General features: G+C 34.5%; 1 long non-coding RNA gene across 8 annotated transcripts; it reads left to right on the top strand.

Annotated features, from left to right (window-relative positions):
• Nucleotides 1–30,842: 30,842 nt before the first annotated feature.
• LOC136203496 (uncharacterized) lies at nucleotides 30,843–47,277 on the top strand. Of its 8 annotated transcripts, XR_010674875.1 has the most exons (12): nucleotides 30,843–30,974; nucleotides 31,078–31,188; nucleotides 31,856–31,947; nucleotides 32,036–32,081; nucleotides 32,183–32,283; nucleotides 32,674–33,589; nucleotides 35,276–35,354; nucleotides 36,357–36,446; nucleotides 36,532–36,676; nucleotides 36,789–36,910; nucleotides 45,662–45,942; nucleotides 46,826–47,277. It is a non-coding gene; the product is annotated as an uncharacterized lncRNA (long non-coding RNA). The 8 variants fall into 8 exon arrangements; XR_010674878.1 differs by having other exon boundaries at nucleotides 35,279–35,354; nucleotides 45,662–47,277; XR_010674879.1 differs by having other exon boundaries at nucleotides 36,826–36,910; nucleotides 45,662–47,277.
• The last annotated feature ends 24,812 nt before the right edge of the window (nucleotides 47,278–72,089 follow it).

The following is a 72,089-nucleotide window of genomic DNA, read 5'->3' as shown; positions in this document are numbered from 1 at the left end:
TTTACAGCCAGGAACAATTTTATCTCTAACATCTAAAATGGTGCAATTTTACTCCTAACATTGACAGCCAAGAGCAATTTTACCTTTAACGTTGACAAGTTTGGTCAATTTCAGATATTGTTGTAAACACAAATATTTTGTTTTTTTTTTTGAAACAACACAAATATTTTGTTCTTTATTCTGCACAAATTGCATATCAGTTCATTTAAAGAAAAAGATTTGATATTTTCTGTGGTTTAATAATAGAATTGGAGATTAATATTTATTAATTCGGTGAAATATTTTGAATTTTTTTATCCAACTCATAAATTAGATAGTATATTTTTTAATTTCTTTGCCATGTCTAATCATATGTTTATGATCTATCGCTAATGAGTGGTAAAATAACTCACATGTGAAATGCAGATGACAAGATTAATGACTGAAAAAACAGTTTGATGAATTATTTCTAAAATTGACCTAACTTGACAACGTTAGGGGTAAAATTGCTCTTGGCTGCCAATGTTAGGGATAAAATTGTAACATTTTAGACGTTAAAGAATAATATTGCTCCTGACTATAAAAGTTAGGGGGTACTTTTGCATGTTATCACTAAGTTTTAAAATCATTCCTTTTTAGAAATTTTACAATTTGTACATTATTTTACTGTAATAGTTTCTGTTAGTTTGCCTAATTCTGATCCATATTTTCCTTTGATTCGTGTAGATTTGAGCAGGATTTATATTAGATATTTTGGTGTTTCGAAAATGAATATTTTGTTCATTTTCGTTGCACCTCTCTTCTTTGGAGTTTTGCCTCGTTCACTTTCGAGGTTTCCAAGTTCGGCGTTTTCCGGTATCGATGTTTCATCAGAAAGTGCACTTTCTCCTCTTGCACTTCCACTTCAACCTCCAATTCCTCAACCATCCCGAAAACTAAATAAACTAAGTGAATCTGCAATGCTCGGGATTGTACTAACCGGCTGCATTCTCGGATTTGCAGCTATTGCTCTTATGATGTTACAAATAGGTATGAATTGTGCAGTGAGGACGCCTGAGCAGAGACCAAAAATGTCCGATGTAGCGAAAATGGCTGAGGAAGTTCGGCGAGGGAATACCGAAAACTTACCATCCTCCGAAACAACCCCAAAACCGTCGGCTGAAGATATAGCCTCTTATATTATGCTCCACGTCAATAGTGAGATTCAATCATTGGGCCACAAGTTCCAGTTTCGTCTTTAATTCAGATATATTTTAACTGAAATTAAATTTAGAATTTATTTTTAAGTCGTGTATTGTACTAAAATTAGCTTAGCTAACTCACAACTTAACCGAGATTTAAGTCAAAAGACAGATTTGGGCAATTCTGTAATGTATTATTTAGCAATGTAGGAGAAGATCTAAGCGTGTTCTAATTCTAATATATGGGGCAGAATTTAATTGGGAAAAGACTACCTAAAAAGTGTCTAATCAACTTGAACGAGTGAATGCAATTGCAACATAAAAAAGAAGCGAACTATGAAAGAAAACCGAATAAAAAAAGAAAACTTTGAAAGAACTTAAACAAATTTAATGTTTCTTTGAATCTTTTTTTTTATGAGTATTGAGTTAACTACTGTCAACTACTCAGTAGTGGCTTCACGGCACTTCCCAAATAAATATATATAAAAATAACTTGAATTTATTATTTTATAAAAATAAAAATATATATAAATTATACTAATGTTGATTGAATTTTTGTTTATGATTTTGATTAAAATTTAAATTTGATTTTATTTGGGAACATTAAGGTTAAATTTGTACAATTTCATACGTTAAGGTTAAATATGCACTTCGCTTGAAACGTTAAGGTTAAATATTTAATGCATTACTAACAAAAAAAATATATTTAGTGCATTAATAACACAATAAAATATTTTAGACAATTTCAAAAAAGATTGCGATTAATTTATACGTAGCAGGTTTAGTTTTTTTGGAACTGTCTAAAATATTTTACTGTGTTATTAATATAGTTACAAAAAAAATGTATGAAACTGCTTCAATTTATCGAAGAACTGGTTTAGAATGTCTGATGTAGCTAAATAACAGTCAAACAAGTCTTTTCAAATTTTCGGTAGCACGTGGTTAAAATTGATCTTGCTTGGAAACGTTAGGGTTAAATTTGCACAATTTCATACATTAGAGCTAAAACTGCACTTCGTTTAAAACGTTAGGGTTAAATTTGTACAATTTCATACGTTAAGACTAAATCTGCACTTCGCTTGAAACGTTGGGGTTACATTTGCACAAGTTCATGCGTTAGTAATGCACTAAATGTTTAAGCTTAATGTTATGAAATTGTGTAAATTTAAATCTAACGTTTCCAAGTAAGATCAAATTTAAATTTTAATCAAAATTCTATAAAGCAAAAATTCAATAATATAATTTTATTTTTATTTTTATAATATAATAAACTTAAAAAAATATTATATAAGATTTTGAGCAATAGTTGACAGAAATCCCTTTTGAGTAATTAAATCGTAATATATATAGGGAAGGGATCAAGTGAGAACCATCCCCTAGGTGAGAACTCACCTTAGGTGAGAACCACCCAAAACTACGTAGTTTTGGGTGTAAAATTTAATAAAAAAATTACTGCTACTTGGGGGGTCGAACCCTAGCCTCTTGATTTCCACTCCACACTGCTTACCACTGAGCCATTTACTTTCCTTATATATTTTGCCGCGCGCTAATTAATATACCAATGCCCTTGTAGCTTTTATTGTTTAATATTTGATGCATGCACTTATGAATATTGATTAAATTCGCATAATAATTATTAATAGAAAAAAACAAATGTGCATAATAATTAATTATTAAAAGAAAAAAACCAAAAACATGCTCTAATTTCTTATTTATTTAATTCCTCTATATTTTTGTAATTTATATTTTAAATTGTTAAAGACGATGTTCTAAATACTGTTACATATGTTCTAAACTTTATAATTTGTGTTCTAAAAATTAAGATAATGTCTTAAAAAAATAGTAATTATATGGGCCATTTTTTTGTTCAAAAAAAAAAAAACTCACATTCTAAATAACATAACGTATGTTCTAAAAAACATAACATATGTTCTAAAGTTTATAGTTTGTGTTCCAAAAATTAAGTATAATTTTCTAAAAAAAGCAGTAGATATCTGGTGATGAATCACGTATTATCTGGTGAATGTCAGAGACTCATAGATAGAAATTGGAAAGTATAGCTAAAGCATGTTTTCAGGAAAGGTAATCAGACAGCTGATTGGATGGCAAACTTCGCAGGCACATTTGCCCTGGATCACCACGAGTGTGGTACGCCTCATGCAGGTCTCCAGCACATTCTACTCGAAGATCGGCAAGGCCGAGGGACGACTGGAATGATTGTACATTAGGATTTATTTTTCTCTTTCTTTTCTTTTTTGTTCCTGGGCCTAGTGCCTTCTTTCATCCAAAAAATAAAAATATGCCTCGCTATATGCATAAGATAATAATTTTAAAAAAAAAATCCTTGAGACCCATTAAAAATGCATTAAATACGTATGAAAACAATGTATATAATTCCTAAAATAAAGCACTTACTAAACAATTTTATATTTTTCTAAAATATGTATCTATAGTCGATTATTTCTTCTTTTCATGCGAACTAAATTAATTTCATATTTAACTTTTTGAAGGGCATAAACTGCATTTGACACATTTTTCTCATATTAAATCAAATAGTTTTGCAAACTCTCTAGGACAAAAAAGCTTATATAACGTTTCTATTATCTGGATCTTGATTATCATCATCTTCCATACCCATTACTTTTTGAATAATTTCTTGGTTCGAAAGAACAAAATTAATAAGCTTACACATAAAACTTAGAAGGCGTAATACACAAATAACCCCTGAACTTGTCCAAATATTGCAACTGCCCCCTCCAACTTTCAATTGTAACAATTTATCCCTTAAACTTACAATTATAAAACATAACCCCAAATTGGAAATTTTTTTACCCCGTACTTGAAGCAACCGTAAAAATGTTTTTCCGGATTCGTATCACACCAAATATCTTATTATCACACCCCACGAGCGTTGCAGCTTTTGTATTTCACGTGCTTCTTCAATTGCAGTCCATGTCAGCAATTTGGGGATATGTTTTACAATTGGACAAGCTTGAAGGGTTATGTTTTACAATTGGATAAGTTTGAGGGGTAAGTTGTTACAATTGAAAGTTCGGGAGGTAGTTACAACATTTGGACAAGTTCAGGGGGTTATTTATGTATTAGGCCAACTTAGAATTTCTCTCTAACTATATGTATATATATTATTGGCGTAATATATCACCAACTCACTCAACTTGTCTAAAATAATAGATTGACTCTTTGGACTTTTCAAGTGTCTCACTAACTCTCTAAACTTGCTTATTTTTAAACTTGTCCATAAAAGTAGATTAGCTCCCCGAACTTTGCAAGTGTCTCACCAACTCCCTAAACTTACTTATTCTATAACAACTAAACATAAAAACCATAATACGAACTCTCGATTCTCATCCATTCAATCTCTCAAACTTGCAACACTAACTCTTATAATAGGTTGAAATGTAGGAGAAGCGAAAAAATTACCTCTTGAATAGATGAAGACGTATTTTTAGAATTTAAGTTTAATAAGTTTTTGTATTTAGTTGTTATAAAATAAGCAAGTTCAGGGAGTTAATCTACTTTTATGGATAAATTTAGGAAGCTGGTAATACGAAATAAGCAAGTTTAAGGAGCGAGTGAGCCACTTGTAAAATTCAAGGAGCTAATCTACTATTTTGCACAACAACTCGTCATGTATTAGCCTTATACAGTATTATTTTGTTTCCTGATTGTTTTAATAGCAAGCAATCTTATTGGTGGCATGATCTTTCATGGGGCCATACTTACCAGAATAACACCACGTGTAAAATCTTTTACGCCACGTAGACATCCTACGATAAGTTGTCGCTCTCCCTTCTTTTCATAGGGTGACGGGTATTACAGTTGGCTTAAGGGAAAAAAAAAAGACAGAAAAAGAGTAATTCCAACAAACAAACAAAGCAGACCAACAAGAATCAGATTCCAACCTGAACTTTGTTTCTTTATTCTTCAATAAAATTTTCCTTTCATAAAAAAAAAACTTGTATTTTCACCTTATTGCTCCTATTATTTCTAAAATTTTACTCCCTAGGCCCATAACCTTTTTGCCTTTTCATTCACAGCCTTATTTTTTTGGGATAAATTACAAATTTAAGCCCTATAATTATCGGTGAAGAGAAAATTTAGCATCTAATATTGAAATCTTAAATCTAACGTTTACTAGATGGTGCAATTTCAAAACTTATTTACGAAAAATGAGTTTTTTCATTAACAAAAAATATATAGTTTCAAGTCTTATTAGGTGGACAAAACGCTGAAAATTACAAGGTGGCTAGAACATGAAACTACACCAGAAAATAAAACTTAAAATTACATCATCTAGAAAATGTTAGGTTTATATTACATTGTGATATACATTGAGATTAAACTGTCTTTGATTACTACCATTTAGCTCTAAAACTCCAAATAAAGGTTTTACAATGTCATTATTTGTGAAGTTGTACTAAATAAGTTTATACAATTACTTAGTTAAATCAGTTGATAAAAAATGTAACCAGATAATCGTTAATATAATCAGCAAACAGCTAAACATTTATTTGCTAAATAAAGCTAATGTTTTGGGTCTGGAGCAGTTTTATCCCCTAACGTCTAAATTGATGCATTTTTTACCCATAACGTTGATAATTTGGGTCAATTTCAGACACTATTATAAGAACAGATATTTTTCTTCCTTATTTTGCACCAATTGCATATCAATTCGTTCTAAAAAAAGATTTCATGTTTTTTATAATTTAATAATAGAATTGGAGATTAATATTTATAAATTTGGTGAAGTTTTTTGAATTTTTTTTGTCTAATTCGTACAAAATACAATATATATATATATATATATATTTATTTTTTTTTCCACATCCCAACATATGTTTGTGATTTGTTACTGATAAAATGACGCATGTGTAAAGTGTAGATTACAAGATTCATGACCGAAAAGACAGTTTGACGAATTATTTCTCCAATTGGCCCAATTTTATCAATGTTAGGGTTAAAATTGCTCTTGGCTTCCAACGTTAGGATAAAATTATACAATTTTAAACGTTAGGGGTAAAATTGCTTCTGACTCAAAATATTAGGGGTATTTTTGTACCTAAACCCTATGAAATAAGAAAAAAATTCAAGATGTGACAATTATTTTGAAAAGGAATGAATAATATTTTTGTGAATTTTACTGAAATCAAATATAAAATTAAGTAATTTTATCAAAAGAAAATCAACTTCACCCACTTTGTATAAAACTTCAGTGGCCGTTCATGCATTTTAACCAAAGGTGAGTGGTTCTAAAGAGAAAATTGTGTGATCTTCAAGGAAAAAAGACCCAAAAACAAAAGTCGAAGGATCAAATTGCAAAAACAAAAAAAAAGGTTCAAAGTGAGACAAAGAGAGTCATGGAGAGATCAAGAACAGAATTAATCGGTTTTGCTAGCAGTCTGTTGATTCGGTTGAATGCTAGAAAGTTATGTTTCTATAAACATGTTGATTCTACTAATACTAGAGATATATGAATAACAAGAACACGTTAAAGAACATTGATCTAGTGCACGAATAACTTTTAAAATTCAACAGAACTTTGGAAAAACGAAATCAATTTTTTATTCAATCAAAAACTCCTTCTTACGATGAAAATAATCATTTAAATAAATTGCAATTAATATTAAATTAATTGCAATTAATGCTAGCCCCAAAAAACAGTAAATTACAATTAATTCAAAAAATTATAAATTGTAATTAATATTAAATTAATTGTAATTTTTTGATTAAAAATTAGTTAGCGAGGAATGGTAAGCGACGAATATCCCAGCTATACTGATTAAATTAATTGTAATTAATACTAAATTAAAACTAAAATGAAGAATGCAATTAATTCGAAGAATTTAACCGAAATGTCATTAAATCAATTTCTTTATTACGATAACAAAACGTACACGTTTTACTTTGTTTTATATAGTATATATAAGAACCCCTTCTACTAATCTTAACAAAAACAAAAATTCGTCATTGAGTTGCAGAGAAGAAGAGAAGAAAAGAGAATCAATATTTTTAATTTGAGGTGAAGTCCTTATCAATTTAGTTTAATCTATATTTAAATTAGCACAGAAGAATAGTGAGGAGCCTCTTTTATTTTTGTATAATTTATTAATTATAGGGATAAGGTGTAAAAATATCCCTAACGTTTACAACCATGAGTAATTTTACTCCTAACGTCTAAAATGGTACAATTTTACCACTAAGGTTGGTAGCGAAGAGCAATTTTACCCCTAACGTTGGCAAGTTGGTCAATTTCAGGCATTATTATAAAATTTTATGATTATAAAATTTCATGTTCCTTTGTAATTTATTAATTTGTTGTACTTTTATCGCCTATCAAAATAGTTAGGTAAGAGTGTTTTAAAAGTCAACAAGTAACTATTGGCAAATTAAATTAACTTGTAACTATTAGAGTTACTTAAGTTACTTTCTTAAATTAGTATTTAAAAAATTGTAACTATGGTACATTCAATGATTTAGGGATAGAAGCAATTTTACCCCTAACATTGATAAATTGAATCAATTTGAGAAATAATTCATTAAATTGTCTTCTCGGTAATGAATATTCTCATCTACACTTCATATGTGCGTCATTTTGTCATTAATTAGTAACAAATCACAAACATATGATTAAACGTGAAAAAATAAAATAAAAATTAAAAAAATATACTGCATTTTGTACGAGTTGGACAAAAAAATTCAAATATTTCATCAAATTTTAAAAAATTAATTTTCAATTCTATTATTAAATCACAAAAATATAAAAACTTTTTTTTTAGAAACAACGGATATGCAATTGGTGCAGAATAAGGAACAAAATATTTGTGTTTTATAATGAGATGTGAAATTGACCCAGCTTGTCAACGTTAGGGGTAAAATTGCTCTTGGTTGCCAACGTTATGAGTAAAATTGTACCATTTTGGATGTTAGAGGTAAAATTACTCCTGGCCGTAAACATTAGGGGTATTTTTACACCTTATCCCCCGTTATTTTTTCTATTAGTTTGCCTAATTCTGATCCATATTTTCCTTTGATTCATGTAGATTTGAGCAGGATTTATATTAGATATTTTGGTGTTTCGAAAATGAATATTTTGACCATTTTCGTTGCAACTCTCTTCTTTAGAGTTGCCATGGCTGAACCAGTTGAAGATAAGCAAGCTTTGGACCTATCAAACAACTCTCTTTCAGGGGTTATTCCTGCTATAGATGTTCCTAGTTTGCAATCTCTTAATCTATCAAACAATGATCTCACCGGAGTTTTGCCTCCAAGTTCGGCGTTTTCCGGTAACAATGCTTCATCAGAAAGTGCACTTTCTCCACTTCAACCTCCAATTCCTCAACCATCGCGATCACGAAAACTGAATAAACTAAATGAATATGCAATACTCGGGATTGTACTAACCGGCTGCGTTCTCGGATTTGCAGTTATTGCTGTTATGATGGTTTGTTATTGCTCTTAGAGTGTATTGCCTGAGCAGAGGCAGAAAATATTCGATGTAGCGAAAATGGTTGAGGAAGTTCCACGAGGGATACCGAAAACTTACGATCCTCCGAAACAACCACAAAACCGTCAGCGGAAGATATAGCGTGTTTTATTATGCTCCACGTCAATAGTGATATTCAGTCTTTGGGCCACAAGTACCAGTTTCGTTAACCGAGATTAAGTCAAAAGACAGATTGGGCAATTCTGTAATGTATTGTTTAGCAAAGAGCAGTTTTATTTTTTATATCTAAAATGATGCAATTTAACTTTGGTAGTCAGGAGTAATTTTACACTTTATCCCCCAAGTTGGGTCAATTTCAGATATTATTATAAAACACATATATTTTGTTTCTCATTCTGCGTCGATTGCATATCCGTCGATTCTAAAAATAATAATTCATATTTGTTGTGATTTAATAATTGAATTGGAGATTAATATTATAAATTTGGTGAAATATTTGAAATTTTTATATCCAACTCGTATAAAAGACAATATGTTTTTTATTTTATTTTTTTAAAAAAATCACATCTAATAATATATTTATGATCTGTTATTAATGAGTGATAAAATGACGCATATATGAAGCATAGATGACAAGATTCATGACCGAAAAGATATTTTGATGAATAAATTTTCAAATTGACTAACTTGTTAATTTTATGAGTAAAATTACTCTTAATTGTGAACGTTGGAGATACACTTACATAATTTTACTTCTGATTATAAACATTTTTGCACTTTTATTTAGTAGTGTAAGTTTTTTTTTATATATATATAAAAATTTAGTAGTGTAAGTTGATTGTTTTAATAGCAAGCAATCTTATTGGTGGCATGATCTTTCATGGGACCAACTGAGTCTACGGTCATAAAATAGTGAAATTGGTAAAAAAAGTAGAAAGTGTAGTCGTGTATAATATAAAGTTTTTACGTAATCGATAGTGGTGTATAAATTATATAGATATAAAATATTAAAATAGTCTCAAGATTTTTAGAGAATAACTATTTAGCCCCATATACAAAACAGCGCAATTCAAGTTTTAAGGTTTATCAAATGACATAATTAAAGATGTCGCTGACTAAAATATACAGATAAGATGATTGTACCATGTAAGCCCAAAGAAATTGTGAATTAGGTGGGAGCTTGACATGGCGTTTAAGTGTGAAGAAGTTAACTGTACAATCATTTTATATGTCAATTTCTATTAGTGAGACTTTTGATTGCATCTTTTGATAAACGTTGAAATTAAAACTGTACTATTTGATAAAAGTTGGGACTAAAATTGTACTATTTTGATAGTTAACAATAAAGTCATTTTCAGATTAAGGAAGGAAGCATAAGTGTAAAAAAAAACAACACAAAACGCACTTATTAAGAAATCTATAAACAAAAATAGGTAGAACAATATGACCATGTTTGGCAAATAGCTGTTACCTGATTACCTTTTTGGTAGTTGATTTGACTAGCTGATTGTGTAAACTTGTTTGGTAAAACTTAGCTGATTACTAATAGTTGTTTGTGTAAAATGTCAAATAAGGACATGATAAACCCTTTATTTGGGGTTAAATGGTAGTAATTAAGGATAAAAATGTCCTTAAAAAGAGAAAGAGAAATAAACTAATTGAAAAAGCTTATAAACCCAGCTTTTTCAAAATTAGCTTTTGAATCTAATAAACTCTTTCAAAAATCTCTTCACTAAATACCTATATATTAGAATTTATTTTAGCTAAAATAGATTTTAATTATTTAATTACAAATTTTACACATATATGATTATGAAATATAGTTAATAATATAGTTATTTAATTATTTGGCATTTATTATTTATGAAACAATATTAAATTTTAGGGAAAAGTACGAAAAAAATGTTTTTGTTACCCAACTAGCAATTAGAAGCATGTGGTTTAAAAGTTTACAAATAGAGGTTTGTGGTATGTTTTATTATAAAACAAAATATTACAATTACACAATTAAATTTCGATTATAGCCAAATGCAATTTTATTTTAAAAAGTTTATTCTTACATATCAATAAAACACAACCCCCAAAGAATAACTCCCTATATCAAAACAATAAATTATATAGTGGATATTTTACATTTTTTACTAATTTGACAGTTTATAAACTAAATTGATATTTAAATTCATTTTATAAAGTTGCAATTTGATTTTGGCATCCGTGTTATGTCAATATATAAATGTGAGTAAAAAAAATTTAGAAATGATCTTTATTGTCGTGAGAACTTAATAGTGTAATTTTAAATACTCACATTCACATACCTCTATTTGTAAGCTTTTAAACCACGGATCTCTATTTGCAAACAGAAAAAACCAAAAGTATTCTTTTTGTACTTTGTCCTGAATTTTATATGTAAAAATAAATAAAAAAGCTACATATGACCTGTAAAATGTTGGAACCGTCCATGTGTATGGTCTTCAATTATGGGATTAGTTGCCGAGTCAGAAGCCCATGCAACAGTGTAGGAACAAACCATGGTTGGGTCAAAATCAATGTTCTCGATCAATTTTTATGCACTACAATTAAATAATAATTAAAAGAATCAAAACAATGATAAAAAAAAATTAAAGACTTAACTTTGATGAAGCAAAGGGTAAATTATATCCATAGTCATTTTCACGGTATTATCATTAAATTTTAAAACGTAACATAAAAATTATTATATTTTATATTTTCTTAAATTATAACCACTAAACTTTAATTAATATTTTAAAATGATATTCGATGATTTCAAAATTGAAATGTTAAAAAAAAAATTAAAGTTATTTAAAATTATGTTTACTATGAAATCATATTTTTTTTATTTTTCAATGATTAGTTATTTTATTGGATAAATAATTTATAAGTAAAAAATAAGTTCAATTAAGACCATACAAACCAATGAATGTATGGATATGTGGTCCAAAAAAAGCAAAAGAGAAACCATGAAAATAGGGATGTGTGCTCCATAAGGGAAGTAGGGAGCTCATTCAACAATAATGCAAGAAGTGATCCGAAGAGTTGGAAAAACTTAAAATATTAGTTGTTTTTTTAAAAAAAAAAAAGCAGATATTTCAGAATTTTACCAAACATTTTGAAATTTTCTATCACTGTTTAATATTGAAAACGCAAAAAACAGTTCCGAAAAATAGAAACAAATGGATACTATATCTTTAAACTATCCCAAATCGATCTTACTATTCGATCTAGGTTTGTTGTCTCTGGCGTGTCAACGGTAAACGCTATTGCCAGCGTCTAGAGAGACGCTGAAGGACAACCATCGAGCCAAGATAGGGGGATTCGATTGCAAATATTAAACCAAATGGATACATTGTTTCACTTTTTATAAATCAAGACAATGATTTACTATTTCATTCAAACAGATATATTTTATATGGTATAAAATTCAAATTGGTCCTTAAATTATTTCCTGACAATCAATTGGATTTATGTGCTGCAGAATTAATCAATTTAGTCCTCAACTTTTGTCAAAATCAATGGATAATTAGCAATTTGGATAATGTCTCCAAAAAGTCATATAAATTTAATTTGTCTTAATAAACTCACTTAAATTTGTTTTTTTGTTCTAATAAAGCCAGTTTGGACGTTTTCCAATCATTTTTTCACCGGAGTTGATTACTTGACATTTCATCATCACGTCAGCGCCAACGGTCATACGAAAAAAAATGTAACTAGACATTTTAATTGACAATCGATATACCACATGAGTTAATTTGTGGTTAAAATTTTAATTGATAATTTTTATTTACTTTTTTTAAAAAAAAGTTGTGCGCAATGCACTTACATTAAACAAAGGAAAATTACATCAAAGATGAAGAAAAACCTTTAACCCACCCCACCCGAATGTGATTTGAACCCATGACCTCTAGAGTCATAGGTAAGCTCTCAACCAACAGGCTAAGAGCTTCACCACGACAATTTTTATTTACTTGAATTAGTTTGTGGTTCATTTTTTTATTATTATATCATATGACGTTGAGACATTTGATTAGAGGTCACATAATCAACTCTGGTGAAAAATTGATAGGAAAACGTCCAAAACGTCTTTATTAGGATAAAAACCAAACTTAAGTAATTTTATTAAGACAAATTAAACTTTTATGACCAGTGGCGGAACTAGAACCCAAACTAAGCCGAGACTAAATAATAAATTTTTTATAATTTTAAAAATATTATATCATGTAAAATTTAATAATTTTTAACACAATAATTGGGGGTGCTAATTTTAATCGTGTGGTTGACTGTAAATTTTCAAAGTCTTGCCCGTTAGGGCTGGGCAAATTTTTTTTAGCATGAATATTAAATATGTTTACTTTTTTTAATGGTAAAGACATATTAAAAATGAATTCAAAAGTGTTATCAAAATAAAAATAAAGAGTCCATTTAAATTAATTAATAATAGTAACGTATTTTTATAATTATTGAAAAATAAAATTAAAATAAATAAAAACTTCTTAAAAGAAAATAGGGTAAATTTCAAAAAAAAACCCCTATGGTTTCATGGATTTCCAAAAAAACCCATGTGGTTTGTTTTTACAAAAAAAAAAGGACTGTGTTATACGCCGTTACCCGAAAAACGGAAAATGGCTTAACAGTGTTAAAATGGATGACGTGGCAAGGGGTAAAACTGTCCGAATTAAAATAAAAAAATAAAAAAAATAAAATAATAAAATTAAAATTAAAATAGATAACAAATCCACCTTCTTCTTCCACCATTTTCTTCTTCTTCTTCTTCAACCTTCTTCTTCTTCTTCCACCATTTTCTTCTTCTTCTATCTTTTTCTTCTTCATGGACGGAATCTGGAAATTTTCAGAAATCTGGAAATTTCCAGATTCCGTCCATCCATGCCGATTTCCTTCTCTGTCTCGCCATTCCCTTCTTCGTCGCCACCATTCTCTTCTCACGAATCGGAAATTGCGCAGATGAGAGATTTCAATGAAATTCGATTAACCTAAAATAACTATCAGTTTAAGACCAAGGATAATTTAGATCGTCAAAAATCTGCAGGTAGATTTGAAATTGATCGTGAATCTGACGAGACTAATAGAGATCAAAGAGGTGTTTTATATGCAGTTTTCATGGTTTTTCTTGTGGTGATTTTGGCGGAGACAAGGCGAAGACATAGAGCGAAGAAATTCGTGGCCATGGCGTCGATTCTCCTGGCCGGAATAGTTGGCGTCAATTCTCCTGGCCGGGCGTCGATTCTCCTAGGCGGAATAGTTGGCGTCAATTCTCCTGGCCGGAATAGTTGGCGTCGAAGAAATTCGTAATTCTGGACACGGAAGAAGAAGAAAGAAGAAAGCATAGGAAGAAGAAGACGGTGGCCCATTTGAGGAGTTTTATTTTTTTTGGAATTTACCCAAGAAAATAAGGTTGTATGGAGTTGAACATAGGACCTCTAAAATAAAAGTAAGCATCTTTAACCATCTTATCTACCTTTAACCATTGAAATAATATTACATAGAGTCAATATAATTCTCACCAAAATATTATCAGACATCATTACTAATTTTTTTTTCTAAATTCTCCGGCGGCCTGCCGGGGCTCGAGTCCACCCCAACCAGGGGCGAATCCAAGATTTCTCCCCTATGGGGCAAACAATACAACTAAAATAATTTTTATCCAAAAAATAATAATTATAGAAAACCAGAGATCAAAGCTCAAGTTCAAGTAAAATAGTAGCAGAAATATAAAATCAAAATTAAAGTATGAGCAAAAAAATACCAAAGCAGAGAGGCAAATATCGGAGATGGAGTGTCGGACCAACGATCAACGATCCGACTACGGAGGGATTGGCTGCCGATTTTGACTTAATCTTAGTTAGGATTAAGAATTTCAATTTAGGCTTAAGAAGAAAGATGAATTGAGGAAGAAGAACTAAAGAGATTAAAGAGAGTAAGAGAGACTGATGATTTGTTTTAGGACCTATTTAGTTTTACATTTAAATATTTATTTTTGTTGTAAACAAAACGACGTAGTTCTAATTAAATAAAACGACGTCGTTTTACTTTAAAACGGAATTAAAAAAAATGAAAAGAAAAAATTAAATCTAAAATCATTCTTCATTTTCAATTATAGAACCAGTAAACCCTAAACCCTCATTTTATAAGGAGGATAAAACTCTGAAACTTCAAAATTAATATCTGAATTTAAAAAAAAAATACAAATATCAGTGGGGACAACTGCCCCCAGTACCTCCATACTGGATTCGCCCCTGACCCCAACCCCCTAGTTCCATCCCTGTTTATGACTTTTAGAGATATTGTTCAGATTTTACGACCATCGTACTAATTACCCCAAAATCAATTTGTTTTTTTTTTCTATTTAATAGTATTTTAATGATTTATTGATTGTAATGACTAATAGAAAAAAAAGAAAACAGATTTTTGGGTCATGTGAATGTTGTGCCCTGCTCTTCTTTCTTCATATCTGATACAAAATTCGTATCTGCTTTTGCTTTAAGCATTGGTATTTCATTTGTTTTTACAACGGCTAGAATTTCAATTCAATGGTGATAAAAATTCCAAGTATAAATATCCAAAAATTACAATGGCGATAAAAATCCTAAGTATAAATATCCAAAAATTACAACCGCAGTTAGGGATGTAAATGGGGCGGGGATTATCCGTCCCCAACAGGTAATTTCCGTCCCGTTTTATTATGAGGCGGGAACGGGGCGAGGATAGAAAAGGGTATCCCCGTTCCGCAGGGATCTCCGAACCCGCCTCGTATTGTGCCCCGCGGGAATTTCTGACGGATTACCTGTTTAATCTCCGATAACATATTATTAATCATAGAAAATAAAAAAAAACGCATAGAAAAACTTGAACCTATGATTAATCCGATCCAAAATACCTCTATTTCACTCTATATCTATTTGTTCATCATATTCTCTTATTTTCTTTCTTTTTTCCTCTATTCTTTTCATTTATTTATTTTTTCATATATTCTTTTAAATTTTAAATGGGTAAACAGGGATACTCGCGGGGTCGAGGATTTCTCGCGGGGCGGGGACGGGGATGAATTTTGTCCCTGTTTGTTTCGCGGGGCGGGTATGAGAATTCCCCATTTAGTCGGGGTACGGGGATGGGAACTTCAATCCCCGTCCTGTCCCGCCCCATCCCACCCCATTTACATCCCTAACGGTAGTTAACATTGCTTGCTATTATTTCACTATTTTTCTCTTCCTGTCGGAGAGACAATTTGGCCGGTAGATATTAATATGAAACGAACCTTTAAGTTTTTGGTTTTAGCAGTTTATGACATGGGGTAAATTACATTTATAACTGAATTTTGTTTTTTTAAAGTTATGATCACTAAATTTCAAAACTTAACATAAAAGTAACTTAATTTTACACTTTTTAATATAACCACTAAATTTTAACTAATTTTTCAAAATGACTCTTACCGACTTTAAAATGAAATATTTAAGAAGTAAAATTGTTTAAAACAATATTTATCATGAAACAATATTTTTTATTTTCTAAATCACCATCTTTGGAACTTTCTCTCTAAAAATTCACTTTCTTTTCTACCAAACAATCTATAAATGACTTCAAAATGAAAATTTTCAAGAATTAAAGTTTCTTTCAATATCATTAATTCTTAGGGTCCGTTTGGTATGCCGTAATGCAATGTAATGTAATCAAGATCGTAATGTAATCAAAGTTGTAATGTAATGGAATGGAATGGTAATTCCATTACCATGTTTGGTTGACAATCATGATGTAATGTAATGACCATTACAATATTTATATTTTCTTAATTCAATGTAATCATAAAATTTTATTTACATAATTAAAATCGACGAAAAACATGAAAAGCACGAAAAATGTGAAAAATCGAATCGAAATCAAATACAAAATTAGATTAACCGAAATCAATAAATTAGTATATAGTTTTCGTTTTTTCTTGTTTTTTTTACATTTTTCTCGTTTCTTTTAATTTCCATTTTCAACAATTTTCACCGTTTTTTTAATTTCCATTTTGCAACATTTTTCACCGTTTATCTATTTTCTCTTTTTTCCGGTTTTTCATTTTTCGCATTTTTTCGGTTTTTCGCATTTTTTTCATTTTTCTCGTTTTCAATTTTCATGTTGTTCTACTTTTTGAGACGTGAGTAGGGGTGTGCATCGGTTCGGTTTAAACCGCATACCGAACCGAGTGAATTCGGTTTTTCAATTCGGTTTTTTAACAATTCGGTTCGGCATCGGTTTTAATTTTAAATGTATTTCGGTATTCGGTTCGGTTTGATAGAAAATGTAAAAAAAACCGAACCGCACCGAATTACACATATTTTACATATATATATATATATATATATATATATATATATATATATATATATATTATACAAGTTTAGTTTTTTTTTTATTGTTGAGATAATAATCCAATATAGATATATTTTGGAAATATTTCAATTTTGTTGTTGTTGAGGTAAATTTAATGAGAAAATATAGTGAATTTTATTTGTTATTTGTTATTTTTAACTTAATTCGGTTTGTTCGGTTTAAACCGAACTGAACCGCATATTTCGGTTCAGTTTTAATTCGATTTTACCTATTATCCGGTTCGGTGTCGGTTTGAATTATTTTGATCATTTCGGTATTCGTTTATTTTTATTCGGTTCGGTTCGGTTTTGTACCGATGCACACCCCTAGACGTGAGATTTGAGAAATGAGAGGTTAGATGACAATGTAATGAGAATTCAAGTCATTTTTCTATGTAATGGGGATTACAAGATTTCTTCAACAAAATTTAACTCAAGGTTTTCTCATTCCATTACAATGAAATTGTAATATGCAACCAAACATGGTAATGAGCCTTCAATGTAATGGCCATTCCATTACGAAGCTCATTACGTCTTACCAAACGGCACCTTAAAGTTTTTTATTTTAAGTTTTAAAACCGGGTTAGAAAAAGAAAAGTTCTGTTTCAAAAAAAAGAAAGAAAAGTTCAGTAGCCAAAGGTGTAATTTACCGCTAAGAGCCTCCACAATGCATCAATGTTATCAGAACTGGACCGGACATCGAACCGGATTGGTGACTGGGTCACGGGTCACTTGGTCGGATCGGTCGAACCGGATGACGTAATAAATAAATAAATAATATTTATATATATTAAATATATATAATTAATCTAAAATTATTTTTATAAATTATATATATCCAAAACAAATTATAAACAACTTTTGGTTTGTTATTTTTTGTCAACTTGAGACTTAAATACATAACGGATAAATAAAATTTAGAATAACTTGAAGTATGTAAACGTATTTTATGTCATGCGATATTTTTAATGGTATATTATAAATTCAAAACAGACAAGCGGTGAATGAGAAATTGATGCTTAAAATGAACCACTTGAAATGCTTTAGAAGAAGATAAAAATAAACTAAACATTCTTATCCCACATAGGAAAGAAATGAGAATGTTAACTAGTTTATAAGTAAATGGTCTTCACAACCCTTTAAGTAATTACTAAGGGAAATGCTCTCTCACGCGCAGGGGGGGTGCAGTCGTTCCACCATCGGGTTAGGGGCGCACGTGGGCGGCGCGAATGCCACACCGAAATGAGCTCTCTTAGCCCGGACTCCTTTTGCTATTTTTACCCCTTAATCTTTTCTTTTTTTTTATTATTTAATCTGTTTTTTTTAAATTAATTTTTTTTTAATAGTCAAAACCGGTGTGAACCGGGTTGGCCGGTTCCCGGTTTGACCACCGGTCCGCTGCCGGTTCACACCGGTTTTCAGAGCCTCCATCGAACCAGTCAACCACATCTTCATTACACCCCTTTTGTATCATTTTTCTATGTAGGTTTTACTTGTCATAAAACTCTTACACACTTCAAATAAACTATTATTTCTATCTACCAAACAATTAATCTAATTATTTCATCATTCAATTTAAATAATTCAATTAATCAATAAATTAATTAAAAAAATAAATATCAATTATGTCCAAAATTATTTTCCACCGAAATATTTAATTAAAAAATATAATTAATTGTAAAAATAACATCTATCACAAATGATATCATATGCTAAAAGAGAAGTATTAATGTGTTAATTAAAAAAAAGGTGAATAATTTATTAGTTCCCGTCTTTTTATCTAATACACTGTTTAGTCCATCTATTTTGAAAAACACATCATAAAGTCCATATCTTTTTGTCAATATTAATAATTTAATCCTTTTGTCTTGTTTTTTTAGATTTTTAACTGAACATATCTTAGTTTTCAGGATAGGTACAGTAGACACAAAATGATTATGTTACTCTGTTATTTTCTAATTGTCTGTTTATGCCAAATATAACGGTTAAAAAGCTAAAAAAAATTAGACAGAAGGACCAAGAGGTTAATATTGACAAACGATAGAGATCTTATAATGTGTTTTTCAAAATATGAGGACTAAACAGTGTGTTAGGTAAAAAGGAGATGACTAATTAATTATTTACCCTTAAAAAATACAATTAATACTAAAATACAATTAAAAAGAATACAATTAATACTAAAATACAATTAAAAAAAATACAATTAATACTAAAATACAATTCAAACTAACACAATTAAGGGAATACATCTGGATATTTCTTCTTGAGGTAGGCGCACATAAGATCATATCTTTTCTTCCGCTCTTCATCCATTCCGGCTGAACCCTTATTGATAAATTCAAAATCTCTTTGCATTATATCATGGTCATTTTGCTGTGCCATTGCCCTAGCCATTGCCATTTTTTTATTATGCATTTTTTCAACTATATCCATAAGTGTTTCATCAATTTCTTCTTCTACTTCTTCTTCTTCGTCGTTGTCTTCATCTTGAAGATCGACAGCACCCCCATTTGGCGAGTCAAGCTTTGGTGATTGTGACCCGGAAAATGAACTTCTTGAACTATTGAATGAAAGATACGGATCATTATAACCCGAATTTTGGAAGTGAAAGTTCATCAATTCACTATCGTTAAATTGAGTCATATTAGCGTAATTGATATCGGGATGGAAGAAGTTGTGAGGGTTTGGCATAAAATGACCGTAATTATGAGAAAATACAGGTTGTGGAGAACCCCTCATGGGAGATATTTGCATATTTGACGTATTTCGGTTTGACATTTGGAAAGGATTAGGGTGTTGCGAATCGGAATACTGATTTTTTTGAGAGGATTTTTTGCTACATTGACGTTTATCCATACCTCTAAATATGTTTGGTAATAAAATTTGCAAGATGTAATAGTTAGGTATGTTTTTGTATATCTAAAATGAATTGAGTATTTATAAAGAAATTTTTTAAAAAATAGCTGTTGTAGTTACCGTTATATATATATTTAATTAATTTTTTTTTCAAAAAATTATATGCAACGGTCATTTGGACTTCAAATAAAAAAAAAAATCCATTTTATTCCTCATTCAAAAATATGCAACGGTCATTTGGTCATTTTTGGACTGTCAAGCTCTTTTTTCTTTTTTCTTCCATTTCCGTATTCTAGTATTTTATTTCACTGTTGAAAGCTGCAACTTATTAAAATATAGCATGACCACTCAACTTTATCTATTTTAACATTATGATTACTGGATTTTACACTTGTTAACATCGGTGACCACTCAATTTTAACTAACTTCTTAAAATGGCCATTAACAACCGTTAATGATCTCAAAATCAAAATATTCAAAAATTAAAAAATTTCAGAACGATATTTACCATGAAACCACATTTTTTATTTTCCAAAATTACATTTTTTGGAGCTTTCTCTCCCTAAAAATCCATTCACTCTCCTAACAAAAAACACCTAAATGATCTCAAAACGAAAATTTGCAAGAATTAAAGTTCCTTAGAATATCATTAACGCTTTGGATTTTTTTTAGGCCATCAACAGTCGTTTTGACGCATTGAGTGGCCACCGGTGTTAAAAAGTGTAAAGTTCAATAGCCATACTATTAAGAATTGAAGTTCGATAGCTATAATGTTAAATGGATAAAGTTCATTGGCCAAAGGTGTAATTTACCCACTTATTGAAGTTCAGTAACTGTCAAGCTCTTTTTTGTTTTTCTTCCATTTCTGTATTCTAGTATTTTGAAAGCTGCAACTTATTAAATCGCCATTTTCAGAAAGTGTGGATAAAAAAAGGTCGGTTTCTGTAGCAGCAGGATAAAAAAAAAAAAAAAAAACTTGAAAATAATAAGGAGAAGTGAAACCCAATGAAAACAGAGATATGTGGTCCAAAACAGAAACAATGAAAACAAGTACATGTGGTCCAAAAGCAAAAGAGAAAGGTCTAAAAGCAACTGAAAATGTAAGAAGTAATTGAAAAGTTGGAAGAAACTTAAAAGAGAAGAGATATTGGAGGGAGGAAAAGAGCCATGAAGGCAGTGCTGTAAATCAACAAGAGTCGCTCATGAGCGGCTCGGTGATCCGTTCGATAAAAGCTCGGCTCGATTCGGCTTGATTTTTAAACGAGCCGTTCATGAATACGATTTTCTGGCTCGGTTCATAAACGAGCCAAGTTTGAGCAGGCCAAAGCTCGGCTCGAAAGCTCACGAGCAAGCTCGATTAGAACATTTATGAACAAATTTTAATTTTGTAGAAAACTATATAGTTTTGTATTAGTTCACAAATATCTAAACTTAATATTATTTCATTTGCTGTTAGATGAGTTCGTTCACAAACATAATAAATGAGTAATAGAAGAACTATTTGTAAGCATCTTGTTTATTTTTTCACGAACTTTGCTTGTGAGCTTGTTTATGTACACAATTAAAGAGTTATTTGCGAGCAAACTTCACAAATATAATTAACAATTTACTCACAAACAATTCATGGATAGATAATTTTCTTAATGAACCAAGTCCAAAAGAGGATTTTGGGCTCAAAACAATCTCGAAGCTCGGCTCAAGCTCGTTGAGCAAGCCAAAGCTCGGCTCGTTAATTTTATAGCAAGCTCGGCTCGGACTCGAGCTCGTTAATTTTATAGCGAGCCGAGTTTGAACAGGCCAAAGATCAGCTCGATTACAACCTTACATGAAGGGATGAAGTTTCATTGGATTTATGTTTTTATGTCCTATTATGATTAAAATAAATTAAATATATTAACTTTAGTATCTATTTTTAACAAGACATTAAAAAATATTGAATATAAAAATTTAACCCCATCTCAAAAGATTAGAACAATTTTTAAATAAATATTAAATTTTATAAATATATATATTTCAGTTTTTATATATGTACATCATTTGTCCTTGAATTTGCTCAAAAAGCTTTATTGACCCTCTGAATTTTCAAAGTGTTCTGATAGCCTTATTAATTTGCATAAAATGTTCAGTTAACTCCTTAAACTTGCGTAAAATATAATCAATTAATCACTCGGTTATAAAAAAGTAAGTTAAATGTGGAAAATATGTTGAACGAATCTTAAAAAAAAATAAAAGGATCAAGGTTAGGGTATGTAATTCTAATAATATTAGGGAATAAAAAGTTTTATAGTTGAACAAGTAAGAATTTTTTTTAATATGTTTTAATCTATTTTATGAATTATGTAATAACATTATAAAATATGTACAACACAGATTTTTGTGTCATATGAATGTTGTGCACTGTTATTCTTTCTTCATATCTGATTTTGTTTGTTTGGTACAAAATGTCGTATCTTTTGCTTTAAACATTTATATTTCATTTGTTTTTGTTAGAGAATAAAGATAAGGTACAAAAATAGATCTATTGGTTTTGAAAAGTATCAATTTAAGGGAATAATATAAATGGTGTGTTACGTTCCGTTGTCGAGGTCTAAATTTGTATTTTTTTTTAAACGTTAAGCCTTAATGTTATTTTATACGTAGAGTCTAAATTAATACTTTCCAAAAACCATAAATCTATTTTAGTACGTCATCATTATAAAAACGGCTAGAATTTCAAGGGCGATAAAAGCTGCAAGTATAAGTACCTATAAAATTACAACAGTTAACATCGCATGCTATTGTGATTAAAAAAAATCATCGCATGCTATCTTACTAATTTTTTTTAGATGATTCTGTCGCTGGCGGAAGAGATAATTCTGCTGTTAATTTTGATGGTCCGCGTTAGATATCAATATGAAATGCACCTTTAATCTTGATTCAAACAGTTCCATGATATAAGCTCCATTTAGTTTATTTGAAAGCCTTCGTTTCTTTAAAAAAAAAAAAGATTTTCTACTTTTATATTAGAAGCTATACTTTTTAGGGTAAATTAAAAAAAAAAACTATGTGGTTTCACTTTTTTTTTTTTTTTTTTGAGAAAAAGGAATGTGAGTTTTTTCTTTTCAAATATAGGATTGTGGTTTATTCCGTTACACTATTTACGGATTTGGTGAAGATGTCGTTTATTTGCTGACGTGGCTGAAGGGCAAATATGAGGTTTTTAAAAAAATGGGGTAAATTTAAAAAAAAATCATGTGGTTTCAATTTTTTTTTATGCAGGAAAAGGACTGTGGTTTATTCCGTTATACTATTTACAGATTTGGTGAAGATGCCGTTTATTTGCTGACGTGGTTGAATGGCATATATGAGTTTTTAAAAAAATTGACCAATGAATCTTTTATAACTATTTTGGATCTACAATATTGACCAACAGATTTTTTTATAACTATTTTGTGGCTACAATATTCACTATAAAATCTCACATGAGCGCAAATCTTACATGGTTATTCAAGGTCTTTTATAGTCAAATTTTTTAAAAACTCATATTTGTCTTTTAGTCACGTCAACAAATAAACGACGTCTTCACCAAATCCGTAAATAGTGTAATGGAATAAATCACAGTCCTCTGTTTGAAAAGAAAAAAACCAGTCATTTTTTCTGCAAAAAAAAAAAGTGAAACCATAGAGTTTTTTTTTAATTTACCCCAATTTTTTAAAAACTCATATTTGTCATTCAGCAACGTCAGTAAATAAACGACATCTTTATCAAATTCGTAAATAGTATAACGGAATAAACCACAGTCATGCATTTGAAAAGAAAAACGCCACACTAAATTCGTAAATAGTATAACGGAATAAACCACAATCCTGCACTTGAAAAAAAAAAGCCACAGTTATTTTTCTGAAAAAAAATGAAACCCTTTGTTTTTTTTAAAATTTACCCTACTTTTTAAGTCTTTGCTTTTTAACTATGAAATGTACTGAACAGATAAAAGCCTCCCTTAAACGAGTGACCAAACATTTCGGACAATATGAAAGACTTCGTGAGTGGTCCATGTCTGATTCCTGTTAAATTGCAGGATGTGAAGATGTTTGATTCCAGGTGCGGATGTAGGGGGTCAAAGGGGCATTTGCACCCCCTCCCCCCTCATCTCATTAAAAAAAAAAATTTAGTCCAAAAATAAGGGTTAAAATGCAAAAATACCCTTAATGTTTTGGGTCATGAGCAATTTTATCCCTAACGTCTAAAATGGTACAATTTTATTCCTAATGTTGGAAGCCAAGAGCAATTTTACCCCTAACATTGATAAATTGGGTCAATTTGAGAAATAATTCATCAAACTGTCTTCTCGGTCATAAATAATAGTGTCTGAAATTGATCCAATTTATCAACGTTAGAGGTAAAATTGGTACAAAATTACAAAATTGATATGCAATTGGTGCAAAATAAAGAAAAAAATGATTGTATTTTATAATAGTGTCTGAAATTGATCCAATTTATCAACGTTAGGGATAAAATTGCTCTTGGCTACAAACATTAGGGGTAAAATTGCACCATTTTAGATGTTAGGAGTAAAATTGCACCTGACCCAAAACGTTAGGGATATTTGATGCGTAACAACCCGAGAATCCTGAAAATGGATGATTACGAGTCGGAAACATTATAATTTACGTTTTTTTATCAAAAAAAAATCATGAAAATAATGCATGACAATTGAACGATTTTATATTTTTCATCACCAAAAATTGAACAATTTTATATTTTTTTGTCATAAAAAAATTGAACAATTTTACATTTTTTTATCTAAAATTTTTTTACGTAGAATTTGTCCCCCTCCCTCAAATCCTGGATTCGCCACTGTTTGATTCTGTTGTGAATGTGTTGACTGTCAAGTTCTCTTTTTTATTTTATTTCTTATATTTCTTTATTATTCTATTAAAATACTTTATTTGACTGTTGAAAGCTGCAACATAAATCGCCATTTTCAGAAAGTGTCCACCGGATAAGAGCTCTCTCAAGCTGTTTCTCCTCATAAATACACATTTACAGAGATAAATAGTTTGCCCTTTAAGTCTTTTTTTTTTTGATCTTAACCCTTTAAGTCTTATTCAATGATACGATAAAGTATTTTTAGTCTTCCAGAGATCTTTTAGTCTTTGTGCCAATACAATAATCTAGAATGAGCTCCATCACAGCCAGGTATACAGCATCACAAGCAATTTGCTGATGCGGACATCCTAACTGACAGCACTGATCACGCGTGCTCTGGCGGATCCTCAGACATCAAACCCACGGAGGTTATACCGAGGAGGGCGGATCCCCAGGACATACGAGCGGGGCGGATCTAAGAGTACACGAAGAGGCGTATCAACATCTACCCTGGGCGAATCTCTAGGTTTACTTCCTTCCGAAGTAATTCACCAATAACCCTGACAATCCGTACCTCTACCATTGTACTGATTGTCGGAGCGTATCACCTATTTTACCCTTTTATGGATAGCCTTATTGAAACCCTAGTAGGGGTAATCCTTGTCTTTTATTATCATTAGTAGGAGGTATTTAAACCCTCATTTTGTAAGGATGTAACAACTTTTTTATCAATCAAATATTATTCTCTTTGAGAACCTAAGGTTTATACCTTGTTATTGGGATTCACTCCTTCTAGTTTAGCTAGAGAAGAACATCTTTGTTGGTTTACGATTAAAACCTTCATTTATCGCTTTCAATCTGTATCAGTTGGTATCAGAGCCGATCGTTTCCTGACCCGAAACTTCTTTTGGCAATGGTTCAACCCCGACAACCGCAAGATTCCCTGGAGGTCAGTGACCAGAGGTATGAGGAGCTGAGGGAGCACCTCGCGGAGTAGATCCAAACCAGCCATGAGCGGCAGAGGCAAACCAACCAACGGTTCCTGGAGCTAGCCACCTCCCTAGAAAACTTCAAACTGGAGGTTCTGGCTCTAATCCGACCAATCGCGGGAGGATCAACCCCGAGAAAGGAAGGAGTCCCTGAACAACAGCTTCCACAAATGGGTCCTAGGGATCCTGAGGTAAGAAGACCCAACTTTGTCCTTGTGCATAACGCTGATAGTGATAGTGATGACTTTGAGGGTATCGGGAATGATGATACCGTTAGAACTATAAGGGATGTTGGGCCTGTTGATAACCGACGTGTGGAGGTTGCTAGAGTATACCCAGGTCTAGGAAACTTTGATAGAGATGATGCATTTAAGCTAAAAATAGACTTACCGTCTTTTGGAGGCGAACTGGATATAGAGGGATTCTTAGACTGGTTATCGGAAGTGGAACGTTTCTTTGAGTATGCTGGGATTCCTGATGAGAGGAAAGTAAGGCTGGTGGCGTATGGCTTGAAGATTGGCGCATCAGTTTGGTGGGATCAGATGAGGGAAGAGAGAAGAAGAGGGGGCAGAGATCCGATTCGATCTTGGCTACGGATGAAGGCGATGTTGAGGGAGCGGTTCTTACCGCCGGATTATGAGCAGTATATTTACAGCTCCTACAGGGGATGCTCTCAAGGGACTCGAAGTGTCCATGAGTATACCTCCTAGTTCTTGAGGCTTTCGGCAAGGGCCAACTTGTCAGAAACTGAAAGCCAAAAGACCTCTAGGTATCTAGAAGGGTTGAGATACAACATCCAGGATCGTATTGGCACACAGATGGTGGTTCGAGTACAAGATGCCAGGAATTTAGCCCTCAAGGCTGAATCCCAACTAACCGGGAGATATAGGAGATCCGCCACTACTGAGTATACGCCTGGAGGAAGAGATAACATGAAGCCTTACGACAAAGGCAAGCAGGTGGCGAGTGCCAGTGGGACCAAGGTCAACAGTGTGGGAAGGGGATTTGTCGGAGATACTAGGCCGTACAAGGAAGCACCTATACCACCTAAGAGCAACAATCCGTATGCGAGGCCAGCGCCTTTTAAATGTTTTCGGTGCAATGAGCCAGGCCATAGATCCAACGAATGTCCTAGGAGGAAGAGCACCAACATGGTGGAGAGGTATGAAGATGACTATGACGAAGGGGATGAAGTATTTTGTGAACCCTTAGGAGAAGATGATGATGAGGCAGATGAAGAGAGATACGCCATTCATGTGGTACGGCGTTTGTTAGTCTCCAGCCGGATAGAGGGAGATCAGAGGCACCGACTATTCAGGACCCGCTGTCTGGTGAAAGGTGGGCGATGCAATGTGATAATAGATAGTGGGAGCCAAGATAATATTGTGAGCAGCAGCGCCGTTCGGAAATTCGGGTTGTTGGCGGAGGCGCATCCCGACCCCTATAGGGTGGGATGGATAAAAAACGTGGGTGAACTTAGGGTGACCCAGAGATGCAGGGTACCTATTGTGATTGGTGATTACAGTGATGAAGTCTGTTGTGATGTGGTCGATATGGATGCCTGCCACCTATTGTTGGGTTGACCCTGGCAGTTTGATAACGACGCCATCCACGCAGGAAGAGAGAACACTTACAGATTTGTGAAGAATGGGGTGAAGTTCGTCCTTACACCAATGATGAGAGAGCCAAAGGCCGACGAGAAGTCTACCTTGGTAGTCTGTCCTACACACAAATCATTTGTCAGCGAATGTGAAGAGAGCCAGATGGTGTATGTGGTAATGGTTAAGGCGAATCACGAATCCGCCCAAAGGGGCGAAAGGGAGATGCCAACTGAGGTGACCCGCCTACTTGGCGAATATCAAGATCTTTTCCCTGAAGGGCTGCCGAGTGGGTTACCACCTTTGAGGGACATCCAACATCATATCGATATTGTGCCCGGGGCTAGTTTACCAAGCCTTCCTCATTATCGGATGAGTCCAAAGGAAAATGACATCATGAGACAGAAAGTGGAAGAGCTCATTGAGATGGGATACGTTAGAGAAAGTATGAGTCCATGCGCTGTCCCAGCCCTACTTACGCCCAAGAAGGATGGATCTTGGCGGATGTGTGTGGACAGCAGGGCTATCAACAAGATCACTATCAAGTATAAGTTCCCTATTCCAAGGCTGGATGATATGCTAGACCAGCTTGGCGGATCCCGAGTTTTCTCCAAGATTGATCTCAGGAGCGGTTATCATCAGATACGAATTCGATCTGGGGATGAGTGGAAGACCGCCTTCAAAACCAGAGATGGATTGTATGAGTGGTTAGTTATGCCATTTGGGATGACTAATGCCCCCAGTACTTTCATGAGGCTGATGAATCAGGTACTTCGCCCGGTGATTGGAAAATTTGTAGTTGTGTATTTTGATGACATCCTGATTCATAGCGAGACCTTGGTGGAGCATGTGGAGCACTTACGGATAGTGTTTGACCTATTAAGGAAACACTAATTATATGCCAACACTAAGAAGTGTGACTTCATCATGGAAAGCCTGGTTTTCCTTGGGTTCGTGGTCAGTGGCGATGGGGTCCAAGTTGATGTGGAGAAGGTAAGAGCCATCCGAGAATGGCCTACTCCGAGGAACGTAGGGGATATCAGGAGTTTTCATGGGCTAGCAACATTTTATCGCCGATTCATCAAGAACTTCAGTTCCATCGTGGCCCCGTTGACGGAGTGCTTGAAGAAAGGAAAGGGATTCGCGTGGGCGGATGCCCAAGAGGAGAGCTTCGCTCTGATCAAGGAGAAGTTAAGTACATCACCCGTGCTGGCGTATCCCAATTTTGACAAACTATTCGAAGTTGAATGCGATGCTAGTGGAGTTGGGATTGGTGGAGTCTTGATGCAAGAAAAGAGACCCATTGCATATTTCAGTGAGAAGCTCTGTGAAGCGCGGCAAAAGTGGGCAACCTATGATCAAGAGTTTTATGCTGTAGTGAGGGCGTTGAAAGTGTGGGAACATTATTTGGTGGGGAAAGAATTCATCCTCTACACTGACCACCAAGCTCTCAAGTACCTGGGAAGTCAGAAGCAACTTCGAAGCTCCATGCATGCCCGGTGGTCCGCCTTCATAGATAAGTTCCCCTATAAGCTTATCCATAAGGTTGGAAAACAGAACAAGGTGGCGGACGCCTTGAGTCGAAGGGTGTCACTAATAAAGACAGTAAACCTGGAAACCGATTGTTTTGAACACATCCGAGGAGAATACTTGGCGGATCCTGATTTTGGCAGTATCTGGGAAAAGTGTCAGCACCAGCATGGGGATGGGGTGTATCATCTGATGGATGAATATCTCATGAGGGGCAACCAACTTTGCTTACCTTGCACTTCCATCTGCAAGAAGATTGTTCGTGATCTACATGGCGGATCCCTGGGAGGACATTTTGGGCGAGACAAGACGTATGAAGCAGTGAGCTCCCGTTATTTCTGGCCTAAGATGAGGAGAGAAGTTGCCTACTTAGTAGAACGGTGTTATATCTGCCAGACCGCCAAAGGATGTACTACCAACGCTGGCTTGCAGCTACCCTTGCCTGTACCAGAAACCATATGGGAGGATCTGTCCATGGATTTTGTCCTAGGGTTACCCAGAACTCAGAGAGGCATGGATTCCATCTTTGTCGTGGTTGATTGGTTTTCAAAGATGGCCCACTTCATACCATGTCGCAAGACTAATGATGCCTCAGCGACTGCTAAGCTATTCTTCAAAGAGATTGTCAGGCTACATGGCGTACCTAAGAGCATTGTCTCAGATCGTGATACGAAGTTCCTCAGTCACTTCTGGCGGACGTTGTGGGCTCTGTTTGATACGTCCCTAAAGTTTAGTACCACCGCCCACCCTCAAACTGACGGACAGACTGAGGTGGTCAATAGAACTTTGGGTAACCTACTGCGCAACAAATGTAAGGATAAGCCCAGGATGTGGGATGTGGTTTTAGCCCAAGCTGGGTTCGCCTACAACGGCTCTGTACATTCGGGAACCGGGAGATCCCCATTTAAGGTAGTATACACAAAGACCCCAAATCACGTCCTTGATATAACCCATCTTCCTAAAGGAAACGTGACGGCCAACCAGCTGGCTAAGGATTATGTACAGATGCACCAAGAGGTGAGAGAGACTCTTGAAGAGAGAAATCAGAAATTAAAGGCTAAGGCGGATGAGCACCGCAGGGACCTACAGTTTGAAGTTGGGGATGAGGTTATGGTATATTTGGGCAAAGAGAGACTCGCCAACGCCACAAGCAGCAAGCTTCGGCCTAGGAAATACGGGCCATATAAGGTCACCAAGAAGATCAATGCCAATGCCTAGCATATAGCATTGCCAAATTGGCTCGGTAAAATCTCACCCGCGTTCAACATCCGTGACCTTAGCCCGTGGAAGTCAGATGGTCCTTTGGAGTTCAACAAAGATGAATCAGTGCCGAGATCTTTTAAAGAAGGAGGGAATGATGCGGACATCCTAACTGACAGCACTGATCACGCGTGCTCTGGCGGATCCTCAGACATCAAACCCATGGAGGTTATACCGAGGAGGGCGGATCCCCAGGACATACGAGCGGGGAGGATCTAGGAGTACACGAAGAGGCGTATCAACATCTACCCTGGGCGGATCTCTAGGTTTACTTCCTCCCGAAGTAATTCACTAACAACCCTGACAATCCGTACCTGTACTATTGTACTGATTGTCGGGGCGTATCACCTATTTTACCCTTTTATGGACAGCCTTATTGAAACCCTAGTAGGGGTAGTTCTTGTCTTTTATTATCATTAGGGGGATGTATTTAAAACCCCATTTTGTAAGGATGAACCAACTTTTTATCAATCAAAATCATTCTCTTTGAGAAACTAAGGTTTATACTTTGTTATTGGAATTCACTCCTTCTAGTTTAGGTAGAGAAGAACATCTTTGTTGGTTTACGATTAAAACCTTCATTTATCGCTTTCAATCTGTATCATTTGCCCCATTTTTGAATCAGTACCATTAATTCCACAGCTCTTCAATCAACGGATATAGAGGAGCCACCTTAGCCAACTGCCAATGTCCTTTGTTGCCACCTATTGTCCTTTATTTTCTTATGCAACAATCCTAATTTCCATAGTATATTAGTAATATGTAAGCTTTTGTTCAACAGTTAATGAGAATTGAAAAGATTCAGTAAATTTCCAGACTTTACCTCATTCTCCTTCTCAAGGCTAAAAAAAAACTTGAAAATAACCCAGAGAAATAAGTTGCAGGTTTTGCTCGTTCATTTAGTTCTTCTTCTTCTTATGTTGTTTATTACTTCTTTTATCTGTGGATCTATCTATGAATCATATAATAAACATGGCTATGTCTTAGGTTGGAAGCTCGATTTCTTCTTAGTTAGAGCTGCTAGCACTACTACGACTTTTAGGGCATCTGCCATTGGAGACAATGAGGCCAAAGAGAAGTAAATTCTGAAGATTAAGGGTAAGGCTTTTCTTTTTTCTTCTTTTTCTGGTCTTTTGTATATATGTTTGTACCTTTAAGCTGAAAAAAGGGTTTGCTTCGGTTTGGGTTTCTTTTTAGTAAGTAATTTGCAATATAGGCTCAAGTTCCTTTTGCTAAAATATACCAAGTTCTCATTTTTTCCCTTTCTCAGAGCTTCTGCTTGCTGTCTTCTCCTTCTTCCTCTTTCTTTTCCCTCTTCTCCACCTGATAATGTAAATTGCAACCATAAACATTACCAATTGTGGGTTCAATTTCATTTTTTGGCTTGTACTAAAATCACTCTGGAAAGAGTTCAAAAAGTAATAATGGCTTGGAGTAAGTTCCTTGGCTTGTTTCCTATCTACATTTTCTTGGTTATGAAGTTGTGCTCTGCTGCAGATCCTGTAGTAACTTATAATTTTGAGGTCTCTTATTCTCTCCGTACTTGCTCTTCTTTTAACTTCTTTTAATGGAATTATTGGTCTTTTTAATCTTAATTCTTCATTTAAAAAGGGATGGATTAGTTCCATATTCTCTCAAGTTTCAATCTTTAACTTCAGATCTGCTATGCGTTTACAATTAAGCTATGAATGTACCAGATTCGGCAGGTATACTGCAATGATATAGAACTGCTAGTAATTGCTTATAAATTTGTATTGCTTTGCAGGTTATTACTATAAACGGCAAGTTTCCTGGACCTACTATTAACGTGACCACTAATGTTAGAAACAAATTGGACGAGAATCTCCTGATGCACTGGTAGGATTCTTGGCTTTATTGCAAGTTTTTGTGTCAATTTTTCCTTTCTCTCTTTTTAATCTTTTTTCCCTCTTCTTGGCAATTGAAGGGAAAGGAGATGGGAATTAGATGGAATCAAGACAGTGATGATGATGGTATGTGTTAAAAAGTTCATTGAAAGGTCGGTTTCTGTAGTAGGAGGATTAAAAAAAACTTGAAAATGATGGGTTTTGGTTTTGCCTCTGGATCTTTGCAGGTTTTGTTCCTTGATTTTGGACTCTTGGGGTAGAGAGAAAGAGAAAAAGAAGAAGAAGACCTCTCTTGGTTAGAGCTGCTAGTAAAGTTTGAAGATTAAAGGTAAGGCTTTTCTTTCTTTTTCTGGTATTGTGTATATATGTTTGTATTTTTAAGCTGAAAAAAAGGGGTTAGTGTGAATTTGGGGGTGGAATAAGAAGGAAGAATCCAAAACTTTGTCTAGTCAGGGTTCAACTTTTATTTATTTTTGCACTTCTTTTTAGTAGAAACTTAAACTGTGAGAAAAAAGTCATTACATTTAGACCAGTAGCTGTAGGCTGAAGCAGGCTCATGGGAAAAGAATTATTTTGGAGAAATAAGTTGTGGCTTATGTTTACAACTGTTGGGCTATTGTATTGTGTGACTATTTTTGGATCAAAATGTGTCTTCGCATAAAGTTGTTATATATAGCTGTATGTATCCTTTTCTAACATTCAAGTTTTTGGCCTACAGAGAATTCCCAATTGTGTATATGAAGAAATAAAGGAAAGAACTCTCTCTATTGCTACACTTGTTGGACCCAATGGCCGTATGGGAAGGAAACTCACCCTCCACAAATGGCACTTTATGTCACTTCTGAGGGGCTTGGGAAAATTCTGTGACAAATTCTCTACGTCAAGACCTTTAATTTGTTTCCACTTATATTGTTCATGCGTTTAACACCTTTCTTCAGGGTAGGGGAAAAGAATACGTGTCCATCTAGAGAATCCCAATAAAGTTTGTGAAGAAATATGGGAAAGAACTCTCTTCTATTGCTACACTTACTGGACCCAATGGCAGTATATGGGTAGCGGAACTCCAAAAAATTGACCGCAAGTTATGGTTTCATAATGGTTGGCATGAATTTGCGGACTTACTAGACTACTACTCCGTTCGTGTTGGACATTTCCTTGTTTTCAAATATGGTGGGGAGTCAAACTTTCATGTCCATGTATATGAGGAGTTTGCAGAAACCATGTCATGATAATCAAGAAGCAGAAGACGGTGGCTTCATGGAAATGTTTGGTTCTGATCCTCGATACCATACATACACCGGTCTCCTCAATGCATAAATATTTTGATAAATATACGCAATCTAATAGGAATTCATCAGGAGAGTATGAGCACACGAAGCAAAGTTTGGATATTCTAGGGACATAGAAGTGCAATTCAATGAGAGCGAGCTTACAACTCCTCCTTGTAAAGTTTTACTCCTTGATTTGGTAGGCTTCTTTTCCGAACCGCAGTATCTTCACAGCTCTAGCAATGTCGCTTTTTCTTGCCAGTCACCGGCCACGGCAGAGTCGGGCAAATCTAAGAGTTTCAGCCATACTTTGAAGCTTGCATTCTTTTTTGGAATTTGCTGCCTCTCCAACATTTACATGAACAGGTTTGTGTTCAATAATTTGAAGCTTTTATTGCTGTTTTGATAGTTAGTTTTAAAGATTAATAGGAAGAAAAGAATTTCACGTTTTCCTCTCATTGTGGATGACGAAATTTTCAATTTAATAGATGAGCATTTGTGAATTAGAGGATTATATGTGTTTGGTGAAAAATCAATTTTAGTTGCTAAAATCAAATTTGTCTATGGCCTAATCGAGCAGAGCCAACCGTGCTTTAGCCTGTTCTAACTCCGACTTGTCAAAAAATTGAAAAGCTCCAATTCGAGCTCAAAATTAACTTTAAAACCGTAAAAAACTTTCCTGTTCTCGTCGCATCAAACTGTAGTTGCACACTTTAGTGCTAAGCTTGTTACGTTTGCATTTTCTCTGTCATTTTATCCACGTTTGAGTTGCTTTTGGACAGCATGTCGTTGTCTTCGTTGTTTCTCTTTTGCTCTTGTCACAATCTTCCCATCATCTTAGAGTTGAAGAATTAAAGTTTTTTTAGAATATAATAAGTCTTTGAATGTTTCAATTTTGAGGTCCTTATTTTTAGCAAAGCCAAAAACCTCTGTCATCTCTTAGGTGGCAAAAAAACAGGCATTCCCTGTTTGAACAAAAAAAATTGCACTGATACCTGTTTTGTCAAACGTGAAAGCAAAAGGTAATCCAAGAGCGTAGAAAAGAGAGGAGCCTTATTTTTTACTTCTATTCTAGGAGATGTGAGTAGCATCGGTCGATTTCAATTTGGAAACTTGTTTCTTCTAGAGATAGAAGGAAAAAAAATGTGAAATATGTATAATTCGGTGCGGTTTGTTTTTTCTTTTACATTTTTTTGTCAAACCGAACTGTCAGCTATTAATATGAAGTGGACCTTTAACTATCAGCTTGAGCTTTTAGCTAAAACAGTTCCATGACATGGTATCAGAGCCAGCGTGACCAAGTGGTTCTGGGTTCGATTCCTGACAGCCCCATTTGTTGAGTTATTGGCAGTACATGGTAATATGGGCCTGTGTTGTCACGCTTCAAGCCCAAGTGTGCTTTCGCGTGTGGGGGTGTGTCAGCTATTAATATGAAGTGGACCTTTAACTATCAGCTTGAGCTTTTAGCTAAAACAGTTCCATGACACGAATGAATACCAAAATACACTTAGAATTAAAACCGATGCCGAACCGAATTGTTAAAAAAACTGAACCGAATACAGATTAAACCGAACTGATACACCCCTATTTCAATCTGTCTCTCTGTCACTTTTTCTCTATCATCTCTAAAAAAACAGCTCTTTCTTTTCCTTTTTCGTACTGCTTCCGTGTTCTGATAGTCTTCACGGAAGATTAAAAGGTAAGAGGCTTTTGGCATCCACCCAAATGAAAAGGAGCATGAAGCTTCCCACCCAAATTATAGTTTCCAAGATTCAAAATTAAAAATTCAAAATCTGGCTTCCAAATCTTTTGCCTTTCAACGTCAGCTCTTAGGTCTCTCTCTCTCTCTCAACTTTTCTGCACTTCAAATTAGACCTAGTTTATTTTTCTATTTGCTTCTTGATTTGAGGGGTTCTTAGGCGATGGGGCTTTCGTTTCTGGCTAGCCTAATTTTGTATGTAATTTCCAATTTCATTTTGCTATCTGTGCTGTAAAGTCTTTGCGGATCTTGTTTCCTGAGTTTTGTTTTGTCTTTCTCCGGTGATATTTTAGAAGAAATATGGCCGGTAAAGGAGGAAGGGGCTTTTGGCAGGTAACCATTAAGAGGCCTACTTCTCGTTCTGGTATTCAGGTAACCATTAATATCTCTTCAATTGTTTCATATTTTATTATTTGTTTTATTGTTTTTGTTCTTTTTTTTGTGATTTTTTGCGTGAAAACGTCGGAGGGATGTGAACTTGGTTTCTTATTTTAGTGATTTTATTCAACTATTTTCCTATTTGAATTAGAAAAGACTCCTAAAAGTTATGATTTTGGTTTAGGAAAAAAGTATCACAATTTAGGAAGTGTAAATCAGTAAACTATTGTGAGGTTTCTTTCTAAATGTCTAAAGTTAGGATCATTTAAGAATGAAGACACTTGTGTTAAGACTTATTGTTTAGGAAGGGGAGAGTTGAACCTGTTTGTTTCACGTGTTCCTCTTGCTGTTACTGATAGGCTGATATTAGTTGATTTTTATATAGAAAGCAGTTGTTTTGAATTTTTACCAAAAGCTTTTTTTTCTACCTCAATAGACTTAAAAAGGCAAAAAGCATTTCCGAAAATTGAAAACAAACTGAGACTAGTCATTGCCTTTTTGTGGCTAAGGCCATACAAGAATCTGTTGCTTTATTTGCACCTTGCACATTTTCTGTCATTTATAGGATGACCATAACACGATGAAATTTCACCAAAGTTATGAAATTTGTTCGAGTGATTTTCGATAACTTCTAGGATAATTTCTCTTGATTAGCAATTTAGTTCATCAGACTTGGCTTCTTTAAAATGCAATAAAATGTCAAAAGATTTTGGTATATTCCTATAACCTGAGTCCATTTCGACTTAAGAAGGGTTGATAGCATGCTAGGGGGATTCAACATTTTGTGAAAAAGAAAGTATGTCTTTAAAGTTATACATTTCCAATATTATGCTCATTATCCTGATTTCTATCCTATGTCCTAGTTATCAAATCTTCAGTTGGGGAAGATAATGAGATCATGGTTTTTCTCTTATAAAGAACTGATTGATGCCACTAGTAGATTTGGCAAGGAGAATCTCATTGGTCATTTTCAATTTGGAAACTTGTTTCGTGTAGAGACAGAAGGACAAAAAAGTGATTCCAAAGATATGAGAGATCAATGAAGAGCGTGGAGTTTATAGGCTTGATAATGAAGATCGGTTAAGGGTATGCTATAGAAATATATTAGTCTGTTAAGTGAATTAATCTTTAATACACATATTACTTGCCTCATAATGAATTCATATTTCAGGATGAAATTTCTTTACTTCAACATCTTGAACTGTTCAATCATCCTAACTTGGTAAAGATGATTGGATATTCTTTCGATGAAGAAAAACTTGGTGTTGTTTATGATTTGGATCTACAAGACACTCTACATAATCTTGCACTTAAAGGTACTGCTCTTCTTTTTGTTCTTTTTTATTTATGGTTAGGGTTTTTGTCCAGTCAACCTTATTATTTGGGAATTAAAACATACATCAATTGCATGTTTTTCTAAAATTATAGTGCTGATATCTACCATCACCTTTCGAAACAAGGAAAGCATAAAAACAATAAACCGAGATGGATCAAATCCTGTTGAAGATGGTGGAATCATATTCGGGAGAGATATGCTCTTCAATTTTCAGGTTTATTTGACTTTTTCATTTTGTTTAATCTGGATTTATGAATTCTCTCTATTGTTTCTTATGGGATCTATATGGCTTTTCAATTTCTTTTGTTGTTTGTTTTGTTACTGGATCTATATGGCTTAGATTAGGAGTTTTATTTTTTTTTTCTCTTTTAGATTTGTGAGTTCCGTTTAAAAAACTAACATCCGTTCTTATCAATTGCTTAGATCTCTACAAAACTAGTTTTATGAATACTAAAGTCATTACAACCTATGAATATTAAAGTGAGTATAAAACTCTGTTCTTGTTTATCATTTATCATTTCTTTAACTTCTTCCCACTTCCACTTGACTCTCATTTTTCTTTTTGTTTGATTGACTCCTCCTTTAAACCTTTTCTAACTCATTAATTACATCCACCATTATTGTTGGATGAGCTATTGGATGTTCATTTACACAATTCATTGCTAATTTTGTTATGTTTCTAGCCTCGAGATCACTACATATCTCTTTACAATTTCTTTTGGACGGCATGTCCTTATCGCCATTGTTCAGATTTTGCTCTTACCACAATGTTATAATGTTATAATCGTCTCTATTCAATTTTTCCCTTTTCCCTTTTCCCTTTTCCTCCTCGAGCCGCCGCCTCCTTCCATGAACCTATTTCATCGTCTCCACTTTTTTTTTTCTTTATAAGTAAATATAAATTCTTACTCTTTAACTCGGAAGTGACGTATTCTTTTGTGGATACTTCATACTTATTGCTTCTCTCAATAGAGCCGAAGTTACTTCTCCTCGTTCACCAAAATATTGTCGGGCTTTAAGTCGTAGTATATTCGATCTCCAATGTGGAATATATATAGTTCAATCCATTACCTATGTGCTTAATTGCATTTAAAACCTGGAAAAAAAATTTAATCATATTAAAACTAAAATTAAGAGACTAAGCTAAAGTTGAAACCTCACTATCAATAGGTGGAGTCAATCCCTATCTAGAAGCAAAAATGAATCAAAGAGCTTTTCTCAGTCTCGTCCCCCTTTCTTTTTTTATGCGTGCCCTATCGCTTAAAGACTCTGCCACTTTCAATAACTACATTTGGGAGTCCCATTTCCAATGCAAAAAGGACTCCATTAACCGCAACAAGCTTAAACATGTGAAAAAAAGGCTAAAACGAGGGAAGCGGGTGTAACCAATTTTGCCTTTCACCCACAATGATACCCTCGAGAAGAACATTTTTTTTTAGAAAGTGTCAATTTAGTCTCAACGTACAAAGTAACATTATTTTAACCTCAACTTTTTTGAAGTGATACCAATTTAATCTTGGGTAATGGAACTCGGGGCTAAATTGGTACCATTTTACAAAAGTTAAAATGTCAAATTCCATTACCTGGAACTAAATTGGTACTATTTTACAAATATTGAAGCTAAAATGGTTTATTTTGTACGTTAGGTTTTAAAAAAAACTTAGGAGGGCATTTTGGTAATCTCAAAACAATACATTTGGGTATCTAAATCGCTTTGCTTTTTATTAATTTTTTTGTAAATCAAGACAATTTTGAGTATTTCATTTATATTTGGCCTAATACACAAATAACCCCCTGAACTTGTCCAAATGTTGCAACTGCCTCCCTCAACTTTCAATTGTAACAACTTACCCCTCAAACTTGTCCAATTGTAAAATATAAACCCTCAAACTTGTCCAATTGTAAAACATAACCCAAATTGAGATTTTTTTTACCCCATACTTGAAGCAACCGTAAAAATGTTTCTCCGAATTCGTATCACGCTATGAAATCTTCAATGGAGTTATTTCTCCACATAAACACATTTTCACCCGCATAATATCCCAAAACTTTGAATCAAGAAATCACTAAAAAACGAATAGCAATAACAAAAAGAAGAAGAATAAGTTGAAGAATTGAGGATTTGGTTACTTAAATACTTATTTTTTTGGGTCTAAAGATCTTATTATCACATTCCACGAGCATTTGCAACTTTTGTATTTCACGTGTTTCTTCAATTGGAGTCCGTGTTAGTAATTTGGGGTTCTGTTTTACAATTGAACAAGTTTGAGGGGTTATGTTTTACAATTGGACAAGTTTGAGGGGTAAGTTGTTACAATTGAAAGTTGGAGAGGCCAGTTGCAACATTTGGACAAGTTCAGGAGGTTATTTGTGTATTATGCCTTTATATTTCATTCATTGTTTTTTTAACAACGGCTAGAATTTTCAACGATATTAAAAACCTTCTATATTTTATGGTTAATTCATATGTAATACAAAGTCAGCGGATGTTCTATAAGCCCGTGAAAAGCTAACAGACCCATTAAGACCCGACAAATAATAAAGCAGCTCATTATCAGTGTTATGAAAACTAGACTTGTCCACGGGGTTGGGTTTATTTGGACTCGACTTGGACAATTAAAATTCAATAGTTCAGTAGCAAAAGTCGATGAACATAGCATCATTGAAAGAAAAAGATGTGAAGCGGCGATAAACTGAGACCGATCAAATCTTGTTGAATGTGGTGGAATCATCTTCTTGAGAGATATGCTTAACTTTTTTTTTTGTCTAACTAGTGAAAATGGAGAACTCAGACTCATTTGGGTTTGAGCATTTAACTTGTTACATCTGTAACAATTTATATAATGCAAATGCTTGTCGACCTCAAAAGTAACATCTGAATAACCTTCCTCCTCTCCGGGCCAATTATTTTCCCTGAAAAACCAATACCAAAAGTCGATCGGGACCTAAGTCTTTCAAATTATCCTAAATGAACAGAGCATCATTGAGAGAAAAAGATGTGAAGCGACAATAAAATGAGACCGATCTTGTTGAAGGTGGTGGAATCATCTTCCAAAGAGATATGCTCTTCAATTTTCAGGTTTATTTGACTTATTTCTCACTGTATCTACATGGCTTTTCAATTGTTTCTTCACTTTCTCTGTTGTTTGTTTCGTTACTGGATCTATATATGGCTTAGATTAGATGTTTAATTTCTTTTCTCTTTTGGATTTGTGAGTTCCTATCTGATCTTTGTCATTTGAGGATCTACTAACAAAATAACATCCATTCTTATCAATTGGCTATATGTCTGCAAAACCGGTTTCATTAAGAAAAAAAAAAATCATTACAAATCTATGAATCCTGAAGTCAATATAACTATAGGACTCTGTTCTCATTTCTTTTTCTTCTTCCCATTTCAACTTCACTCTCCTTTTTCTTTTTGTTTGATGATTGACTCTTCCCTCTTTAACCTTTTCCAACTCCTCGATGCCATTGTTGCTGGACGAGCTTTAGGATTTTCATTTATACACTTCATTGCTAGTTTCATTATGTTACTAGTCTCACCATCACTGCATCCCTCTTTCATTTTTTTGGACTGCATGTCCTTGTCTTCGTCGTTCACCTTTTGCTCTTACCATAATATTGTCGTTATCTCGACTTGATTTTGTCCTTTTCCTCGAGCCATCTCTTTCCCCGAACCTATTATTTCTTTGTCTCCTGCTCTCATAATAAGTTGTAGCACAACTATTCTAAAACTATATATATCTACATTGTATTTCATTGTCTCATGCTCTCATAATAAGCTGTAACACAACTATTCCAAAACTATATTCACAAATAAGTGAGTCTTTAGAGGATCCCTTGTCCCACCTTAGAAAAGTCTTAAAAAGATAATGCAATATAGGATTGAAAAAACAAAAGTGCTTGCTTTCGCCCGGGCCGGGCATTTGTTTGCTTGGAAAATATAACTCTGTAACTAAATTTAACTAGATGAATGTCTCTTTGCGATATTGATTCTTCGAGTACTAGACTTAAGATTACAGACGCCACTAGGAAGGGCCACCAATTACTGAAGCCGGTAAAGCTTACCACGGTTAACTTGAATATAATTGACTTACTCACTCTCAAGACCTGTTATCGGGTTCGCGGATTCATACTTCAAAGTGCTCTTTACTATGTAACCCGGTAAAGAAGTCCAATAGTCAAACCAGGAAGGAGAGATCTGGGGAAAGAAAAAGCTGTGCTTTCCTGTCACTACTCTTTCTCTTACCCAAACTCCTAATGAACTTCCCTCTCTGCTCAAAGAACAGAGCCATACAAAAGGTAGATATATATAGTTTTGGAATGGTTGTGCTACAACTTATTATGAGAGCAGGAGACGATGAAATAATAGGTTCGGAGAAGGAGGCGGCTCGAGGGAAAGGGCAAAATCAAGTTAAGACAACGATAACATTGTGGTAAGAGCAAAAGGTGAACGACAAAGACAAGAACATGCAGTTCAAAAAAATGAAAGATGGATGCAGTGATGGTGAGGCTAGTAACATAAGGAAACTAGTAATGAAGTGTATAAATGAAAATCCTAGAGCTTGTCCAACAACAATGGCGGATGTTATTGAAGAGTTGGAAAAGGTTCAAGAGGGAAGAGTCGGTCATCAAACAAAAAGAAAAAGGAGAGTTAAGTGGAAATGGGAAGAAGAAAAAGAAATGAGAACAGTCTTATAGTTATATTGACTTCAGGATTCATAGATTTGTAATGATTTTTTTTCTTAATGAAACTGGTTTTGCAGACATATAGCCAATTGATAAGAATGGATGCTATTTTTAGTAAATCCTCAAATGGCAAAGATTAGAAAGGAACTCACAAATCCAAAAGAGAAAAGAAATTAAACACCTAATTTAAGCCATATAGATTCAGTAACAAAACAAACAACAGAGAAAGTGAAGAAACAATTGAAAAGCCATTTAGATACGGTGAGAAATAAGTCAAATAAACCTGAAAATTGAAGAGCATATCTCTCTGGAAGATGACCACCACCTTCAACAAGATCGGTCTCATTTTATTGTCGCTTCACATCTTTTTCTCTCAATGATGCTCTGTTCATTTAGGATAATTTGAAAGACTTAGATCCCGATCGACTTTTGATATTGGTTTTTCAGGAAAAATAATTGGCCCAGAGAGGAGGAAGGTTTTGAGGTCGACAAACATTTGCATTATATAAATTGTTAGAGATGTAACAAGTTAAATTTTCAAACCTAAATGAGTTAAGCATATCCCCCAAGAAGATGATTTCACCACCTTCAACAAGATTTTATCAGTCTCAATTTATCGTCACTTCACATCTTTTTCTCTCAATGATGCTATGTTCATCGACTTTTGCTACTGAACTATTGAATTTTAATTGTCCAAATAAACCCAAGCCCGTGGACAAGTCTAGTTTTCATAACACTGATACTGAGCTGCTTTATTATTTGCCAGGTCGTAATTGGTCGGTTAGCTTTTCACGGGCTTATAGAACATCCGCTCACTTTGTATTACATATGAATTAAACATAAAATATAGAATGTTTTTAATATCGTTGGAAATTCTAGCCGTTGTTAAAAAACAATGAATGAAATACTCAAAATTGTCTTGATTTACAAAAAATTAATAAAAAGCAAAGCGATTTAGATACCCAAATGTATTGTTTTGAGATTACCAAAACCTAACGTACAAAATAAACCATTATAGCTTCAATATTTATAAAATAGTACCAATTTAGTTCTGGGTAATGGAATTTGACATTTTAACTTTTGTAAAATGGTACCAATTTAGCCCTGAGTTCCATTACCCAAGATTAAATTGGTATCACTTCAAAAAAGTTGAGGTTAAAATAAGGTTACTTTGTACGTTGAGACTAAATTGACACTTTCATTATCAGTGTTATGAAAACTAGACTTGTCCACGAGCTTGGATTTATTTGGACTCGACTTGGACAATTAAAATTCAATAGTTCAGTAGCAAAAGTCGATGAACATAGCATCATTGAGAGAAAAAGTTGTGAAGCAGCGATAAACTGAGACCGATCAAATCTTGTTGAAGGTGGTGGAATCATTATTCTTGAGAGATATAATGCAAATGCTTGTCGACCTCAAAAGTAACATCTGAATAACCTTCCTTCTCTCCGGGCCAATTATTTTCCCTGAAAAACCAATACCAAAAGTCGATCGGGATCTAAGTCTTTCAAATTATCCTAAATGAACAGAGCATCATTGAGAGAAAAAGATGTGAAGCGACAATAAAATGAGACCGATCTTGTTGAAGGTGGTGGAATCATCTTCCAAAGAGATATGCTCTTCAATTTTCAGGTTTATTTGACTTATATCTCACTGTATCTACATGGCTTTTCAATTGTTTCTTCACTTTCTCTGTTGTTTGTTTTGTTACTGGATCTATATATGGCTTAGATTAGATGTTTAATTTCTTTTCTCTTTTGGATTTGTGAGTTCCTATCTGATCTTTGTCATTTGAGGATTTACTAACAAAATAATATCCATTCTTATCAATTAGCTATATGTCTGCAAAACCGGTTTCATTAAGAAAAAAAAATCATTACAAATCTATGAATCCTGAAGTCAATATAACTATAGGACTCTGTTCTCATTTCTTTTTCTTCTTCCCATTTCCACTTGACTCTCCTTTTTCTTTTTCTTCCAACTCCTCGATAACATCCGCCATTGTTGCTGGACGAGCTTTAGGATTTTCATTTATACACTTCATTGCTAGTTTCGTTATGTTACTAGTCTCACCATCACTGCATCCCTCTTTCATTTTTTTGGACTGCATGTCTTCGTCGTTCACCTTTTGCTCTTAACATAATATTGTCATTATCTCTCGACTTGATTTTGTCATTTTCCTCGAGCCGTCTCTTTCCCCGAACCTATTATTTCTTTGTCTCCTGCTCTCATAATAAGTTGTAGCACAGCTATTCTAAAACTATATATATATATCTACATTGTATTTCATCGTCTCATGCTCTCATAATAAGCTGTAACACAATTATTCCAAAACTATATTCACAAATAAGTGAGTCTTTAGAGGATCCCTTGTCCCACCTTAAAAAAGTCTTAAAAAGATAATGCAATATAGGATTGAAAAAAGAAAAGTCTCTGCTTTCGCCCGGGCCGGGCATTGGTTTGCTTGTAGGAAAATAAAACCCTGTAACTAAATTTAACTAGATGAATGCCGCTTTGTGATATTGATTTTGCGAGTACTAGACTTAAGATTACAGACGCCACTAGGAAGGGCCCCCAATTACTGAAGTCGGTAAAGCTTACCACGGTTAACTTGAATATAATTGACTTACTCACTCTCAAGACCTGTTATCGGGTTTGCGGATTCATACATCAAAGTGCTCTTTACTATGTAACCCGGTAAAGAAGTCCAACAGTCAATCCAGGAAAGAGAGATCGGGGGAAAGAAAAAGTTGTGCTTTCCTGTCACTACTCTTTCTCTTACCCAAACTCCTAATGAACTTCCCTCTCTTCTCAAAGAACAGAGCCAGACAAAAGGTAGATATATATAGTTTTGGAATAGTTGTGCTACAACTTATTATTAGAGCAGGAGACAATAAAATAATAGGTTCGGGGAAGGAGGCGGCTCGAGGGAAAGGGCAAAATCAAGTTGAGACAACGATAACATTGTGGTAAGAGCAAAAGGTGAACGACGAAGACAAGAACATGCAGTTCAAAAAAATGAAAGATGGATGCAGTGATGGTGAGGCTAGTAACATAAGGAAACTAGTAATGAAGTGTATAAATGAAAATCCTAGAGCTCGTCCAGCAACAATGGCGGATGTTATTGAAGAGTTGGAAAAGGTTCAAGAGGGAAGTGTCGATCATCAAACAAAAAGAAAAATGAGAGTCAAGTGGAAATGGGAAGAAAAAAAAGAAATGAGAACAGAGTCCTATAGTTATATTGACTTCATGGTTCATAGGTTTGTAATGATTTTTTTCTTAATGAAAATGGTTTTGCAGACAAATAGCCAATTGATAAGAATGGATGCTATTTTTAGTAAATTCTCAAATGGCAAAGATCGGAAAGGAACTCACAAATCCAAAAGAAATTAAACACCTAATTTAAGCCATATAGATTCAGTAACAAAACAAACAACAGAGAAAGTGAAGAAACAATTGAAAAGCCATTTAGATACGGTGAGAAATAAGTCAAATAAACTTGAAAATTGAAGAGCATATCTCTTTGGAAGATGATTCCACCACCTTCAACAAGATCGGTCTCATTTTATTGTCGCTTCACATCTTTTTCTCTCAATGATGCTCTGTTTATTTAGGATAATTTGAAAGACTTAGATCCCGATCGACTTTTGCTATTGGTTTTTCATGGAAAATAATTTGCCCGGAGAGGAGTATTCAGATGTTACTTTTGAGGTCGACAAGCATTTGCATTATATAAATTGTTACAGATGTAACAAGTTAAATGCTCAAACCCAAATGAGTCTGAGTTCTCCATTTTCTCTAGTTAGACAAAAAAATGTTAAGCAGCACACACTTGAAAACCAAGAGGAACTTAATCTTTGAGTTGTAGAACTGCTTAGTGCTTTCCCTCATGCCCCTTTTGCATGCTCTTTAGTCTATCTCCTGGCAGTTGAATCATAATCTCCCCTATTGTTGATGTATTGCTCGCTAAGGGGTTGTATTAGCAGTGCATGTATATGACACATCAGCTACAAAATGCATAGATTAAAGATCCCAAACATGATTAAATGTGTATCAAAGAACTAGATAAATTGTGGTAAATCTAACCGTGGCAGTGGGATAGGCAGAGCAAGAAAGAAGCTGGGGAAGAGAAATCATCATGATGAGCCACATTAAGATGATAAGTCCTGAAGTAAAACTGAGATTAGGAAGATAATTTGATTAGTGTATACGAGGGGGTGTATTGGAGGCCTCTGATCTTGACTCCCCTTTTTATTATGTTTTCATCCAGAGGACCTATTACCATCAAAGATCAGAAGAACCATTACAGGAAAAAGATGAAATCAGGAGGAAAGAAGAAAATATGGATTGACAGTAATACCATCGATGGCAATAAGCCACCCTGGGTTCTCTTGGTACAATATGTAAAGATCCAATAAGACCAGTCTCCTAACACGTCCAATGGAAACCATTACAGTGTAAGTTTTCTGGGTCTGCATGTACAGAATGTGGTAGAACGTAACGAGTGAAAAGCTTCATATTTATACTGGGCTGAGGGTGACTAAGTGAAAGGTATGATTACCTATATTGAAACTGATGATGATGATCACTTTAAGTACTTCTTCATTTCTATGGGTCCTTCACTTAGAGTTTTTAAAGAATATATTTGATTTGTTATATGTGCTAACATAGCTTTTTTAAAAGGTAAATTTCTCGATACATTGTACATTTTGATTTGCAAAGATGGTAATAATCAAATTTATCCCATTGTTTTTGGGATTGGACCAAATGAAATAATGAAGCATGGATATGGTTTATGGCCAAGCTAAAAGAATGTATTGGTGATGTTGAATTTTTTTTCATAATTATACAGTGAATTTGGTGTTTCCAAATGCGATATCTGAATGCTGTTAACATCTGAAAATGAATGTAAAGGATAAATATCAGTCTATATAGTAAAGCAATATTGGCGAGATGCTAAAGCTTATCACATCTTTGACTATAACTTGTTGGTCCATCAATCTTCAACTGCTATAACTCTCATCTTACCCGAGTTGATGGCTTGCTTATTTGTGGCAATAGTTTAATTGCCATTGATCATTTTAAATCTATGTTTGCTCAAGCTTTCCACATGAAAGATTTGGATCCCTTGTATTATGTCCTTGGTCTCGAGGTTGATATATCTAATTCAGCCTTTTTTCTAGTTCAACACAAATACACCAAAGGTATCATTACTTTATGATCCATTCCAAACCTTTATCCTCACCCATGGATAGTCATCTCAAACTTACTATGGACAAAGAAAATCCACTGCTTGATTCCTAACTTTATCAATGCTTTGTTGGCAAATTAATCTATCTTGCTACTATTGCTATATCCAACATTTGCTTCATTGTGCAACATCCCACTATAGTACATATGCATACTACAAAAAGTCTTTTGCTTTATCTTGTAGGCACAATCAATCAAGGCATTCTATTGGCCTTTTCCTTTGCTGCTCAACTCACTGCTCATTGTGACGATGATGGGGAAGGTTGTCTTACAACTACGAAATTTACAACCGAGTTTCTTATATTTTTTAGTAATTCTCCAATTTCATGTAACGCGAAGAAATAGCATGTGGTAGCTCATTCATCTGCTGAGACAGAGCATAAATGAATGGCTCTCACAACTTGTGAAGTTTTTTGGCTGTCTAATCTTCTCAAACATCTTGGTCTGCAATTTTTGCCTCCAACAATCTTGAATGTGATAATCATGCAACTTTGGTTATAGCTTTCAATCATGTTCTACATGAACAAAGGAAGCATATTGAAGTTGATTGTTATTTTGTCTCAAGTTTGATCTTATTCAAACTAAGTATGTTCCGTCTCAAACACAAGTTGAATACAATTTTACCAAAATTTTGCTAGTCAATCAACACGAACATCATGTTAGCAAGCTGAGAGCTTCCTCACCAGCTTTAGTATTAAAGGATATATTAGTAGACAAATGTTATTTTTTAGTGTTTTAGGATATATTAGTAGACAAATGCTAGGAAGTTATGCTTCTATAAATAGGGATGGTAACGGGTAGGGTACCCGCGGGTAATGTCAATCCTAAACTCTTACCCTTTTATTTTTTAATTATCCGTACTCGTCCCATTACCCTAACTGGTATATCTTTTGCATCTCATACCCGTCCCATTTAATTCACGGGTACCCATGGGTACCCTTACACATTAAGAATGAATAAATAAAACAAAAAATATTACAAATTTAACAACGTATAAATTTAATAAATAATTAATCTAAAAATTGAACAAATTAAACCTTAATCAATAAGAATAAAATAGCTTAATGGAATCATTTAATGGTTGAAGAACAAAATGATGGGGGTTCAAATCTCACATCTTACATCTAAAAAAATAAGATATTTTTTAATATATAAAAATGTTATGACGGGTACCGGGTACCCTAGGGGGTATTCCCATACCCGTCCCATTACCCTAATGGATAATGATTTTGATCTCGTACCCGTCTCATACCCTTTTAAACAGGGTACGGATAGTCCCATTAGGATCGGGTAGTACCAGGTACCCGCGGGTATAGTACCTGTTGCCATCCCTATCTATAAACATGTTGATTCTACTAATACCAGAGATATAGGAATAACAAGAACACGTTAAAGAACATTGATCCGCTGCACGAATGCCCATTAATGAACCTTTAAAATTCAACAGAACTTTGGAAAAACCAAATCAATTTCTTATTCAATCAAAAACTCCTTACAATAAAAATAATCATTTAAATAAACAAAAACTTAAAACCATAAAAAATATAATTAATATTAAATTAATTGCAATTAATGGTAGCCGTAAAAAAACAGCAAATTACAATTAATTCAAAAAATTATAAATTGTAATTAATATTAAATTAATTATAATTAAAACTGAAATGAAGAATGCAATTAATTTGAAGAATTTAACCAAAATGTCATTAAATCATAATTTTCCATAAACTTCAAGGCTTGCTCTTCAACAGCATGACTTGCATGCACATCTCTAGGTATTTTGCTCATTAATAATTTGCCCTTAACATGACCTTTTATTATGTATTTAATAAATTGCAATTAATATTAAATTAATTGCAATTAATGCTAGCCCCCAAAAAATAGTAAATTACAATTAATTCAAAAAATTATAAATTGTAATTAATATTAAATTAATTGTAATTAATATTAAATTAAAATTAAAATGAAGAATGCAATTAATTCGAAGAATTTAACCGAAATGTCATTAAATCAATTTCTTTATTATGGTAACAAAACGTATAAGTTTTACTTTGTTTTATATAGTATATATAAGAGCCCCTCCTATTAATCTTAACAAAAACAAAAATTCGCCATTGAAGAGCAGAAGAGAAAAAAAGAGAGTCAATATTTTTAATTTGAGGTGAAGTCCTTATCAATTTAGTTTAATCTATATTTAAATTAGCACAGAAGAATAGTGAGTGAAGTCTCTTTCATTTTTGTATAATTTATTAATTATAGGGATAAGGTGCAAAAAAATACTCCTAACGTTTACAGTCGGGAGCAATTTTACTCCTAATGTCTAAAATGGTGCAATTTTACCACTAAGATTGGCAATTAAAAGCAATTTTACTCCTAAAGTTGGAAAGTTGAGTCAATTTTAGACATTATTATAAAATTTCATGTTCCTTTATAATTTATTAATTTGTTGTACTTTTATCGCCTATCAAAATAGTTAGGTAAGAGTGTTTTAAAAGTCAACAACTACCTGTTGGCAAATTAAATTAACTTGTAACGGTTAAAGCTACTTAAGTTTCTTAAATTAGTATTTAAGAGTTATTAAGTTTTATTTATTAAGTTTCTTTAATTATGAGAAGTTAAGTTATGTTATTAATTAGTCTTTAGGGGGTGTTTGTTAGAAGGGATATAGGAGGTGGGATAGGGATAAAAAATACGAGATAAGTTATCATGTGTTTGTTTGCGAGATAGAAGAGTGAGACGGATGGGGGATAAGCTTCTTATCCCTCAAATCCTATACCCAGGAGGGGGGTTGGTATAAGGAGGTGGGATAAGCTCCTGCGATTTTAATAGGATGAAAAAGTACATCTTATCCCTCAAATTAATGTTATGTAGTTTAAATAAGGTTAAAATAGTAAAATGTATTATTTTATCCCCATCTCTATCCCACGTACCAAACATTGAATAATAATTCTCGACTATCATATTTTTATCCTTATCCCAACCATTTATCCTTATCCTCATCCCAACCTTTATCCCTCTCCCTATCCCAATAGAATACCGAATGTCTCGTTAGAGTTATCAAATTTTATTTATTAAATTTATAATAGTTATAATTTTCATGTAGTATAAATAGTTTTTTTTTTTTTTTTTTTTTGATAAAAATGTAGTATAAATAGTTATATTGTATAAAACTAAACATGAATTACAAAAGAAATAAAACAAAGAAAAGTTTCCATTTCGTCAGCATTCTGTAAAAAAAAAAGGGTATTTTCTTTTAGTGCCAACAGTAACTAACGGTAAAAGATTATTTAATTACCATTGAATTGCTAGTTTTGACTAATTAAGTTTTAAAATCATTCCTCTTTAGAAATTTTACAATTTGTACATTATTTTGGGATAAGGTATAAAAGTACTTTCAACGTTTAGGACATGAGCAATTTTACCTTTAACGTCTAAAATTGTGTAATTTTATCCTAATGTTACCAATTAAGAGCAATTCTACCCTAACATTAATAAATTGGATCAATTTCAGAAATAAGTCAATAAATTGTCTTCTCGGTCATGAATCTTCTCATCTACACTTCATATGTGCATCATTTTGTCACTAATTAGTAACAAATTATAAACATATAGTTAGACGTGAAAAAAATAAAATAAAAATTAAAAAAATATACTGCATTTTGTACGAGTTGGATAAAAAAATTCAAATATTTCGTCAAATTTTAAAAAATTAATCTCCAATTTTATTATTAAATCACAAAAAAATATGAGGTCTTTTTTTTAGAAATAACAGATATGCAATTCGTGCAGAATAAGAAACAAAATATATGGGTTTTATAATAATATGTGAAATTGACCCAATTTGGTAAAATTGCTCTTGGCTCTCAATGTTAGAGTAAAATTGCACAATTTTAAATGTTACAAGTAAAATTGTTCCTGGCTGTAAACGTTAGGAGTATTTTTACACCTTATCCCCCGTTATTTTACTGTAATAGTTCCTGTTAGTTTGCCTAATTCTGATCCATATTTTCATTTGATTCATGTAGATTTGAGCAGGATATAAATTAGATACTTTGGTGTTTCGAAAATGAATATTTTGATCATTTTCGTTGCAACTCTCTTCTTTGGAGCCGCCACGACTGAACCAGTTGAAGATAAGCAAGCCTTGGGCCTATCAAACAACTCTCTTTCCGGGGTTATTCCTGATATAGATGTTCCTACTTTGCAATCCCTTAATCTATCAAACAATGATCTCACCGGAGTTTTGCCTCCAAGTTCGGCGTTTTTCGGTTCATCAGAAAGTGCACTTTCTCCACTTCAACCTCCAATTCCTCAACCATCGCGATCGCGGAAACTGAATAAACTAAGTGAATATGCAATACTCGGGATTGTACTGACCGTCTGCATTCTCGGATTTGCAGTTATTGCTCTTATGATTTTACAAATAGGTACGAACTGTGTAAAAAGGATGCCTGAGGAGAGACCGAAAATGGTTGAGGAAGTTCGGCGAGGGAATACCGAAAAGTTACCATCCTCCGAAACAACCCCAAAACCGTCGGCGGAAGATATAGCCTCTTATATTATGCTCCACGTCAATAGTGAGATTCAGTCATTGGGTCACAAGTACCAGTTTCGTCTTTAATTCACGTATATTTTAATTGAAATTAAATTTAGAATTATTATTTTTAAGTCGTGTGACAAATTATTGTACTAAAATTAGCTTAGCTACCTCACAACTTAACCGAGATTAAGTTAAAAGATAGATTGGGCAATTCTGTAATGTATTATTTAGCTATTTAGGACCTTGTTTTGCATGTGAAGATCTAAGTGCGTTCTAATTCTAATATATACATGGGAATTTAATTGGGAAAAGATTACTTAAAAAAGTGTCTAATCAACCTGAATGACTGAATGCGATTACAACATAAAAAATGAAGCAAACTTTGAAAGAAAACAGAATACAAAAAAAAAAAACTTTGAAAGAACTTAAACAAATTTAGTGTCTGTTTAAATCTTCTTTTTATGAGTATTGAGTTAACTACTGTCAACTACTGGGCAGTGAAACAACTATATATATATAAAAAATAAAAACAAAATTATATATAAATTATATTGATGTTGATTGGATTTTTATTTTATTGAATTTTGATTAAAATTTAAATTTGATTTTGCTTGGAAACGTAAAGGTTAAATTTACACAATTTCATATATTAAGGCTAATGTGCACTTCGCTTGAAACGTTAAAGTTAAATATTTAATGCATTACGAGCAAAAAAAAAATTTAGTGCATTAATAACACACTAGAATTAGATACAAAAAAATTGTGATTAATTTATATGTAGCAGGTTGATTTTTTTGAAACTGTCTAAAATATTTTAATGTGTTATTAATATTAGGGGTGAGCAAAATAACCGGTAACCGATAACCGAACCAAAGTTTTAGTTTGGTTCGGTTATTTTAACATTCTGGTTCGGTTCGGTTTTAATTTTGGCTTAGTTTGGTAATCGGTTATCGGTTCGGTTACTGAAAAAATATATCGGTATAACCGATAACCGAATCAAACTTATTATATAAATATAAAAATATAAGTTTATTTTTACATATGTAATAACTTATAAAATATAAAATCCAACCCCTAAAAAATATACTTTTATCTTTATATATATAAATTTTGGTTCATTAGTCTTTAATTTCTTCAATTGTAACTTTTATACAAGAGTATTATTTGAAAATCAATTAAACAAAAATTAAATATTATGAGTTTTCGGATATTCGGTCGGTAACTGAACCGAATTAAATAAAATTCGGCTACCAATCTTATTCGGTTCGGTTTGGTTATGAAAATAACACAAAGTTCGGTTCGGTTAGTAGCCGAACCGAACCGATGCTTATAGTTACAAAAAAAATATATATGAAGCTGCTTCAATTTATCGACAAACTGGTTTAGAAGGTCTGATGTAGTTAAATAACATTCAATCAAGTCTTTTCAAATTTTTAGCAGCGTGTGGTTAAATTAATCTTGTTTGGAAACGTTAGGGTTAAATTTGCACAATTTCATACGTTAGGGTTAAATCTGCACTTCGCTTAAAATGATAGGTTAAATTTGTACAACTCCATACGTTAGGACTAAATCTGCATTTGTTTGAAACGTTGGAGTTAAATTTGCACAATTTCATGAGTTAGTAATGCCCTAAATATTTAACCTTAATGTTTCAAGCGAAGTACAGATTTAGTCATAACGTATGAAAGTGTGCAAATTTAACCCTAATGTTTCCAAATAAGATCAAATTAAAATTTTAATCAAATTTAACCCTATGCACTGAAGCACTTTTTATATGCAAAATACATGTATCATATACCAATCTTAAACAATTATTACAAAGGATAGAAAGGAGAATTTCTCTCTAGCTATATGCATATATATTATTTTATTTCCTGTTCTAAAAAAAAATTGTTTCCTAAAAAAATTGGAAAGTAATTTAATTTTAGGGAATTTGTTTCTATATACTGTGAAACTCGATAAATGAATATTCGATAAATTAATAACTTCTATTAAATGATAATTTTCTCTTATCCCGACTTGGGCCAATATGATAAAATAATAACCTCGCTAAATACATAAGATAATAATTTTTTAAAAAAATCTTTGAGGCCCACTGAAAATTCATTAAATACGTTCGAAAATTATGTATATAATTCATAGAATAAAGCATTTACTAAATAATTTTTATTTCAAATTTTATGTTTTATGCAAACTAAACTTAATTTCACATTTAATTTTTTGGAGGGCTTAAACTACATTTGACACATCCTTCGTATTTTGAAGCAAGTAATTTTACAAAGTCTCTACGATAAAAAAAACTTCTTTGGACAAACACGTGATATAACGTTTCTATGATCTGGATCTTGATTGTCATCCTATTCTCTACATATTACTTTTTGAATAATTACTACTATTTAGCTCTAAAACTCCAAATAAAGGTTTTACAATGTCATTATTTGTGAAGTTGTACTAAATAAGTTTACACAATTACTTAGTTAAATCAGTTGATAAAAAAAGGTAACCAGATAATCGCTAATATAATTAGCAAATAGCTAACATTTATTTGCTAAATAAAGCTAATGTTTTGGATCAAGAGCAATTTTATCCCTAACATCTAAAATGATGCATTTTTTACCCATAACGTTGATAATTTGGGTCAATTTCAGACACTATTATAAAAACAGATATTTTTGTTCCTTATTTTGCACCAATTGCATATCAATTCGTTCCAAAAAAAATTCATGTTTTTTGTAATTTAATAATAGAATTGAAGATTAATATTTATAAATTTGGTGAAGTTTTTTGAATTTTTTTGACTAATTCGTACAAAGTACAATATATATATATATATATATATATATATATATATATATATATATATATATATATATATATATACATCCAAACATATGTTTGTGATTTGTTACTGATAAAATGACGCATGTGTAAAGTGTAGATGACAAGATTAATGACTGAAAATACAGTTTGATGAATTATTTCTCCAGTTGACCCAATTGTATCAATGTTAGGGTTAAAATTGCTCTTGGCTTCCAACGTTAGGATAAAATTATACAATTTTAAACATTAGGGGTAAAATTGTTTCTGACTTAAAACATTAGGGGTATTTTTGTACCTAAACCCTATGAAATAAGAAAAAATTTTAAAATGTGACAATTATTTTGAAAGGGAATGAATAATATTTTTGTGAATTTTACTGAAATCAAATATAAAATTAAGTAATTTTATCAAAAGAAAATCAACTTCACCCACTTTGTATAAAACTTCAGTGGCCATTCATGCATTTTATCCAAAGGTGAGTGGTTCTAAAGAGAAAATTGTGTGATCTTCAAGGAAAAAAAGGCCCAAAAACAAAAGTCGGGAGGATCAAATTGCAAAAACAAAAAAAAAATCAAAGTGAGACAAAGAGAGTCATGGAGAGATCAAGAACATAATTAATCGGTTTTGCTAGCAGTCTGTTGATTCGGTTGTGTTTGGCTCTTTTGTGGGAAATTGCGGGCGTGCCAGAGAATTATAGTATTCTCGAACTGTGGAATGAAATTGAGTGCGCTTTCTAACTTCTAATTATCAAAACGATTGTATGGAATAAAGAGACCGTAAAATTCCTAAAAGATTCGATTATCAAAACGATACCAACCTTATAGAAAATGATTTAACAACAAATAAAATAAAAATTGTACTGGGAAATGAATGAACTTTGGATCTGAAAATTAAATCTAAGGGAATAACTAGGAATTGTAAGAATGCTGAAGTCTAGAGATAATTTGCTAGAGTTTTGGCTTGTGTCTGTTGAGTTTTTGAGTTGTTGAATTGGTTGGTTGGCGTTTGTTCATCGTGATTTCTTCCTTTTATAGACGTTGGAGGTAACTTCCTGCTTCTTTCCACTAATCCACGTTCTTCACCACATTGAGTAACCGCTCCACTTTGACTTCCACGATGAAATTGATTATGGCGCTTTCTAACTTTCCTGCATTCTAACTGGCTCATAAAAATACACGTTAAAATATTAACTGGTCTTCTGATGTCCCTTTGATTTACCTTAGGTTCCCTTTGAGGTTCATCCTAGAAAATAGTTTTCCCCCGGTGTTCCCCACTGGAAAATCTATTTAGACGTAAGTTAGGCCAATTAATATATTAAAAATAATTAAAAGCCAAAAATTATTTATGGTGCAAACAGGTTGAATGCTAGAAAGTTATGTTTCTATAAACATGTTGATTCTACTAATACCAGAGATATAGGAATAACAAGAACACGTTAAAGAACATTGATCTAGTGCACGAATAACCTTTAAAATTCAACAGAACTTTGGAAAAACGAAATCAATTTTTTATTCAATCAAAAACTCCTTCTTACGATGAAAATAATCATTTAAATAAATTGCAATTAATATTAAATTAATTGCAATTAATGCTAGCCCCAAAAAAACAGTAAATTACAATTAATTCAAAAAATTATAAATTGTAATTAATATTAAATTAATTGTAATTTTTTGATTAAAAATTGGTTAGCGAGAAAGGGTAAGCGGAGAACATCCCAGCTATGCTGATTAAATTAGTTGTAATTAATACTAAATTAAAACTAAAATGAAGAATGCAATTAATTCGAAGAATTTAACCGAAATGTCATTAAATCAATTTCTTTATTACGATAACAAAACGTACACGTTTTACTTTGTTTTATATAGTATATATAAGAACCCCTTCTACTAATCTTAACAAAAACAAGAATTCGTCATTGAGTTGCAGAGAAGAAGAGAAGAAAACAGAATCAATATTTTTAATTTGAGGTGAAGTCCTTATCAATTTAGTTTAATCTATATTAAAGTGGATTGCTATTCGTCGTCCCTATTTTCCTTACCGTCGCCTCCTGTTTGACATTTTTGCCCTTTTCATTTTTCATTCAAAAAAGTGAAATTCTCTCAACCACGAAGAACAAAACGAAGAAAAATCATGCCTCCAAAACAAGGAAAAATAATTGAACATCTAAGTTTCGTATTTACCAATAATCTGAAATTTAACGAATTTAACTTGAAACGGAATTTTTTTTTAGTTGAATTTCCACTAAACGGGTAGCCCATACGGTCCGGTCCATGGACCGATAGCATGAACTACCCTATTTCACCAAGGCAAAACGGGTAGGCTACCCTATTTTGCCTAGGCAAAACGGGTAGCCCACCCTATTTTGCCTCGGCAAAACGGGTGGGCTACCCGTTTTGCCTAGGCAAAATAGGGTAGCCTACCCGTTTTGCCTAGGTGAAAACGGGTAGGCTACCCGTTTTCCTTTAGGGAAAATAGATTTATTTATTTATTTATTTTAATTATAATAAATATTAATTATAGATAAATTACGTATTAACACGTGCAATACATAATTTACGTATTTTTTATTTCCAATCAATAATTTATATATACGTTTTTTCTATCCAGTCAATACATAATTTACGTACGTTCTAAAAGGTAAATAAATATAATTTACCAATCAAGGTTTAAATACATGTGTTCAAAGTAAGCATAAAAAAATGAAATTAATTACAATTAAAAAATTTCTATACTAAACATATAGCTAATTCAATTGAATTGGAAAAGCAAATCAAATACAAGGAATTGAAATGCAAATAATAAAATTGAAATTCAACGACAAACTCGGAGCCACAATAACTATCTCGGCTGGACGTTGAACTTTGATGTCGGCTTGAAGTTCTCGGAGCGCTGCGGTCGGTTGGGCTCGTATGGTATATGATCTTGGTAATGTCAAAACGTGTGGTAGGCAAATGAGGCAGATTTAACCTTTGACTTCGGTGGGCTCGTTTGAGGGTTTAAGAACACAGAATTGGACGAGTAAATAGGCTAAATTTAACTTCAGGAGGTCAGGAACAAACTTCTATGAGGGATCGAAGGCTAAAACGGACTCTAAATGGACGAAATTGAGTTTTGAAAACAACTGGAGGAATCTGAAAAATTCTGGGAACAGACTAGCTAAAATAATTTGGGCTGTAAAGATTGGCTTGTAACTATAGTTTCTGAGTACGGAATTGGGAAAATAAATATACTAGATTGAAATTCAAGACGTCAGGAACAACTTTATTGAAGGGATCGAAAGCAAAAAATGAATTAAATGGACGAAATCGGGCTTTGAAAATACTTGGATGAATCTGAAAAATTAATTTGGAAACAGAATTCTAGCTAAGGATTGAGAAAATTAAAGGCTTGAGAATGCTAAATTGAATTGAAAAACTTGGAAAGAGGCTATTGGAACTTGGATTAAAGCTAAAGGAAGCTAAAAGAAGGAATTAAAACTAAGAACTTGAAGAACAAAAACAAAGAACTTAAGAACTAAGAACTTAAAAGGAGAGCATTGGAAAGAACCTTTAAGAAGAGGTTTTTGTTGTGTTGAGTGCGTGATTTTTTATGAGAGTGAGAAGGTCTATTTATAGTTTTTTGGAAGGGGAATTAGTGTCATTTTTTCACCCCACCTCCCTTATATTTCTCTCAGGATTTCACCACAAAATGACACCTAATCAACCACTTAAACTTTCATCAACTAATTCTTAACTTCCCTCAACCTCTTCCAACTTCCACCAACTAACATGCCACGTCACTTAGCTAAATTAAGGTTAGGAAGAGATTTAAGGATGGTCATAGGTGTGAGGAAGGGTTAGGTTTCGTGGGTCAGCTTTGGGTGCGGTTCGATGCGCGTCGGGGAAACCGGATGGAACGAACGAAGCCCTAGAAATTAATTCCAGGGGTAGGTCTCGCCGAGACCTACCAAAACTTTATTTTTTTATTATTTGTTTTTATTATTTTTGTTTCCTTTTATTTTCTTATATAATTTTATTTCAATAAACTTTCATTAAAATTGACTATATACTATATTTACATATTTTTACATATATATTTACATAAATAAATAAAATTTATTTATTGGGCCAACAAATACCCCCTTCTATAAATTGACTAGAATTGAAAATTTGTATACAAAATGGAAACTATACCCTACAATTAAACATAAGCTTTCTATACATATGAAAATAAAATTTATTTATTTTGGGCCAACAATTGCCCCCCTCTTTTGTGTATAAATTGACTAGGATTGAAAATTTGTACACAAAAGAATGTATTTAGGATTTTTTGAACAATTTTTTTTTCTTTTTTTTTTTTTGATTTTGCTTCGTTTTTTTATATAAGAGCCTCGTTTGAGCTCATGGATTTTTTTTATGAAAATGTGAGAAATAAAGCAGGAAAATTACGAAGCAATATGTACGACGAAATTAATGGAGATAATTGTGCAAAAATAAATAAATAATAACAAACTTGACCTCGTGGCCGATGAATGGTTTGAGATCAAAACAGTTGTTCAGAACAGTTATTTGATGGGATTAAATTTGATTCAGATCAAATAAATACCAAAAGTTTGGTTATGAGAAAATTGATACTTTAGAATCAGAGATTGCTTCTTAAAATGATATGGAAATGGCTTGAAGGATTCCAGATTAATGAAAAAATAACTTGAAGCTATGATGATGATGAAAATTAATTTGGACACGATTGCCTTGAATTGAGGAGTGTATAATATTTATCTAAGCTAAATGGACTTCTAGAATAATCAGATTGGAATTTGTTGAATTGGATGTTGAAATTGGACGTGTCAGAATCATTTTAAAATTTGAAGGACTCAAATGAAAATTTTCCAATTAATTGAAAAATAAATACACGAGTTAACCTTGTGTAAGAAAAATCAAATGACAATAGCGTGATTTTGAGTGTGAAAATTGAGGTTATAGAAAATCGTTTTGAACAAAACAAAAGTTGAGAGTTATAATTTGGATTTCAACAAAGAGATCGAGATTGGTTTTGAAGAAAAATGTGGCTTATGGCGGCCGAAATTAATTTTGGAAAAAAGGCTAACTAGAACAGTTGTTTGATGGAAATTATGATTTTGAGATCAATAATTACCAAAAGCTTGGTTCTGGGTATTTTACTTAATTGGAATCAACTAACAGATTGAAAATACGATTTAGAAAGGGTAATAATTGAGTGTTTTGATTTGTGAGTTAGAACTCGAAGCAAATGAAGAAGATGACAATGGTAGATTATGGGATGAGTAAAATTAATCAAAATCAATGATCTTGAATCACGTATTAGACTTAAACTAATATATTTGAATGATCAGATGCCAATTATATAGAATAGAATTGGAGAAAAAATTATTGGAAGATATAAATTTGACTGATCTTTTGAACTGAATTTGAGAAACTAGGATTTGAGGATTATGAACTTGTACCTAGAATTGAATTTGACTGATCTTTTTTTTTTTTTTTGGCCTCGCCCCTAGGCTCCAGCTCGCGGAGCTGGAGGTTTCCAGCTTGTGAGCTGGGCTGTGAGCTCCAACTCGTCTCGTCGAGACCAAAAGGGTCTCGACGAGACGACATGGTGTCTCGGCGAGACACTAGGCGTCTCGCCGAGCTCTAGTTCGCCGAGCTGGGGGTTTCCAGCTCGTCCGAACTGGAAGTTTTCCAGCTCAATTTTTTTTATTATTATTTTTGGGTGCTGGCAAAAACACCAACTTATTTTGGCCACAAATGGTCTTATGGGCTATGTTGTAAGTACAAAATCATGTTATAGCCTCATATAATAAGATGCCCAATAATATTTCTACAAGAGGGATGCAAGTTTCCATGTCGATGATCTTATTTTTATGACTTTCTTTCCGCATAATAAAGTATAATTGTAAACTAGAGTCTGTTGGTCCATTATAAGGTTGCAAGTATAGTTCCAAGGGGGGGGGTTAGGAACTATTTAAACTTTTTCGCAATTAGGGCAGACTTCTTTTTCTAAGGAAAAAGGTTTTAACAGCGGCGCTGAGTAAACAGCAAGATACTGGCTTAGTCAACTGGTGACTAGGTCAGTTTCTTAGCTTGATTCATGAGATAGCACTTAGAGTCTATTCCTGAGCTCAGATGTTCAACGCGCACAACTCAACTTGACCTATTTACTTGGTCAGTTTTTGGTTATTTCAAGCAAGCAATATATATAAGGAGTTAAAGGTAAGAAATACTTTACTCAGCAGATTTATCCAGGTTCGGCTTCTTCTAAGCCTACGTCTTGTCCCCGGAACACGTTCCGAGATTTCAAATCCTCTACTGAGCTCTTTAAAGGTAGAGCCTCAAACCTTTTACAATCTTAGCAACTGAGTATAACAAGAGTACCTTCCTTTATACCTCTACTCAATCATAATCTCACGCTGAGTACTATAACCGAGTACTCAGCCTCTCCTTTCTATCTTTTAGAAATGATAAGTGTTTGTCCTATACAAAGATTTGCTAAGACACTTTAGACGATTGAAATAATCACTCTAGACTTTTACACAGATATAAGAATTGTAGTGTAAGATTTGCTTTGCTTCTTTGCTTGCAGAACTTGTGTAGAAATTTGGTCAGCGTAATGGCTTGATCAAGTTCTGTATTGAATGAAGCTTCTGATGGCACTATTTATAGAGACGTCTGGGCATTGGTCATTTCGAATTTCGAAATAACCGTTGGAGGGAAACGGCTACCTGTCGTTGTCATCCTGACTTGCTCAGAGCTCTCGGCCAATCAGAATTGTGTATCTTCTGTCCTCGGTCAGCTCAGCAGACTGTCTCTCCTTTTATGGTAAAGTCAACTGGACAGCATACTGTGTCGTCTGAACTTTACCCAAAGTAGAAATACTTTGTCTGGAAGTTTTCATTAGCCAGCTGCTGTCTTGTACGCTTTGTCGAGACTACTCAGCAGCTTCATTTTGAAGTTGTTCCGGAAGGTCTTCTAGATCCTTCTCTTGCTGAGTTGCGTTTTGTCCAAAACGGCAACGTTTTGACAAACGCGGGCCGAGTTGTACTGAGTTGTTTGACTTGGGCCTTGACTTCCGTATTGGTCTTGGGCCTTTTAATTCTTGTGTCTTATAAACAATTTAACTCAACATTGAACAAACACATTAGTATAATAAATCAAAGCATTTAAACTTAGTGTGTTTAGAATATGTATTTCAATTATACTTAAACAATTTTGTCAAATCAAAATTATGTGGAAAGGTGTTTCAACAAACTCCCCCATTTTGATGTTGGCAAAACTATTCAACGAAGAACTCAGTATTGAGCTCCCCCATGATAGTTGACCTATTTCAACTTAGCAAACTCCCCCGTAATGGTTGAGCTACTGACTTAGTTTTACTCTGAACATTTAAAGGTTTAATTCGAGTAAGTCTAAGGTCAGTTTTTCAGATATAGGCCAGCTTATTAAACATATTCTATTTACTCAGTATTAAGCGGAAGGTATAATCATATAGAGTGCGCTGAGTAATTTGTTGTTCAATGAGTTCTTAACAGACAATGTTTTATAAGCACATAAGTCAATGTCAAACATGTTATCAGCATTTGATTCAGTCAATAAGATTTATAAGTATAAAACATAGCTGATTTAATTGAAGATACGTAATGACTCAGTACACAGTAACATATATTAACATATATCATAACTCAGGAATAAGAATCAAAGATGCAGATATGATATATTGATAGTAGTCAGTGTTTACACAACAAAACTTATAGATAAGGCATATAGATTTCATCTGACTTAGTCTATACCGAGCTAGCCTATCTATTTCTTTTTCTTGTGTTGAGACTGACTTCGCTCATGCTGAGCTGTAGCTGCTTGTTCTTTCTCCCCCGTTTTGTCAGCATCAGGAGGAGGAAGTTTGAAAGCATCAGTTAAGACAGCTCGAGTCAGTTCTTTAGACATTTCCTTAAGTTTCTCAGCGCTTTCGTTGACACCGTCAAAGATTGCAACTCCATCAGCTGATACCTCTTCTGGTACATTGAGTTCAGCAGCACTGAGCATGTTTACGCTACACGCTTGAGCTTTGCCTTGCCAGATGAGAGCTTCAGTAAGACTAGCAAAGATTTGGTGAAAGGTCTTTAAAAGGCTGTGTCGTAATACTGACGTTGAATATTGTTATGATGAATGTGGTTGAAGGTTTGTTGCATGATAGACTGCATCTCATTCTGTTTCATTGCGTCAGTATCCATCTCTTGCTTATTCAGATTAAGCAAGCGAATAGCCTCACCAATTTGCTCTACTGAGCACTGATTGTAAGAAACCATTTGCTCGTTGGTCTTGAGTTGCTCAGTGTGAAGCTGAGCAAAGAGCATCTTGACTTCAGATGAAGTGGCATGGTCGGGGTTCAAAGCTGACAAGTTCTGGATCTATTGTTGTAAGGAGGTCAAGTACTGCATAGTTGTCAGCTGGATCTCAGCCAGTTTGGCGATTGAATCCTGCTTAGCTTGCTGTGCTTGGAAGGTAATGATTACATTCAGCAAGTCCTTGAGTCCCTTAACCTCGTTGAGAAGTTGAGTGACCTGGGAAAGCTGAGTATTCTCAAAAGTTGAAGACCCAGCAGCAGGAGGAGTGGACTGTTGAAGGTCTCTGATCAATGCTTGCACTGAGTCAATGATCTTTTTGCCGGACTCAGTGGCATTCAAATAGCTTTGAGAGCCTTCAGGGACATCAGTGTGACCGGAAGGAAGAGGAGTGAAAGGAGTGACCTGGTCAGTGACTGGAATAGCATTTTCAATCTGCACTTGAGTTTTAGGTAGAGTTGAGTGATCGGCAGAGAGTTGAGTTGGAGAAGTGGTAATCCGAATACTGTCTGTGCTGACGGCAGAAGTGTGTGTAGTCAGCACCATGAGGTGGCAGAAGCATTTTGGTCGGCATGTTCCTGTTGAGAAGAAACAGAGGCTTGCTTTTCTAAGGACGCTGAAGTAGTAGAGGGTTGTTGGCGTTTGAAAAATGTCAGCTTGACTGTAGAGGGGTCCTTAGTTGTCTTTGAGATGACAAAGTCAGGAAGAGTTGGTGGTGGCACAAAATCTTCACTGACAGGCTTCTCACTTGCCTTAACCAACTTTCTTCTTCTACGAGGTGGAGTGACAGTTTGACTAGGATCTCCTGAGTGAGAAGGAGAAGATTCGTGTTGCTCATCATGAGGCTGGTCAGCTTGTTCTTGGACTGGATCAACATTGTGTTGATCAAGTACTTGCTCATCTCCAGCAGCAAACCCAACATTGGCCTTCTCAGTCTCATGTTCACTGGCTGTCTCTTCAGAGTCCTCAGCGTCATCCTGACCGCTGGCCTCTTCTTCTTCTTCTTCGGTACTATCACCATCAAGTTCTTCATCAACCTGGGAGATGAAATGATCATCCAGTTGTACCTCATGTTCTTCGGACTCAGCTATTGTACCTTGACACTGGGTGAAGTGAGAGTCACCCAGTACTACAAAGTCTGTAGGTATGGCGTTGAGGGGAGTCAGTGTAGAAGGCTTCTGCTTTTTCTGAGGTTGCTCAGCAGTTTCCTCAGTTCTAGGCTCACTTTGCCTGCTTCGTTTCTCAGCTGACTTACCAGCTGACTTCTGTCTTTTTGCTGGAGACTCAACATTTTTGGAAGGAGTCTCAGCAGTTTTTCTTTTGCGGGAAGCTGGGGCCTTAGTCCTTCGCCCTTTCTTTGGCTCAGCATTTCCCTCAGCTTGTCCAGCAGCAGCAGCAGCTTTACCTTTCTTCAAGGGCTGTCCAAATTTTAGTGCTCTCAGCGAGGCCGCTGTGATCTCAGATCCTCGAGTCTTGTCCTCACCTTCGAGATCAACTTTATGGTCGATGAGGATTCTTGTAATGATTGATCCTAGCCTCAGCATACCAGTGCTGCGTAGGAAGCCAGCGACAAGAAAGACTGGCATATTGATTGGAGTGTACGTCAGCATATGCCATATAAAGCATTGCTCGAAGTTTGTTGCTGATGTAGTGCAGTTGATCTTCGGGTAGATAAAGTAGGTCAGCAAGTAATGAGCCATCTTCTGGTGCTGACCCATCGATGAAGCTGAGACTTCTCCTGAGTGGCCCTCAGGTTTGCAGAAGTTGTGTGCATACCCAGTGCCATCCCGATCTCCAGATCTTCTCAGCCTTGCTCCCTCAGTTTTCAACTTGAGCAGATTTCCTAAGTAGAGAGGGTTGATGAAGATGGTTTTCTTTTTCACCACTGTGCACAGGTAGTCAGTGTTGTCATTTACAACTCGGAGGTTGTGGTAAAATTCCCTTACCAGGTCAGGGTAGGTGTCATCCCTAACCGAAAACAGCTCCGTCCAGCCATTTTGTGAAATCCACTCGCAGAAGGGTTATTCGTTTTGTACGAAGTTTTCTGATACCCATCTTGAGGGCTCAACTTTCCATTCGCGGACGTTCTCAAAAACCTTGGAGTAGGTCCTGACTTTTACAGGCTTTCCCTGACCAGAGGTTTGGCCAGCTTGTCCTTTGCTCGGTGAGGTTACTTTGGTAGGTTCCGGCACAGAGGTTTGCCTGGAAGTGTCATCGGAGCTGGGCTTAGAGTGGCCAGCACCGAAGATGTTGTAGGTAACCTTAGTCATTGTTGAGGATGGGAAAGCTTAGAGGGATTTTTAGAGGGAAAGAATTTCTTTGCCAGAGTATTCGATAAGCGTAAAGAATAAAAATGGGGAATTACCCATTATTTATAGAGGTGAGAAATGGATCTTATCGAATCCATGTGTCAGTTTTGCCTCGGGATTGTGAACCGACAATAATCCTGGCATTTATGACACATTCGGCGCGTACGTCATCCTAGGTGGCTATACACGTGCTTTTGCAATGATTCTAACGGATATAACACTCAGCGTTTAGAATACTAATCGTTTGATATTCTGAGTGGTCAGTATTGCATAATGGGATGATTTCTAAGTTTAAGTTTAAACTAACTTACTCAGTGTGCAAGTTTACTCAGTATTGGCTGTTTAAATGAGTACACAGCAAAAACAATCATTCAGCATAGTAATTCACTCAGCATGCATATTCATTTAGTTCAGGAATTTACTGAAGAGGATTAAACATACCAATAGCTTCTCTCAGTATGCTGAACTACTCACGAGCCAGTGGCTTTGTGAAGATATCCGCAAGCTGTTCGTCCGTTGGGACAAAGGTCAGCTTGATCTCACCTTTGAGTACATGGTCTCTAATGAAGTGATGTCTGATGCTGACATGCTTCATTCTGCTGTGTTGAATTGGGTTCTTTGAAAGATCAATTGCACTTTTGTTGTCACATTTGACTTCAATTGTCTTCGTTTGAACACCATAGTCTTCAAGCTGTTGCTTAATCCATAGGACTTGAGCAACACAATGACCAGCATCAATGTACTCAGCTTCAGTGGTAGACAAGGCTACTGACGCCTGCTTTTTGCTGAACCAGGATACCAGACAGCTTCCTAAGAAGTGACATCCTCCAGAGGTGCTTTTACGTTCCAGCTTATCCCATCCATAGTCAGCGTCAGTGTATCCGATGAGTGTAAAATCATGAGTATTGGGATACCATAAACCTGCGTTCACTGAGCTTTGCAAATATCTAAGGATTCATTTTACAGCAATGTAATGAGATTCCTTAGGGTTAGATTGATATCTAGCACAGTAGCATACTGAAAACTGAATGTCCGATCTACTGGCTGTTAAGTAAAGTAGAGAGCCTATCATACCTCGATATAATTTTCTGTCTACTGACTTACCATTCTCGTCAGTGCAGAGGACAGTGTCAGTGCCCATAGGAGTGGATATTGGCTTGCAATTTTCCAAGTCATATTTCTTTAATATCTCCTTGGCATATTTGGCTTAACTGATGAAGATGCCATTCTTTCCTTGTTTAATTTGAAGACCGAGGAAGAAGTTGAGTTCTCCCATCATGGACATTTCAAACTCAGTCTGCATTTGTTTGCTAAACTCCTTGCACATTGATTCGTTAGTTGCACCAAATATTATATCATCAACATAAATTTGGGCCAGCAGGGTATCTTTACCCTTTTTCTTAATGAATAAGGTTGTATCAGCTTTACCCCTGACGTAATTTCTAGTCAGCAGGAAACTGGTCAGCCTCTCATACCAAGCACGTGGTGCTTGCTTGAGGCCGTACAGAGCCTTTTTTAGTTTATAAACGTGGTTAGGGAATTTATGATCCTCAAAACCTGGAGGTTGATTAACATAAACCTCCTCGTTTATAACTCCATTAAGAAATGCACTTTTGACATCCATTTGGAATAATTTAAAGTTCATGTAAGATGCATATGCACATAGAATTCTAATTGCCTCTAGCCTTGCCACTGGGGCAAAGGTCTCACCGTAGTCAATACCTTCTTGCTGACTGTAGCCCTGAGCTACAAGCCTTGCTTTGTTCCTGACTACATTTCCTTGTTCATCCATCTTGTTCCTGAAGACCCATCTTGTTCCAATGGTCTTTTGACTCTTTGGATGAGGCACTAGCTCCCATACATCGTTTCTTCTGAATTGATCGAGCTCCTCTTACATTGCGTTCATCCAGAATTCATCGTACTCAGCTTCAGCGAAATTCTTCGGTTCTTGAACTGAGACGAAAGCAACATTGCTGAGGTACTTCCTGAGTTGATTCCTCATCATCAGGGTATTCCCAGCAGAATCAAGGATCGCACTCTCTGAGTGCCCTCTTGGGATCCTTATCTCTTTAGGTAGATTCATGTCTTGTGCTGTCTGTGTTTCAACAATCTCTGCAGAAGTAGATGGGTCAGTAAAAGTAATCTTAGGTTCACTCTTACTCTTGGTCAGCCTTTTCGTGAATGACTCAGTAGCTGGTTCTTGGTCAGCGGTGGTTACTGAGTGTGGATCATCTTCGGTCAGCGGCTGGTATCTACCTGCAGGGTTAGTTTCGTTGAACTCTACATGTACTGACTCTTCTAAAACTTGAGTTCGCTTATTAAAAACTCTATATGCTTTGCTGTTTGTTGAGTAGCCCAAAAAGATAGCCTCATCAGCTTTTGAATCAAACTTTGCTAAGCTATCTTTGGTATTTAAGATAAAACATCTACAGCCAAAGGCACGAAAGTATCCAATATTGGGCTTTCGTCCTTTCCAAAGTTCATAGGGGGTTTTCTTTAATATAGGTCTAACTAGAGCCCTATTAAGAATATAGCATGCTGTGTTAACAGCCTCTCCCCAAAAATACTTTGGAAGCCTATGCTCATCTAGCATTGTCCTGGCTATTTCAACCAGAGTTCTGTTCTTCCTTTCTACAACCCCATTTTGCTGAGGTGTTCTAGGAGCAGAAAAATTGTGGTCAATGTCGCTGGCTTCACAGAATTCAACAAACTTTTGGTTTTTGAATTCTCCACCATTATCACTACGGATGTGAGCTAATTTTAGGTCTTTTTCATTTTCAATTTTTCTAACCAAATTTGAAAATGTCTCAAAGGTTTCATCCTTGCTGGTCAGCAAGATGACCCACGTATACCGAGAGAAGTCATCTACAATGACCAAGGAAAATCTTCTTCCACCCAGACTCAGCGGCTGGACTGGACCGAAGAGATCCAAGTGTAGTAACTCTAACGGACGCTTAGTTGAGACAATATTTTTGCTATGAAAAGATTGTTTGGTTTGTTTTCCAGCTTGGCAAGCGTGGCATAATTGATCTTTTTCAAATTTAAGTTCAGGCAGTCTCTCAACCAATTGCTTTCTTGCTAGTTTGGCTAGGAGGTCCATGCTTACATGACCAAGTCTCCTGTGCCATAGCCAGGAATTTTCTTCCTTTGATACTAAGCACACAGTTTTTGAAAACTTTTTCTCTAAGTCTAGCATAAAGACATTATCTATTCGAGGGGCAGTTAATATTAACTCATTTGTTTTACCCTCGTATATTTTACATCCAGTAGCATCAAATATAACTTTTCTCCCATTGTCACATAGCTGAGCTACGCTGAGTAAGTTATATTTGAGTCCGCTGACTAGGGAGATAGATTCAATAGTAGGATTACCTCCGATGGTTCCTGATCCTACTATCTTTCCCTTCTTGTTGTCTCCAAAACTTACACTTCCTCCTCGTTTACGTTCAAACGTGATGAACTGAGTTTCATCACCCGTCATATGCCTTGAGCATGCGCTGTCAATATACCACATCTTTGACTTCTCGGCACCTCTCAGGCTTACCTGCATTGTAACTAGTTACTTTTAGGTACCCAATTCTTTTTGGGTCCTTGCTTGTTAGGTGCAACAGGTAAAGCATCATATTTCATTTTATGGCGACATACATGAACTGTATGGCCATTCTTTCCACAGAAGTCACAGCTGACCTTCTGTTTAGGATGTTTCACTGACTGGTCAGCACCCCAGTGCTGAGCGTGCCAGCACACCTTAGTGGTGTGTCCTAACTTCCCACAAAAGTCACACTGGACTTTTCGCTGGGGATTCCATCTCTGCTGAGTACCTTGGTACTGAGTTCTCAGAGGACTGTTTCTTTTATTTGGAACATTTAGTTGGTTCTGGATAGTTGTGATGTCCTTTCTCAGTTTCTTTGAAACTGACTGGACTTCAGAGACAGACTCATGTATGATCTTCATGTTATCATGCAGAGTTGTATTGTCCTGAAGAAGGAATCTGAGGTCACTCAGTTTGACCTCTTCCACTTCATCACAGCGCCTACTGAGTGCTCTAACTTTCTTATTACACTTCTTGACAAGTGTGTAGAGATCACTCAGGGCATTAACCATATCGTTTCTGAGCTGGGGAAGAGAAATTACCTCATTTGATTGCTCCTCGTCATCTGATGCGACGGATAGGTCAGCATGCTCGGAGACGCATGGCTCAGCAAGTTCGTCAGCCATGAACCATATCTTCGCTGACTCGGTGGCCTCAGTTTTTGTGGATGAAGACTCATCACTGTCACTCCATGTAGCCACCATTGCCTTTTTGCCACTCTTCTTGTCTTTCCTCAGTGTGGGGCAGCTTGACTTAATATGGCCGGTTTGATGGCACTCAAAGCATGTAATGGGCTTTGAGCTGTCCTTTTTGTATTTGCTGTCGCTTGAGTCAGCTTTATACTTATCAAACTTTCTGTAAGGCTTCTTAGAGTATTTGTCATTTTTCCTGAATAGCCTTTTCATCTTCCTTATGAACATAGCCATCTCCTCATCATCAGTTGAGCTCCTGTCAGTGGAGTCAGCTTTCATGATAAGGGATTTCTGCTTCTTGTCTTCAGATTTTTCCTTCACCTCGAAGTTCTTCATAGATATCTCATGGGTCAGCAATGAACCGATGAGTTCGTCATATTTGTAGGTGGTTAAATCCTGAGCTTCCTCAACTGCTGTCTTCTTTGCTTGCCAATCTTTAGGAAGACTCCTGAGTATCTTTTTAACTTGTTATTCCTCAGTGAAGATTTTTCCAAGTCTCTTGAGCTCATTAATGATGTTGGTGAACCTTGCATTCATGTCTGAAATGCCCTCATCATTGTTCATCTCGAACAGCTCGTACAGTCTCATCTGCTGATTCACCTTGGACTCCTTTACTTTATTTGTTCCCTCGTAGGTGACTTCCAGCTTTTTCTAGATCTCTTGTGCCGACTCACAACCTGAGATTTTATTATATTCTGCAGCATCGAGCGCACAGTGAAGCATATTGATAGCCGAAGCATGGTTTTGGAGCTTCTTAAGATCATCCTCTGTCCATTTGACCTCAGCTTTTACAACTGTTTGGCCAGCCACAACTTCGACAGGTACAAATGGGCCTTGGACTATAGATAGCCAGGCACTCATGTTTGTAGCCTGAATAAAATTTTTCATCCTACTCTTCCAGAAGGTATAGTTTGACCCGAAGAATAGGGGAGGCCTAGTAATGGACAGCCCCTCAGGCAATATCTGAGTTGTTTGGTTTCCAGGGAGAAACCGAGTGCTGTTTTCGCCCATGGTAGGGATCAGCTCAAGGTTGTTAGACCTTTTACAGTGAGCTTTCAAGCTCTGATACCACTTGTTGGTCCCTTGTAAGGTTGCAAGTATAGTTCCAAGGGGGGGGGGGGGGGTTAGGAACTATTTAAACTTTTTCGCAATTAGGGCAGACTTCTTTTTCTAAGGAAAAAGGTTTTAACAGCGGCGCTGAGTAAACAGCAAGATACTGGCTTAGTCAACTGGTGACTAGGTCAGTTTCTTAGCTTGAGTCAGGAGATAGCACTTAGAGTCTATTCCTGAGCTCAGATGTTCAACGCGCACAACTCAACTTGACCTATTTACTTGGTCAGTTTTTGGTTATTTCAAGCAAGCAATATATATAAGGAGTTAAAGGTAAGAAATACTTTACTCAGCAGATTTATCCAGGTTCGGCTTCTTCTAAGCCTACGTCCTGTCCCCGGAACACGTTCCGAGATTTCGAATCCTCTACTGAGCTCTTTAAAGGTAGAGCCTCAAACCTTTTACAATCTTAGCAACTGAGTATAACAAGAGTACCTTCCTCTATACCTCTACTCAATCCTAATCTCACGCTGAGTACTATAACCGAGTACTCAGCCTCTCCTTTCTATCTTCTAGAAATGATAAGTGTTTGTCCTATACAAAGATTTGCTAAGACACTTTAGACGATTGAAATAATCACTCTAGACTTTTACACACATATAAGAATTGTAGTGTAAGATTTGCTTTGCTTTTTTGCTTGCAGAACTTGTGTAGAAATTTGGTCAGCGTAATGGCTTGATCAAGTTCTGTATTGAATGAAGCTTTTGATGGCACTATTTATAGAGACGTCTGGGCATCAGTCATTTTGAATTTCGAAATAACCGTTGGAGGGAAACGGCTACCTGTCGGTGTCATCTTGACTTGCTCAGAGCTCTCAGCCAATCAGAATTGTGTATCTTCTGTCCTCGGTCAGCTCAGCAGATTGTCTCTCCTTTTATGGTAAAGTCAACTGGACAGCATACTGTGTCGTCTGAACTTTACCCAAAGTAGAAATACTTTGTCTGGAAGGTTTCATTAGCCAGCTGCTGTCTTGTACGCTTTGTCGAGACTACTCAGCAGCTTCATCTTGAAGTTGTTCCGGAAGGTCTTCTAGATCCTTCTCTTGCTGAGTTGCGTTTTGTCCAAAACGGCAACGTTTTGACAAACGCGGGCCGAGTTGTACTGAGTTGTTTGACTTGTGCCTTGACTTCCGTATTGGTCTTGGGCCTTTTAATTCTTGTGTCTTATAAACAATTTAACTCAACATTGAACAAACACATTAGTATAATAAATCAAAGCATTTAAACTTAGTGTGTTTAGAATATGTATTTCAATTATACTTAAACAATTTTGTCAAATCAAAATTATGTGGAAAGGTGTTTCAACAGAGTCTACATAAATAAACAAGGTTAAGAAGTAGAAACCTTGTGACTTGTCCGGATGGTAGGAAAATTGAAGTAGACTGGCGAAAAGAAGAATCATGGTCTGCAAACTTGGTCCCATGTTTGAGTTAACAAACTTCATAGTGATCATAGGCTCTGGAAAAACATGAGTTGTTGGAAGAATCATTAGAGGTATTTCTGGGGTGGATTATCGATTAATCTCTTGATCTTGACTACCCCCCAAACCATGATCATAGAAGTTTTCTTCATCCTGACTGAATTGCGAATTACAATCGTAGAAAATATCTTCCTTATTTTCCTGTGTTTCTGAAGCCGCTTCTTCTTCGATATCACAAATTTTCATAAAATCTTCTGATTTTAAAGACTTCACAAGAATGAGAGATTCTTCTAGAATAAATTCTTGCACATCTTCCATTTGGATGCCCCCCGGGTTGGATACCTCATCCTCTTGACTAGATTCTGAATTATAGCTCCAAGAAAAGTCTTCATCATCTTCTTGAATTTCTACAGGTCCTTCATGGATTCCCTCCGAGTTAGAAGTGATTGATGGGTCATCACCCTCTTGACTGAAATCCGAATTGAGGTTATGAGATATATTTTTCTCCTCTTTCTGGGCTTGTACAACTGTCTTCTTGTTCATGTCAGGACTCCCTGGAAATTCTATTGACTTTGGGGGATTTGCATCTATGGGTAATACTTCTAGAGTGGGTTCTTGC

The sequence above is a fragment of the Euphorbia lathyris genome, chromosome 8 (assembly GCF_963576675.1).
Source record: "Euphorbia lathyris chromosome 8, ddEupLath1.1, whole genome shotgun sequence".
Taxonomy (NCBI): domain Eukaryota; kingdom Viridiplantae; phylum Streptophyta; class Magnoliopsida; order Malpighiales; family Euphorbiaceae; genus Euphorbia; species Euphorbia lathyris.
Note: the sequence above shows the minus strand (reverse complement) of the source record. Positions and strands in the feature narration are given on the sequence as shown.